This window comes from Zootoca vivipara, chromosome 12 (genome assembly GCF_965207765.1).
Source record: "Zootoca vivipara chromosome 12, rZooViv2.hap1.1, whole genome shotgun sequence".
Classification (NCBI taxonomy): Eukaryota; Metazoa; Chordata; class Lepidosauria; order Squamata; family Lacertidae; genus Zootoca; species Zootoca vivipara.
This window is the reverse complement of record NC_142595.1, coordinates 27,318,584-27,372,890: the sequence shown is the minus strand read 5'-3', so window position 1 is coordinate 27,372,890 and position 54,307 is coordinate 27,318,584. Positions and strand designations below refer to the sequence as shown.

General features: G+C 44.7%; 2 protein-coding genes and 1 pseudogene across 3 annotated transcripts; 1 reads left to right on the top strand and 2 right to left on the bottom strand.

Annotated features, from left to right (window-relative positions):
* Positions 1 to 28,783: 28,783 nt before the first annotated feature.
* Positions 28,784 to 29,770, bottom strand: LOC118094639 (olfactory receptor 2AP1-like). The gene has a single exon (XM_035135195.2). It carries the CDS (start codon positions 29,768 to 29,770, stop codon positions 28,784 to 28,786), a length of 987 nt encoding a protein of 328 aa, XP_034991086.2.
* Positions 29,771 to 42,240: 12,470 nt separating this feature from the next.
* On the bottom strand, positions 42,241 to 54,046 carry LOC118094638 (epididymal sperm-binding protein 1-like). Of its 2 annotated transcripts, none has more exons than XM_060281532.2 (6): positions 53,963 to 54,046; positions 52,258 to 52,407; positions 51,126 to 51,290; positions 48,801 to 48,947; positions 48,353 to 48,517; positions 42,241 to 42,479 (listed from the first exon to the last, which is right to left on the bottom strand). In XM_060281532.2, the coding sequence occupies exons 1-6, from the start codon at positions 54,027 to 54,029 to the stop codon at positions 42,373 to 42,375; spliced, it is 801 nt and encodes a 266-aa protein (XP_060137515.2). In that variant the 5' UTR covers positions 54,030 to 54,046; the 3' UTR covers positions 42,241 to 42,372. The 2 variants fall into 2 exon arrangements, with proteins under 2 accessions (XP_060137515.2, XP_034991085.3); XM_035135194.3 differs by having other exon boundaries at positions 48,801 to 48,911.
* LOC148683843 (uncharacterized) lies at positions 42,561 to 45,656 on the top strand (annotated as a pseudogene).
* Positions 54,047 to 54,307: the final 261 nt, after the last annotated feature.

The window sequence follows — 54,307 nt, the reverse complement described above, 5'->3', positions numbered from 1 at the left end:
CAATAAAGTTGTTGAGCTTTTTTTCTTATGAAAGCACCAAAATTGTTGAGCTTTTTTACAAAAGCGCAAAGAAACCACGATTTTTCAGCCATGCACCACTTGTACAGTATAGTGGTCATTCAGTACCTTGCAGAGCACAAAGATCTAGCTAAGGTCGACGATGGCAGGGGAACATCTCAATGGGCTATGCTTACTGAGTGTTTACAGAAAAATTGCATTGTTACAAAGGAGGAGTTTGAGAAGGAAATGCTGAAAAGGTTTTCAGCAAATCCAAGAAAACTTGTTATATAACAAGCAATGCAATGATGCAACAAACTTGACATAATTAGAATGAACTCAGTTCCCTCAAAACCCTTTAATTGAAAATGAGACCAGGGTCCAATTTTGTTCTCAGAATACCCTAGTGGAATGAAGTGAAGCTGGGAAAAGCAAACAGCATGAGAGATTTGTGTCCGCTTCTGTAAAAGTGTCTGAGATTTCTAACAACTTTTTTGCAAAATGAACAATTCCCTGCCCCTGGAAATGCAGGCTCTCTGAAACCATTTAATTGACTCCTGCAACAGTTCCTGGTAATCTTGTTGATCAACAACAAACTAATCCTTGTTATTAATCTATGGGCTGTGTCACATATTACATTCTGTAGATGCACATTTAAAAAGTTTTACATTCATATATACAAATATAAAGTAGGAATGCAATAAACATATGAGTCATAACCTGGGAGCCAGGACTAGCACGGTTCCAAGTTGACAATAAACTCAATATGCCACAAGTTCTATGAAATGTTCTTTCTATTCATGATGGTTAATCATATATATGTGCAAATGAGAAACTATTATACATAATACGCATATGGTATTTTTGCCACCAACATTTCTCATAGTGAAAGAAGTAAATGTTGAGGTTTTTATCATCAACCATGAAATCCTTCGAAAGTGGCTGTCCAAGTTAGGAGTGGATGACACCATCAGCCTGCATTTTTTAGTACAATACAGTATTGATTTGATGAGTTTGCATGAAGTTCTATCCAATGAGAGGGGCTGAGAAGGCAGAAGGAAGTGACAACAGTTGAATGGGGTGGCAGGACTGTCCCCTTCAGGGCTGAGGGCATTGGCTGGGCATGAGAGCTTTGCTTGGTTGATGCTGGCTTTAACTAGGATATCTCTGAATACTGATTACAGGTAGGTAGCCGTGTTGGTCTGAGTCGAAGCAAAATAAAAAAATTCCTTCAGTAGCACCTTAAAGACCAACTAAGTTTATATTTTGGTATGAGCTTTCGTGTGCATGCACACTTCTTCAGATACCAATACTGAATCATACTCTGAATACTGAATCATACTCAGTTTATCTACTACAGATATTTCTTTGACATGAATGAGTGAAAGCTAAAGACCACTTGGGAAGCTTTGACATGATGTTTGATGTTTGGGTGAAGTGTGTGATAGAACACACAAACTCTCACGTACAACCACCCACATGTACATATTTTCATTCATCCTATGAAGACTATGCAATCTCATTGATTCAGTTGCAAAAACTTTCTCCTGCACTCATCATATTTCATAGTGATCACTCATCATACATTTTTTATGCTGCCCAGCAAACTAAAAGTAATGTTTTATTTTTGTAGCACAAAGATACAGTTTGACAAAGATTAATAATTTCCAACTGTCATATATTATTTATGTTTAGGCCACCTCACAGGGTAAAGGCCTCCCAAGACTTCATATATCGGTAGCAGGGTCATCATTCTTATAAATTATTTGCAGCACAACCCACTTAGCAAGGCTTCTAGTCGGCACACCCAATGATCTTTCTTTTACCCCTCCACATGGTGTTGGGGGGGGGGCGACAGAAAAATGGTGGGCGGTGGTTTGCCCCGCCCCGGGTGCAATTTAGCCTTCGATCGCCACTGTCTCAGCCTAGCGCCCTTCAAAGGCCCTGGCGCCTTGAGCCACTTGAACCAGCGGGTAGAGACTTCCCTGAATTCAACCATGTTTTATTTAAAGTACTGGTAGTTCCATTGAAATTAATGAGCCTGAGTTAGTCATGGTGATTAATTTTAATGGGTCTACTCAGAATAAAAAATAGATAAGTGCAATCCACTGCTTTTTAAACTTCTCATTATTCTGTCTGCAAAAAAGGTCCTTGGAACTTTCATGTCTGCATAATGACGAAAGGAAACTTCTCATTTCCTCTGTGGATTATACTTCACCTCTGGTCTTTTGCTGTGTGAAGGAGGCCTGGGGAGATTTGTTTCCCTCACTATGTAATTTAAATTAAGCAGAGTAAAAAATAAATCCATGGGGAGCTTTGCATCCTTAACTACCACCTTGGAGAACTGCTTGCTCAACATGATGTCTTATACAGACTGCCAGGAGACACTATACTGCAGCCTTCGCCAATGGCTGGGGCTAATGAGAACTGTAGTCCAAAACACCTGGCAGGAACCACATTGAAGAAGGCTGCTTTACAGCTAACGAGAAGTAAATCTCCTCTGTTCTGTTCATTCCTTGGGGCAGATTTGAACGATCATTCACACACACACACTCCAATCTGTTCAGCAAGAGATTCCTCAAAACTCTTCCTCTTCCACCCAGCAACACTGGTGCTTCTATGTGTGGATACAAATTGTGTGTCAACATGTTTTTAACTGTGCAATCCTAGATTTCCAGTATGCATTTGAATCCGTTCTACAAAATACACATGTTGTGAAGGTAACCCTGGTCTTTTCAGGAAAGGAAGAAAAGCAATATGCAGTGGTACCTCAGTTTTCGAACATAATACATTCCGGAAGGCCGTTCTGCTTCTTAAACATTTGAAAACCAAGGAGCAGAAAATTCAGAAAAATACAGTGCGTACACTCAGTGGAAACCATTTGACTTCTGAGGCACGTTCGAAAACGGAAGCATTTACTTCGGGGTTTCGGCGTTTGGGTTCTGAAACGTTCGGCCACGGAGATGTCCGAAAACTGAGATACCACTGTATTCAAATTTCAGCACAAGCTTTTGGGGGGCACAATGCACTGCAACCCCAACCTGCTCAGGGCCTGTTGAAATGAATGGGAATTTGTGAAAGTATGGCACAGTTCCAGCTCAATTTGATGAGGTTTGTTTCAAGAGAAACTCGTGGTAGCTTGAAAGAAATAGGACACACATTTATCAGGTATTAATCTATAGAGTTATTGAAGGGATTTCTGGCATTAGAGATACAGGCTGAGGACAGGCGAAATGGCTGGAGAGCTAGCCTTGGATTGGACAGATCTGAGTTCAAATTTGTCCTCAGCTCTAAAGATTACTTTGGTATATCATTCCCGCTCAGCCTGATCCACTCTACAGTGTAGCTGTGAGGATACATTTGTGTGTTTTTGGGTGGGTCCCTTGACTCCTCTAAACTAGTGGGTGTTGGTGTTTAATTTCTGCTTGGAGTACTGAGATTGGCTACCACACCCTGAATTTAGCAGTGTAAAAATACAGGCCAAACCAAAAAGCCTGTTAAAGCCAGCAAGCTGAGCAGAGGGACAGAGAGCCATGTTTGATTTCATATTTCATAGTGATGACTCATCATACTTTTTTTATGCTGCCCAGCAAACTAAAAGAAATGTTTTATTTTTGTAGCATGAAGATAGAGTTCTAGAGAAATTAATAATCTTCCACTGCCACATCTTATTTATTTTTAGGCCACGTCACAGAGTAAAGCCATCCCAAGACTTTATACATCGGTAACAGGTTCATGATTATTCTAAATTATTTGCAGCACAACCCACTTAGGAAGGCTTCTAGTCAGCGCCCCCAATGATCTTTCTTTTACCCCTCCACCTGATGTTATCCAAAAAGGGAAACTGGAATCGCGGACTTGGATTCAGGTAGACGCCACTTGGAATTCCTGGAAAACAAGGACAGAGTAGTCAAAATATCATTAATGTTGAAAAGTTCCAATGAAACCTATAGCCTAAATTATTAAAAAATAGAAAGGAAGTACAATAGATTTACTTCATAACTATGAATTTATATCTTCAGCAAACCTGTGGACACTGTGACCCAGAATTCTCTCCCCATGCTAAACATCAGTGACTCATCATAGCCTTGCCTTTTAGCATTTCCAAAACTTGCTTTAGAGTCATATTGGAAGCACCATACATAAAGTTTTAAGCATTTGTGGAGATTGGGCTTTTCCCAGAGCCATCCCAGTTTGATCAACTGACATCTACTGAATGCTCAATACTCACTGTACATTGTCAACTCATTTCTACAAATGTTAGTCATGCTCAGAGAAGACCCACTGAAATTAATGGGCATGGCAAATTTCATCGGTTATACTCAAAGTACATCTTAGTTGGATATGACCCACTGCACTTCTGGATGCATTTATACATAAAATCTTGAACAATGAAGAGAGTTTTGGCACTATTAGCCATAGCCCACATACAATCATGTCACCACAAGGCCTAAATTGTTGGTTTCTATTCCTCTCACTGTGCAGTCACAAGATTGTGTTTATGAATTCAAGCAAAGATTGTTGGAATCACGGGAGCGGATGTCTGCTGTATTCTGTTTTTTAAGGAATTCATTATTTTGCACCTTACGAATTATTAGGATGACCCTGTTTTCTGAGTGCATGTTCTGGAAGTTGGGCAATAAGGGCAGTACAGGATTCCTTTTGGTGTACAGACCTCCCGGCTGCACCAAGGATTCCCTGCCTGAGCTGCTTCAGGTCGTGGCGGATGTGCTCCAGGAGACACCTAGTTCGGTTGTCCTGGGGGATTTTAACATCCATGTCGATACAAATTACAAGGGGCCGCTTGGGACTTCATGGAAAGCATGGCCTCCATGGGGCTACCCCTGAATAAGTTTGGTCCAACTCATAGCCGTGGACATGCCTTAGACCTAGTGTTTACCTCTACATATGTTGGTGATTTGACACTAAGCAAAAGTGAAACAAAAGAAGTGTCATGGACAGTTCACTTCCTGGTGCAACTGGACTTCTCCATGACCCTTCCCTTCTGCAGGGAGGTGGGACTGATTCGGATGGTCCGTCCCTGCCACTTAATGGATCCAATTGGCTTCCAGACAGTGGTGGGGGATGTTTTATCCCATGTTGATGGCCTGTCATCTGATTCCATGGGGGCCTGCTGGAATGCAGAGTTCACCAGGGCTATTGACTGTCTGGCTCCTAAGCACTCTCTCCCACTGCATGGAGCCCAGACAGCCCCATGGTTTTCCCCGGAGCTGAGGGCGATGAAACAATCGTTGAGATGGCTAGAGCACTGGTGGTGGAAAACTCATTCTGAATCAGACCAGACACAGGCTAGAGCTCAAAAACGTCGAGCCTACCCAGTGGCAATGGCGATGGCGAAAAGAACCTTCTTCACCGCCTCTATTGCATCTGCAGAAAACAGCAGCAGAAGACTCTTTCAGGTGGTTCACAGTCTATCAGAACCACCTTCATCATCAGGGCCTGGTAGGGACCCCAAGATCTCCTGCAATGCTTTTGCAACAGTTTTATTGCAGATAAAGTCACTCAGATTCAGAAGGAGGTAGGCTCCACAGTGGGAGCAGGGCGGGGGCGGGAGAGTGCTAGAGTCCTATCTAGTCATGTTATATGGGATCAATTACAAACTGTTACCTCCGAGGATGTGGACAGGCTGTTTGGACGAGTGAAGCTGACCACCTGTCTCCTTGATCCTTGCCCATCCTGGCTAATAAATGTGAGCTGGGAAGGGCTGGGTGATGGGCTCTGTGGGGTGGTGAATGCTTCCCTCTGTGAGAGAGCCTTCCCAGACCCGCTGAAAGAGGTGGCCATTAAACCACTTCTTTAAAAAACATCTTTAGACCCGGCCACTATGGCCAACTATCGCCCAGTCTCAAATCTACCATTCTTGGGCAAGGTGATTGAACGGGTGGTTGCTGTACAACTCCAAGCACGCCTGGAAGATTCGGACCATTGGGATCCCTTCCAATCGGGATTCAGGCTTCACCATGGGACTGAAACTGCCTTGGTCTCACTGGTCAATGATCTCTGGCGGGCTAGGGACAAAAGTGAGAGCTGTTTCCTAGTTCTGCTGGATCTCTCAGCGGCCTTTGACACGATTAACCATAACATCCTTCTTGACTGGCTAGAGGGCCTGGGAGATGGTTCCGCTCCTTTCTCCTGGGCCATGTCCAAAAAGTGGTCTTGGGGGATGAGTGTTCTCACTTGTGGGTTCCTCAGGGTTCTGTCCTCTCCCGCATGCTTTCTAATATCTATATGAAGCCGCTGGGAGAGATCTTCAAGGTGTTTGGGCTGGGTGTTCATCAGTATGTGGATGACACCCAGCTCTACCTCTCTTTTAAATCAGAACCAGTGAAGGTGCTGAATGTCCTGTGTAAGTGCCTGGAGGCAGTTGGAGGATGGATGGCAGCTAACAGATGGAGTTTGAATCCTGACAAAACAGAAGTACTGTTTTTGGGGGGCGGGGGGGGGAGACTCTCTGGTCCTGAATGGGGTAATTGTGCCCCTGAAGGACCAGCCTGGGAGTCATTCTGGACTCACAGCTGTCCATGGAGGCTCATTTTAATTCTGTGTCCAGGGCGGCTGTCTACCAGCTCCATCTGGCTGAGACCCTACCTGCTCGCGAACTGTCTCACCAGAGTGGTGCATGCTCTAGTTATCTCCCACTTGGACTACTGCAATGCGCTCTATGTGGGACTACCTTTGAAGGTGACCCGGAAACTGCAATGAATCCTGAATGCGGCAGCTAGAATGGTGACTGGGAGTGGCCACCGGGACCATATAACACCAGTCATGAGAGCTCTGCATTGGCTCCCAGTACGTTTCCAAGCACAATTCAAAGTGTTGGTGCTGACCTTTAAAGCCCTAAACAGCCTCTGTCCTGTATACCTGAAAGAGCATCTCCACCCCCATCGTTCAGCTCGGACACTGAGATCCAGCGCAGAAGGCCTACTGATGGTTCCCTCATTGCGAGAAGTGAGGTTACAGGTAACCAGACATAGGGCCTTCTTGGTAATGGCACCCGCCCTGTGGAACGCCATCCCATCAGAAGTCAAGGAAATAAACAGCTATCCTAATTTTAAAAGACATCTGAAGGCAGCCCTGTTTAGAGAAGTTTTAAACATTTAATGTTATATTGTTTATAACACTCAATTGGGAGCTGCCCAGAGAGGCTGAAGAAGCTCAGCTTGATGGGTGGGATACAAATAAATTATTATTATTATTATTATTATTATTATTATTATTATTACACTGTTTTTGACTAATGTTGCTGAGTCCCATATCATTTCTTTTTCTATAACTTCTACAACACCACTTATTCTCATATCAGCTCACAAAGCTATTTTATATTGTGCACCAAGCTATTACAGATTGCATGTCTACCACTCTTAACCACTACAACACAGAAAGCTGACATAGGCTGGATCAATACACAGGGGGGAATGCTATAAACAAGTCATAAATTAAATCGTTATAACAAAAGAGAAAAAAACTATGTGAAATTGCACAAAGCTTTGTGCTCTACAGAGCCAACTGGTGTCACATGTTTTTAATGCAGTTATAGCATTGTAACATGAGCAATGTAGCTGAGTCCAAACTGAGTCAGATTCTAGATCCATCTAGCTTGGTGTTGTCTACTCTGACTGGCAAGGACTCTCTTCCATCCCAACTGGAGATTCTGGGGAATGAAATTCTGATGTTTTGCATGCAAAGCAAGTGCCCCCAACGTGGGGCCTTCCAGGTGTTTCACATCAGTCTTCCCCCATCAAGTATGGCCACTGATTAGTGGTGATGGGAACTGCAGTTTACAATGTCTGGAGGGCACCAGATTGGAGAATACTGAACTTCCCTCTCTCACTCTCCTTGGCCTACAAAGTGCCTTGACTAATTATTCATCCAGCCAACCACTCCTGTTATTCCAGGCTCCTGCATCATACTCACTGGTATCAGCACAGTAGCTCCATTTCCGGTCCTGGTCATAGCTCCCTGTTGTCGCACACCAGGAGTAAATTATCTGCGAATTATCGTTGATGCAGGTATGGAAGGTTTGGTTCTTGTACACAAAGGGGAAGACACAGGGTCGTCCACCATCATTACCTCCATGCTCTAGACCCAAACAGAGTGAGATTATATGCACTGAAACATTTTAGTGCTGATCACAAAATACAAGGCGGGGGAAAGGTGAACAAGTCACATATATATAAACCTTGCCAGAGATCTCCTTTGCAAAGGCTTAGAAAGATAGCCACAAACCAAGGACAAAAGAATTGGTCAGGAGCCTGTGAGAGCAAGTGACAATTGCTCAATTGACAATAATGTTAAAGAAACGAGAAACTATACAGAAAGATTAAATGAATGAATTCAGTTATACTAGATATAAAACAAGACATGAGGATCACTGTAATATCGGTAATATTAGAAAAGATGACATGTGACTTTTATAGTCTATGCAATCTTTATCAATGATTAGTAGGAAATATTTGTACAAAAGCGCCTCTTAAGTACATAGTTTGAAGCATATTTTCAAATTAACATACAGGTGATGTGTTTCATTTCTTCAGAGATCTTATTGCTCGAAGCAACTTTTATCTGATCCTTGGAAGGAGATTTGTAATAGTTTGGGCATAAGGAATATCTCTACAAGCTACTGATAGTAGTCCCAAACCTCTTTAAGAGCACAGAAAGAGTTCTGCTGAATCAGTCCAAAGCCCCATCTAATCCAACAATTTGTTTCCACGATGTCCAATCAGATGCCTATGGAAAACCCACATGAAGCTTTAATGTTCATGAGGAGGATCTGTTTACTTTATTTCCGTAAAATGGCCATGCATAAGTGTGACATAGGAAACCAGAAATAGAAGAAAATACAGGTCACCTTCAGTTTTACAATTTTTCCAGGCATTCATCCTTCTTGTGCCATGGTCAACTGATGTGGCACACCACATCTGACCATGGTGAGCCGTGGTGCAAGAGGAATGGGATACATCCTTGTAAACAAATGGGAAGACACAGATATCACGAACTGAAATGGAAACAGCGGACAAAGGTGTAAGAATAAGAATTGCAATTCATTAACTGCAAACGGTGTAGATATCATCCATGCATGTGCGACAGCTGTCTCAATTTCCACTTAATAAGCATTCGGTTTTCTAGTTGAATTGAAGCTGGTTTAAGAAAATCACACACCAAACAGCAGAAACTACAGCATCAATATGGTTCGTGGCTAATACCATGTGAATGTGGCTTCAGAAACTAGCAGTGAGTGAGCATTCCCCCCCTGCCCAGCGTGCCAAAGACTGGTACCATATGTAGTCACTGGAGCATCCCGCCCAACCTGGGCTGAGGTAAAGGCAATTGCGACCAGCAGCCATGCTTTCTCAGTCCATGTCTGAGTGCTTATTATTATTTATTTATTTTGCCCACCAGTTTCCCAGGAAAATCCAACCGTTAGCACTGCATCGGATCGAATGGCAATTTGGGTTTTCCATGGATTCCTATTTACTCCAATTCAGCAGTAAAGAGTGGGTTTTGAAGGATGCCAGGTCCAAAGACAAGGAGTCAGATGTGGACCTGGAAAGCCCAGACCTGTGCCTAGAAATGTGGAGCAAAGGTGAGTATGGGTGAGCCTATTATTATTATTATTATTATTATTATTATTACACTGTTTTTTGACTAATGCAGCTGAGTCCTATATCATTTCTTTTTCTATAGCTTCCAACACAAGACTTATTCTCATATACAGTACCTGTAAACTCACAAAGCTATTATATACTGCGAACCAAGCTATTATATAATGTGTGACTAATGGTTCATCTAACAAATCCTTTTTTCACTGTTCTGAAGACTATTTACTCAGTTCTCTATGGTCCTATCCAAACCTGTCATCTCCGATGTGCTGGCCTGAACCTGGAACTGTGCTCAGGAATGCTAAGACTAAGCAAACTTTTAATCAAAAGATAGAAAGCTGACATAGGCTGGATCAACACACAGGGGGGGGGGACGCTATAAACAAGTCATAAATAAAATCATTATAACAAAAGAGAAAAAACTATGTGAAGTTGCACAAAGTTTTCTGCTCTGCAGAGCCAACTGGTGTCACAAGTTTATAATGCAGTTATAGCGTTGTAACATGAGCAATGTAGCTGAGTCCAAACTGAGTCAGACACTAGATCCATCTAGCTTAGTGTTGTCTACTCTGACTGAGAATGGCTCTCTTCCAGCCCTACCTGGAGATTCTGAGGAATGAAATTTCGATGTTTTGCATGCAAAGCAAGTGCTCCCAACGTGGGGCCTTCCAGGTGTTTCGCATCAGTCTTCCCCCATCAAGTATGGCCACTGATTAGTGGTGATGGGAACTGCAGTTTAAAATTTATGGAGGGCACCAGATTGGGGAATATTGAACTTCCCATCTCCTTGGCCTACAAAGTGCCTTGTCTAATTATTCATCCAGCCAACCACTCCTGTTTTTCCAGGCCCCTGCATCATGCTCACTGGTATCAGCACAGTAGCTCCAGGTCCCGTCCTTGTCATAGTTCCCTGATGTCGCACACCAGAAGTCCCTGTTCTTCGTATCTTGATTGGTGCAGGTATAGAGGTTTTGGCCCTTGTACACAAAGGGGAGGACACAGGCTCGTCCACCATCATTACCTCCATTCTCTAGACCCAAACAGAGTGAGATTATATGCATTGAAACATTTTAGTGATGATCAGAAAATACAAAAAACAAAACAAAATGGTGAACAAATCACATATTGTCAGAGGTTTTTGTGGCTAAACTTGAGTAACAACGCTCCACTCTTTAAGGTGTTTTTATTGTGCATATTATTTACAGTGCAAAGAGTCTGGCAAACATGTCTGTTTAGTCCAAGTGAGAACCTCGCAACGGCTTCTTCCTGTTTCACGCCCAACATAACAGCCTGGGAACCCCAAAGCGCCTCTCTCTCGCCCTACGGGGTGCTGTGCGCCTCAATTCAGGCATCGGGGGGGGGGAGGGCTGTCCTTCTGACTGCTCTCCAGTGGCCGATCCTGTCATTTCCTTCCCAGCTGCTTCCCTCTCTACCCAGTGCTGAGGCTCTCACATGCTGTCAGAGCCTCTCACCTCCCTCTCTACTTCCTGATTCCTGTAATCCGATCCGCTACTGGACTTGCTGCTCTGCGAAGGGCTAGACCTGAGGAGGGGGGGGCTGTTCTCTATAAGCCTTGTCAGGGATCTCCTTTGCAAACGCATAGAAAGATAGCTACAAACCAAAGACAAAAGAATTGGTCAGGAGCCTGTGAGAGCAAGTGACAATTACTCAATTGACAATAATGTTAAAGAAACAAGAAACTATAAAGAAAGATTAAGTGACTGAATTCAGTTATACTAGATATAAAACAAGACATGAGGATAGCTGGCATTTATGCCACTGTAATATCAGTAATATTAGAAAAGATGGCATGTGACTTTTATGGTCTATGCAATCTTTATCAATTTTTAATAGAAAATATTTGTACAAAAGCGCCTCGTAGGTAAATAGTTTGAACCATATTTTCAAATTAACATACTGGTGATGTGTTTCATTTCTTCAGAGATCTTGTTGCTTGAAGCAACTTTTAAGAGCACAGAAAGTGTTGTGCTGCATCAGACCAAAGGCACATCTAATCCAACAGCTTGTTTTTACGATGTCCGATCAGATGCCTATGGAAAACCCACATCTAGCTTTAAAGTTCATAAGGAGGATCTGTTTACTTTATTTCAGTAAAATAGAAGAAAATACAGGTCACCTGTAACGTAACATGTTCTCCAGTTCCTCATTTGTTTCGTGGCAAGGCGAACTGATGTGGCACACCACAACAAATTATGAAAATCCATGGTGCAAGAGTGATAGGATTTACTAGCGTAAGTAAATGGGAAGACACAGGGATTACCAACTGAAATGGAAACAGGGGACAAAGGTGTAAGAATAAGAACTACAATTCATTAACTTGGAAACGGTGAAGTTATCATCCATGCATGTGCGACCACTGTCTCAATTTCCACTCAATCGGCATTCAGTTTTCTAGTCTAATTGAAGCTGGTTTAAGAAAAACACACACCAAACAGCAGAAACTACAACATCAATGTGGATTGTGGCTAATACCATGTGAATGTGGCTTCAAAAACTAGCAGTGAGTGAGCAGTGGATACAGAGCAAACCACTGCTTCTCAAGCTGTCTCCTGTGGTGGGCTGGCATTCCCCCCTCCCCAGTGTGCCACAGACTGGTACCATATGTAGTCACTGGAGCATCCCACCCAGCCTGGGCTGTGGTTGGTAGAGGCACTAGGGACCAGCAGCCATGCTTTCTCAGTCCATGTCTGAGTGCTTTTATTAATTATTATTATTTATTTATTTTGCCCAACAGTTTCCCAGGAAAACAAAATCTTTACCACTGAATCGGATTGAATGGCAATTTGGGTTTTCCATGGATTGCCCTTTGCTCCGATTCAGCGGAAAAGAGTGGGTTTTCAGGGATGCCAGGTCGAAAAACAAGCAGTCAGATGTGGACCTGGAAAGCCCGGACCTCTGCCTAAAAATGTGGAGCAAAGGTAAGTATGGGTGAACCTATTATTATTATTATTATTATTATTATTATTATTATTATTATTATTATTACCTCACCCATCTGGCTGGGTTTCCCCAGCCACACTCGGTGGCTCACATCACATACTAAAACATCAAACATTAAAAACATCCCTAAACACGCTGCCTTCAGATGTCTTCTAAAAGCAGCAGAAAACCATGCCCCATTTTTGCAAAGGCAGTTTTGATTTGTTCTTAAGGTGTCTTTATTGATTTTTTTAAAAAAGGTATAAGACACACAAATGCAAACACAAACACACAACTACATACAAATACAAGTACAAACACATACTTACACAAAACCAACATATAGATCATAAACACACCTAAATTGTTCTTTCTTCTGACCTTTCGTACATATTGAACAATAAACATAAACCAGGCAACCCCAAACTGCGGCCCTCCAGATGTTTTGGCCTACAGCTCCCATGATCCCTAGCTAACAGAACCAGTGGTCAGGGATGATGGGAATTGTAGTCCAAAATATCTGGAGGGCCGAAGTTTGGGGATGCCTGACATAAACCAAACTAAAATTCATTTCCAATTTCTACTATTTACACTTTCAGTTGACCTCCAATTAAACTTGCTGTACTTTTTCTGCTGATTAAGTAATATCACACGATTTTTATACATATTATCCTTTTTTTCTTTTTCTTTTTCTTTTCTCCCTTCCTATTCTCTTTCATATTTGTCATATCAATTAATATTATACCAGGCTCAGTCTAATTTTGCCAGTGGAGTTCCTTTTATGTTGTTATTTTTTAAATATTCTTCAAATACTCCCCATTCCTCATAGACATCTTGTTTCATCTGCCCTCTCACTCTACCTGTCATTTTTGCTAACTGCATATATTCTACTATTAATATTCACCAATCCTCTACTGTGGGTACTCTTTTATTTTTCCAGTTTCTTGCTATTATAATTCTTCCCGCCACTGTTCCATACATAAGCAATGTTTTCTTTAATCTTCCTATTTCTGTTGGCAGTAGACTTAATAGGAATAACTCAGGGTTTGTTTGTTTTTTGAAATTACGCTTCAGTATTTTCTTTAATTCTTCGTATATACTATTCCAAAGTTTACTGACCTCCTTGCAGGTCCACCACATATGAACCGTTTTCTTTTTCACATCTCCAACATGTGGGGGACCTATTCTTGTAAATTTTGGACAGCTTTTCAGGAGTTATATGCCCTCTGTACATCATTTTTAGAATATTCTCCTTTAATTTGTAACATGCCTGTCACAGTGGCCGGAGTGGGCTACTTCAGAGTAACGACGCTACGCAGCTCTGCATTTTATTCTTTTATTGGTGCTGTGTATTTACAGTGCTGAAGTCATTGCTATTTACACGGAGTGATGTGGTTAGTCGGTTCCAGAACCTCCGAATGGCTTTTGGCGCGTCTTTCTCCAACACAAAAGCTTTGGCAGACCCATCCTCTTTCCCCTCCTCTTTCTGCGTAATTCCGGAGTTGGGGGGATGGGTCTCCCCCCCTTATTCGCCCCTTCCTGTCCCACCTGGGACCCTGGCTCCTCTACCTTGCCTGAGCCTCGGACACGACTTCCTGCTTCCCCATTGGAATCGGAACTCTCTCTGCTTTCCCCTGTGCTCGGGGATGGGCTTGAACTCAGGAGGGGAGGGACTTCGTGATATCCCCTGTCCCTCACATCCACCCCCCTCCCAAGCTCTCCTTCACCCCTCCCCAGGTCCCCCCCAGGTGTCGGTGACGACTGGAAGCCTAAGAACTCAGTGCTTTCCGAGCCCGTTGGTGTGAACACCTCCCCCCAGTCCTGCGAGCCCCCCCCCCTTCCGCCTGGGAGGACGGGAATCCCAAAAAGTCCGTGGCATCAGAGCTGGTAGGGGTGAAAATGTTCTGCCAATCTGTTCCTTCCTCTGACTGGGTGGATCTCGGTGACACCCATACCTCATCCTCCGGTTCCTCAAACTCCGCTTCCCAGCGCCATGGTGAACTGCTCTCCCGTGCTTCCTCCCCCTCCCCCTCCCTTTCCATGTGCCAGGGCTTGGGTCTATGGGGAAAGAGGGTGTGAAATTCTTCCACCAGGAATTCCTCCTGTATCTGAGTGGCTGGGACCCATTCATTCTGTGACGGTGGAGCATCCTCCCATGCCATGAGGTACTCCAGGCCCCCCACCCCTCTCCGTGAATCAAGGATGGCCGTGGCCTCATTGAGTTGCTCCCTGCCTTCCCTCTTCCCCCCTCCCTCGGGGGTTTGTTCGCTGCCTCGGAGCCTGCTGCTTTCCCTGTATGGCGACAGCAGCGATCTATGAAACACTGGGTGCACCCTCATGTCCTCTGGCAGTGCCAGCCTGTATGCCACCGGGTTGACCTGTTGCGTGACCGTGAAGGGGCCCAACCTTCTGGGCGCCAGCTTTTTGCACCTCCCTCTGATGGGAAGGCCCTCCGAGGACAACCAAACTTTGTCCCCCACCCTAATGACCTCCCCCGGTCGCCTGTGGCGATCTGCCCCCTTCTTGTACGCTTCCTTGGCTCTCTCCAAGTGTTCTCTGAGCTGCTGGTGCACCGTCTCCAGTTCCTCTGCCCAATCCTCAGCCTGTGGGCCCTCCTCCTCCTCCTCCCCCTCCCTCTCTGGGAAAGATCTGAGGTCGCGCCCGTAATTGGCCTTAAAGGGCGACACCCCTGTGGAGACGTGCACCGCATTGTTGTAGGCAAATTCTGCCAGTGGCAGGCGATCCACCCAGTCCGTTTGCCGCTGGCTGACGTAGCATCTCAGGTACTGCTGCAGAATGGCGTTGACCCTCTCCGCCTGTCCATTGGTCTGCGGGTGTCTAGCCGTCGACAAGCTGACCTCCACCTGCAGGAGGTTCATGAGCCGCCGCCAGAACCTGGAAACAAATTGGCGGCCACGATCCGAAATAACCCTTAAAGGTAATCCATGCAGTCTGAATACGTGGTCCACAAGCAGTTTGGCTGTCTCTTCTGCAGAGACCGCCCTGGCACACGGTATAAAGTGGCACATTTTGGACATGAGGTCCACCACCACCAACACTGCGGTCTTGCCCCTGGAAGAAGGCAGATCTGTGATGAAGTCCATGGACACCACTTCCCACGGCCTGTGTGGCGTGGCTAAGGGCTCCAGCAATCCCGGTGGCGCTGCTCTGACCACCTTTGCCCGCTGGCATGCGTCACAGCCCCGTACATAGTCTCGAACATCTTCCCGCACTCCTGGCCACCAGAAGTGTCTCATGACTAGGTGAGCGGTTTTATCCCTCCCAAAATGACCCGCCGTTGGGTTGTCGTGCATCTGCTTGAGGACCGTACCTCTAAGCTGGGTGGTGGACAGGTACAGTGCACCCTTGTAGAAAAGCAGCCCCCGGCGTTCTGCAAAGTCTTTTGCGTGCTCCCCCCCCCCTCTCAGTTCTCTGAAGATGCGGGTGGCAAACTCATCCGCTGCCGTCAGTGCTGTGAGTTCTGCCTCGCTCACCACTGCTGCTCCGCAGGACCATGCTGACGGGGGGAAAATGTGCCTGGGCGCCGGTGGCGCCTCCTCCTCCATGTACTCTGGCTTGCGGGAGAGGGCATCCGCCCTGACATTCTGTTCTCCCGGGATGTAGTGTATGGAGAAGTTGAAGTTCGAGAAGAACTCTGCCCACCGTATCTGCCGCTGGTTGAGCACCCTGGCAGTTCTCCAGAACTCCAGGTTCTTGTGGTCTGTGCACACCTGGATGGGGTGCTTGGCGCTCACCAGGAAGTGTCTCCAGTGCTGGAACGCCGCGTGGATCGCAAGAAGTTCCCGATCAAACACCGTGTAGTTTCGCTCTGGCTGGGTCAACTTCCTGGAGAAGAAGGCACAGGGTCTCCACTCTCTGTTGGCGTCCAGTTGCAACAGAATGGCGCCCACAGCTTTATCAGAAGCATCTGTCTCCACGCGTAGGGGCGCATCCTGAACCACGTGGAACAGGTTCTGGTCTGAGGCGAACACCCTCTTGAGGCTTTCGAACGCTGCTTGCGCCTCTGGTGTCCACCTGAACTTCTGCTTGCCTCTCAGGCAGTCAGTGATGGGAGCCGTAACGCGAGAGAAGTTCTTGATGAACTTCCTGTAGAAGTTGGCGAAGCCTAGTAGGCGTTGGGCATCTTTGCGCGTCCTGGGGCTGTGCCAGTCCAGGATGGCCTGCACCTTGTCCTTGTCCATCGCCAGCCCCTTGTCTGACAGCTTGTAGCCCAGGAAGTCCACCTCCTTGGTGTGAAACTTGCACTTCTCCAGCTTCACATACAGGTGGTTCTCCTTCAGGCGCTGCAACACCTCCCTGACATCTTTCACATGCTGCACTGGGTCATCGGAATAGATAAGGATGTCATCCAGGAAGACCAAGCATTTCCTGAAGAGGAGGGACCCCAGGACGTGGTGCATGAAGGCCTGGAAGCATGCTGAGCCCCCTTGCAACCCGAAGGGCATCACCAGATATTCAAAAGAGCCCAGAGGCGTGAACATCGTGGTTTTCCATTCATCGCCTTCCCGGATCCTGATCAAGTTGTACGCCCCCCTCAGGTCTAGCTTGGTGAAAATCTTGCCCCTGCGTGCCGCTGTCAGGAGATCATCCACTCTGGGCATGGGGAAAGCCACTGGCTCTGTCACTGAATTCAGCCGTCTAAAATCCACCACAAGACGGCGCTGTTGCGTGTCTTTCTTGTCCACCCAGAAGACCGGGCTGCCCCCTGCTGCCTTGCTTTCTCTGATGAACCCCCGCTTGAGGTTCTTGTCGATGAAAGCGCGCAGATCCTCCAGTTCCTGGTCTGACATGGCGTACAGCTTGGCTGGGGGTATAGTTGCCCCTGGCACCAGGTTGATCTGGCAGTCAAAAGGCCTGTGTGGGGGTAGGTGGTCGGACTCCGCTTCGCTGAAGACCTCCTGCAGGTCCCAGTACGGCTTGGGTATCGCCTCACCCCCTTTGATGTGCATGGTGGCCACCGTGGCTATCGGAGGCCCCTCCCCTGGTTGGTGCTGCATGCAATGTTCCAGGCAAAAGTCCGATCCAAAAGTGATGCATCTCTGGTGCCAACTGATGGAGGGGTCATGGCGCGCCAGCCAGCTCATGCCCAAGACGATGGGGGGGTCTGAGATGGTGGTGACGTTGAATGCCAGTGTCTCTGAGTGCCTTCCCACCGTCATTCTCATGGGGGGGGGTTTGATGGGTGATGGCCCCTCCCAGCAACTCTCTGCCATCAATGGTTGCCACGTGCAGAGGAAAATCCAGCTGCAGAAGCTGGATCTGGTGCTGTTCTGCAAAGTTCCTCGAGAAGAAGTTTGCTGACGCCCCACTGTCAATTAGGGCGAGGACCGTCAGGGGATAGCCATTTGGGAGCATGAGCGTCACTTCCAGAACCACTCCAGCTCTGGGAGGGGTGGGCTGGCTCTGCTCCTCTCTGTGCGGGTGGGTGGGCTGGGGCTGTTGTCTGCTGACTGTGCCTGGCTGCTGCCCCTTGTCTCCTGCAGCCAGGCTTTCCCGTTTCCCTGCTGTGTTGCTGCGTCAGTGGGGGAGGGCACAACCGTTCCCGCCTTTCCTTGCCACTCCCTGCGATGTGGGCAGTCTCTGACGAGATGCTGGGGGGAGTTGCAGAGAAAGCAATTCCCACCCCTTCCCTCCTTGCGTCTTGGCGCCGCTGGGGTTTGAAAAGCCCGCGCGCGCGCGCTATCAATCTGCATGGGTTCCTGGTCCTGGCTGGCCCCAGGCGTGGCTTGAAAGGGTTGTTGGGGGAGTGGCTTCTCCTGCGACCGTGGGAACCAAGCCCGCTTTGCGCGCGTTGCTTGCTTGTCGCTCCACCGGGATTCCTGTCTCACCCCCACCGCCAGAGCCGCTTTGCTCAGCTGATCCATATTACTGGGCTTTGGACCTCTCGAGAGCTCATCCTTCACCTCCTCATGCAACCCCAAGTAGAACGCCGCTTGCATTGGGGGTGACTCTAGTTCCCACCCCAATCTGTGCACCAGCATGGTGAATTTCGCCCAATACGCGCGAACTGTCATATTTCCTTGGCGTAAATTATGAAGTTCCTCCTTAGTCTGGTCCATATGACTATCGGACGAATACATCGTTTTCAAACCTTCTATAAATAGTTTGACATTCTTCATGCAAGGATTCTTTGTTGCGATTAACGGTCTTAGCCACTCCCTGGCTGCCCCGGTAAGGTGCTCCACAATAAACGCTACCCTGTGCTCATCATCAGGGAACTCATCTGGGGCAGCTCAAGAGCATACACAATCTCAGTCTCAAAGCCCTGATATTCCCTCGGGTCTCCATTGAACTTGCTTACTAGGGTCCCGGCTCTCCTTCCTGGCAGCACTTGGACTTGGGGTGCCCCTCCCGCCTTGTTTTTCTCTGCATCCAGCTTGTTTTGGAGGTCTACCGCCACCGCCCTTAATTCCTGCTCTCTTTCCTGTAGCGCTCTCACCTGTTCCGCAAGTTGTAGCCGGTCGTCCTGGACCTTCTTAGTCTCTTCTTTAGCTGCCTTCAATTCCCCCTGCGCCTGCAGCGACAGCTGCTGCAGTTCTTGCTGGGCTTGCTCCGCGATCTGCCGCCATCTCTCCGCCTCTGACACGCTCATCCCGGCAACTCCAAAGTAGCCCAAAAAAGGATTCGGAGGTTGCTGTCACAGTGGCCGGAGTGGGCTACTTCAGAGTAACGACGCTACGCAGCTCTGCATTTTATTCTTTTATTGGTGCTGCGTATTTACAGTGCTGAAGTCATTGCTATTTACACGGAGTGATGTGGTCAGTCGGTTCCAGAACCTCCGAATGGCTTTTGGCGCGTCTTTCTCCAACACAAAAGCTTTGGCAGACCCATCCTCTTTCCCCTCCTCTTTCTGCGTAATTCCGGAGTTGGGGGATGGGTCTCCCCCCCTTATTCGCCCCTTCCTGTCCCACCTGGGACCCTGGCTCCTCTACCTTGCCTGAGCCTCGGACACGACTTCCTGCTTCCCCATTGGAATCGGAACTCTCTCTGCTTTCCCCTGTGCTCGGGGATGGGCTTGAACTCAGGAGGGGAGGGACTTCGCGATATCCCCTGTCCCTCACAATGCCGTAAACTTAATATCTACCGGCCAAAGTTTTCCCCATTGATCTATCATGATGTTATGCCCCAGATCTTGGGCCCATCTCACCATCGTTGACTTCGTTTGTTCCCCCTTCAACTCCCACTCTAACAATATGTCATACAATTGTGAAATGTATTTCCCTTTGCTTTGTACCACTGCTTTCTCAAAATTTGATGTTTCCTCGGCTATTCCTATTTTTTTTATCTGTCAAAAATATTTGTCTTATTTGGAAATACTGGAACCAATCTGATATCTTTTCTTTAATTTTCTCATATTTTTTCAATCTTAATTCTTCTTTCGTCCTTTCTGTAATTGATCTATAAATTACCCAATCCCTTTTCATGTTTAATTTTTTTGACTGCTGTGGCTTCCTCTGGAGATGTCCACATCGGAATCTTTGGTTCCAGTATTCCCTTGAATTTTAGCCAGATGTTATAAAGCAATTTTCTTACTAGGTGGTTTAAAAAGCCCTTATGTACTTTAACTTTCTCATAAACTAAATAGGAATGCCACCCATACCATTTCCCGTAACCCTCCAAATCCAATATCTCTGGGGGTTTTTAGTGTGACCCACTCCTTCATCCATAATAACCCTGCAGCTGCATGGTATAGTTCGAGATCGGGTAGGCCAAAGCCTCCTCTCTCTTTCCTGTCCGTCAGCAATTGATGTTTAATTCTCGGCCTTTTACCATTCCATATAAATTTCGCCAAGTCTTTCCTCCATTCTATAAAACATTTCATCCCCCCTAATATTGGAATGGTTTGAAATAGGTACATCATTTTAGGGAGGACGTTCATTTTAATTGCTGAGATTCTACCCCGAAAAGAGAGGTATAGTTTACTCCATGTCTCCATGTTTTTTTTAATTACCCTCCATGTTTTAACATAGTTGTCGTCATACAAGTTAATACTTTTATTTGTAATCCACAACCCTAGATATTTTGCTTTATTCTTTACCTGTATACCCATTAGTTCTTGTAATTCTTTATTTTCATCTGCATTTAAGTTTTTCATTATTAATGTGGTTTTTTATAATTTATTTTCAGCCCAGCCACTTTACCATATTTTTGGATTATCTCCAATGCCCTCGATATGTTTTCCTTCAGGTCCTGTGTAGTAATTATTAAATCATCAGCAAATGCTCAGACTTTGTAGGATCTCTTTCCAATTGTTATTCCTTTTATTTCTGTTTCTTTCCTAATGTTTTCTAATAAAATTTCCAATACCATAATAAATAGTAGTGAGGAAAGTGGGCATCCCTGCCTTGTCCCCTTTGTTATTTGGAAACTGTCTGTCAAGTTCCCATTTACTATTAATCTCGCTTTCTGCTGTTCATAAATGGCATCTACCGCTCTTTCTAGTCTTCCATTTTTTCCCAATATCTTAACTTGTGCCTTCATAAACTGCCATGACACATTATCAAAGGCCTTTTCTGCGTCCAGCAGTAAAAAGGCTGCTTTTTTGTCTGGTTTGAATTCAAAATATTCTATTATTCTATTATATTTCTTGTATTATCTGATATTTGCCTGGCAAAAAACCAGCCTGATTGTGATGTATTATCTCTTTAAGTATCTGTTTTGGTCTATTTGCAATTACTCTAGCAAAGATCTTTGCAAGGGCAGTTTTTAAGGGGTAGGTATTTCAGTACACCCTTAGTTATACATGCCTGAGGTTTAGTTTAAGGGCTATAGAACCTCTATGGAGGCTGCAATCCTGTGCACATTTACCTGGGAGTAAGGCCTAGGGTGCTTTTTCCAGCCAGAACTTTCCAGAACTCAGTTCCACCACCTCTCAGGGAGGTGCCATAGCCATTATAACAGAAGGGAGCTGTTCATGTTGAGTTCCAGCACCTCTTTTTCTAGGAAAAAAAATAGCACTAGTAAACCCATTAACTCAGTGGGACTTACTCAGGTGAACAGACTGTAAGTCATCTTTCCCCCACTAAGACAGGACCATAGCTTATCAGAAGTTTATGCAAGTGATGGCTAGCTGTAAGAGATCCTTTGAAAGCAGAGATCAATGAACCACTAGCCACGTTAAGATGAATCAGAAAATATTCATGGAATATTTCTTACCGACAGCTTCAGTCAACAATAGTAAGAGACCACAGGTGAGCAAGAGGAATGCCGTGATGGAGCCCATCTCTTCTCTAAGGGACTCTGACAGGCATAATGCAGGACGGGTACCCTTTTTTTAAGCCCCACTTTGCCCTTCCTTCCTCCAACTACAGGTGTCTGATGTTGGCATAACCACAAGAAATGGCATAGGTTTATATTTCCCAACAGCAGCTCAATGTACCTCATTATTTTTTGCATCCTCTTTGTACACAATGCCAAGAACAAACGGAAGTGGATCTTATCTTGCAATGAGTAAATCATAGAATCATAGAATCATAGAGTTGGAAGAGACCACAAGGGCCATCCAGTCCAACCCCCTGCCAAGCAGGAAACACCATCAAAGCATTCCTGACAGATGGAGGCTTCCTTAGAAATCAGGAGGCTTCCTTAGAAAAGGATTACATCTGACCTGAAATCGAGAATTATTCCCTCTATGCTCCATGATGTATCAACAGACAGGAATGATGTATCAACAGACAGATTCCTGCTATACCTTTACTACCATCATGATCTGGGAAGTGGGGGGGGGGGCAGGTTAAAAGCCTTTAATAAGCAATATATACATTTTTATGACATTTTTTACACAGAACCTTATCTCTCCTTAAAAGTCCACAAAGGAAACACATACAACAAAAGGAGGTGGTTGTTTCCTAATGTGGTCAAAATGCTGGTAGAAAAATACAGATTTGGAAAGTTACTCATTTTAGCCTATATCCCTGCAAACTGAAAATTATCACAGCAGAGAAAGGGCTAAGTCCCCATTTTCCTCTCTGGTGTGGGAAATCACCGGACTAATTGACAACAGGACAGGGGATATGGATATGGGGGAATTCAGATGGAAATGGAAACAGAGATGGAAATTTCTGCTTATGTAGCCCATGTCTGAAGCAGAAATCCATCCAGTTAATATCAGTTGGTATTTGCTGCTGTGGTGGCTTTCATTCTGCCAACAATATATAATCATTGACTTCCTCCACCCCATTTAAATTGTTTTTCCTTTTACTGTACATTGAAATGAATGGCCTTTTCGCTGACAAGTATAGTGAGGAAATAATTACACTGTTAATTATGTAAAATTAATAATACTGTATATTCCTGCATATAAGATTACTTTTTAATCCAGGAAAATCTTTTCTAATGTCGGGGGTCATCTTATACGCTAGGTCGTATTTCTTATACGGCGAGTATATCCCATACTCTATATTTTAACTGGAAATGTTGGGCGTCGTCTTATACACCCAGATGTCTTATACGCCAGAATATACAGCATTTGTAAATTACATAAATAAATTAAATAGCAGACAAATAAGACAAATAATTTCATATTTGGCAAAAACTAAACTACAACAGATGGGAACAAGATTACCTTGACAGGTCAGAATAGAAATTTCTTGTTCTTACCTCCCTAAGCAGGGGTAGGACAGCTCAGGGCTGGCCCTCCAGGGACTCACCCAATTGGCAGGTCCCTCAATGTTGGGTTCAATCTGGCCAATGGAGTGCAGTCCAAATGAATCAAGGGACCTATATATACCCATGCACGTGACCCAGAGCTTCCTCTTTTGTGTCCTCTGTGCGACCGAGAGAGATTTACCTTCGACGGATCGTCCTGGTGATCGCCTTCCTTTATTCCCCCTATTCCCCTTGATTTTCCCAGAAGTTATTCTTCCCTCCTTGGTTAATTCCTTTCCCTTCTCTACCCTACCCTTCCCTTCCCTTCCCTTCCTTTCCTTTCCTTTCCTTTCCCACCCCCCAGAGGGACTTTCGACCCAGGGGGCTTCGGCCCCTCAAGCGTTCCCGGTCTGTCGAGCTTGCCGCTGCCTGTTTAATTGCCGTGGGCTTTTGCACAGCAGCTTTTCATTCTCCCAGCTGCAGCTGCAGCTTTGGTGCTTGAAAATTTTATTGGGCAGCCAATCACTTTTGGGTATCACGAGGAGTTCCCTCTCTGAGCGATTTGCTTTTTGTTATGTTTTGCTTAAGGGGCTGGTGGGGAATTTCCAGGCCTGGGAACCCCCAAAAAACCCTCCCTGAATTAACGTGATCGCCATTTTGTACCTTTTTCGAGTAGGGGAGGTCTTCACCCAGCTAATTTGGGCGGGAATGCCATCTTGTTTTGGCGGGAGCGCCATTTTGATTGCAGGGTGCCATTTCAATTCCATTTGTATTTCTGTAATTCTCCTTGTTTTAAAAAGAAGGTTTTGGGATGCCTATCAAGAGGAATCCCAGACCTGCTCTCCCTTCTAAAAGGGTGATAAGAGGCCCGTCTCAGTCACTGCATTCAGCGCCTCCCCCAGCGGTTCCCCAGCATACGCTGGATCGCTTGGGTGCAATTATGGCCGATATCAGATCAGATCCTGCGGCCGTGTCAAGGTTTAATACTTAGCTGGAATCTTTGGCTCAGCAGTTTGGAAGGCAGTCTGTTTCTCAGCCTGGCCCTTCCACGTCTTCTACTCTTTTTGAGGCTCATGGTCCTTCAGATGTGAGTGAAGGGAGTGAGGCTTTTGATTCTTCTGGTGCCTTGTTCTCCCAATTGCAAACTTCCAGGATCCCAGTCCCACCTTTTTGTGGCTTAGATTTTCTGAATAAAGACACGAGTCGTAACCAGCTGCACTCTTGCACTGTATCACATAAATTTCAACAGAAATGAGTCATAAAATACAATGAAACAAGCAAAAGACCCAGTGGATCAGTTCATATGTAATCAGTTCATGGATCAGGTCTAGAAATTGTTATGTGTCTGTTCCACCTGCATCAGTACATGAAGTTCCAGCAATAACAAGTAGTTCCAGTTCCACAGAATCCTATTCCAAAGACAAGGATTTCCAGAATATAAACCTTGTTTTGCCGTCCTGGGCTTTATCAGTAGTACAGGTTCTGGGTGATGCAAATAAATGCATTGTTGTGATGTCACACTCGTTTTTACAAAAAGAATAATATAAATACCATAAACAACTGTACATACCAAAAGTGATGTAACGAGATAGTACAATCATACCTCGGGTTGAGTAGTTTCTTTCTGCATGACGATATTTTTAGATTGTTCTTCAGGACCCAAATACGTCCAAATTACAAAAAAGGTCAGGTCCTCATCTGAATGAGATGCTTCAATAAAATGTTGTACTAGAGGAGCATCTATTACATTGTTCCTAATCCTATAACGGTGCTCTGATATTCTGACCTTCATACAACAAACCACAGGGGCATCTAATCACGTAAATTACATGTGGAGTAGCACATTTGGCAAATGCCTGTAAAACTAACTTAAAACCTTCTTTATTGGTAAACTCTTTTACCTGTAGAGCATATTTACAGGAGGTAAAATGCCCACATCTAAAAAAACCACATGGAGGACTGGACAACATACGTTGTGTGAGTGTGGATTTTAAATCCGTATGCACCAATATATCTTTAAATGACTTTGTGCGTCCTTTGGCAATTGAGGGGGATGTTATCGCACCCCAGGATATCCTTAAGAATATGCCAATAACGCCTAATGATTTTCTCAATTTCATATGGTTTCTCAAGTCATATGGTTATATTCTAGGGAAGCGTAAATACGCAAAAATCTTGTATTAACATGTGAAAGAGATGAGAGACAGGTCGACCTGTCTCTTACGTGTGCTTTTTGGATGACTGAGTTTGGATAACCTCGTGGTAATATTTTTGAATGGGCTTTAAAGTCTTGTGGGTCCGATAAATTGTGTTTTAATCTTAGAAACTGACCTAAGGGAAGGTTATCACAGAGATGTTTGGGATGGTTAGGTCTGTAATGTAACAAGGAGTTTCTATCTGTGCTTTTCTTATAGGGTCGCACTTTAATTGTTAATTCATCCACAAACATTTCTAGATCAAGGAAAGGTAAACAATGTGGACTCGATGTACCTTCAAAGGTCAAGTGTGGACTCGCACTATTGATCCAACGGTTGAACGGTTCAAAAATATCCTCCGAAAATATAATTATCAAATCATCTATATACCGGCCATAAAACAGGATGTATTCACTGAATGGGCTATTATGAGCAATATGTTCTAAATCAAAATTTCTCATAAAGATATTGAGCACACTGGGAGCACATTTATAGCCCATGGCTACATCTTGTTTTTGAATCAAGTCCAATGAACCAAACCTTTATAAAATTTTAAGATTAAAAAAAAACCTAAATCCAGAATCCCCATTAAAAATGTACTGGTGGTGAAGACTGTTTATGATCCATTAGCAGTTCTTGGATTTGTGATTTTACTGTGTCCAGAGGTGCATTAGTATACCGGGACAACACAAGCCCACTAGCAATTATACTAAGTGGAGTAACATGCAAATTTTCAATAAGGGTTTTTATATGTTTTGTATCCTTAATGTAAGACGGGGTTTCTTTAGTGAAGGCGTACAGAAATGTGTCAATATATTGTGCACAATTTTCCAACAATAATCCTGACGCGGACACAATAGATCTACCCGGTGATGGGAGCACTTTTTTGTGTATTTTTGGAAGTGTGTAGAATATTGGCACCCTAGTGTGATCGGGACATAAAAAATCTGCTAAACTTTCATTTATAGAGCCTAAGGTCACAGCTTCATTAAGAATGACCTGTAAAGCTATGGAGTTGAACCTTGAGATCAGAGAGTGAAAAGGGAGTTCTAGTGGAGCTGTGAGCTTCCCAACAATTGGAAATCTGTAGTGCATTATAGAACTATTAAGGATCATGACATAGGTCAGGTGTGATCCTCCTTCTACTTCTACCTCTTCCCCCACCGCACTTCTGTGCCTAATAGTAAGTTGGGAGAGGAGAATTGAATGAGGGTTTCAGATAATGTTTTTGGCATGTGCCCAAGGTGTGAAAAGAAAGTGGACCCCCCTGAGCTGACAGACCCACCCCATCATCCGGTCCAGAAATAGGTCCCTAGAGCTCAGTAGGCTTAAGCTCACCACATTGCTTCGATTAGTGGAATTAGTACTACTACACCACATCATACTCAATTGTGATTTGTATGAACTTAATTGTTTAGTGTGGCAGCCCCTGCACTTTAGAACTCGCTGTCTATTGATATCAAGCAGGTGCCTTCTGGGTACACTTTTCTTTTATTTTTTTACAAAGCAAAACAGAAAACATAGGGGAAAAAGAAAAAGAAAATACAAAACAATACACAACACTGTACACAATAACATATGCAGACTTATATACATATTTTCCGCAATACTTTCTGAAAAGATGATAGCTAAAGAATAAGAAGAGAAAAAAGAAGAATAGAAAGTGGATAAATAGACATATGATATAAGGGGAGAAAAAGAGAAAGGATAGAAAAATAGAAGGAGAAAAAGAAAAGAAAGGAAAGAGACTATGTACTCTTTTCAGTACCTCCTAAAAACATTCTTTTTTTGACAAGTGTGCCCAGATGCTTAGAAAATTGAGGTCATTTTAATCTCTTTTAGTATTTTAACTTTTGTGTGTTTAAGGTTGCATTGCAAACTTTTATCCAGTTTATTGTTTGGTCATTTTTGGAATCTGCTTTGAGGTTTCTGACAATCAAGTGCCGTATACATTTTATGAAGTAAATAAATGTAATGAAATCATTGAGATACTTAATTGTGCAAGTCCCTGATATGCATCCATAATAGCTCCTTTCAGGCGTGGCACTGAACTCATGGAGATCATGGAGTCAGGGTTCGTAAGGATATTCCTGAGGCCCAACAGCCCAGCAGGCCAGGAATTTATCCTTGCCCTGGACACCAGGACAAGCAACGCTATTGGTCCGTTGGTCTCCTGTTTGGGGGAACGCCCTCTAATTCCTGCCATCATTGGCCAATTTGGCGGCAGGGAGACGATCTAGCCTGCAATACACCGGTTCACAGAGGAGACCCGGAGCACACCTGCAAAGCTTCCCACCCAAGAAGAGGGAAACGCACTTCCTGTTTCTCTCTCCACACATTCAATGTATAGGTGGAAAAGAAATGGTTTAAAGGGGGTACAGACACCAGGGGATCTCCTTTAAATCAACGGTACTTGAGATTACGAAAAGCCAATGCATGCAAGTGTTCTTCTTTTTCACACAATGTCACTGATCGTGTCAGATGTGTATGTCATGCATAATATAATCAATGTATTAGCAGGCAGGGTCAAACACAAAAGGGTAATCACTACTAGTATGAAGGGGGAAGACTGAACTTGCTCCTCATATACAAATTGCAGATATTCCAGTCTAACTGGAATGGAGGGAAAGATGATTAAGAGCTAAATAATTATTACATGTAAACAAAACATGCTGCTCATATCAGAAGTAAAGGATTCTTTTTGGAAAGAAATTTGCTTACACCTATGGAGGATAGCAAACAGAAGTGTCTCCCCCACAAGGACAGAGCTGCAATGCTAGATTCCTGGCAGCTACTTACTGGGAGGGGTAGAGATGAGGTTGGCAGAGGTTTATGCAGTGCAGGTCCATGGGCAGAGCAAACTCTCCACCACCTCACCACATCCTCCTGTCCTTCCTTGTAGGTAGCAGCAACACCATTTTCAGGAACACCATTGTGTCTCCATCCTACTGGATAGCAAGAAAACGTGCTGGAAAAGGAATGATACTGTTTTCCTCACCAGCATATTCCATCTCTGGTTTGCAAAAAAATAAAAAATAAAGACACTCCACTTCTTTATATGTGACTGTGGCAGGCATGAATATACCAGCACTTTAATTTGTCACATCCCCGCATATACACAACCCTTCACACTTTGATTTTTTTTGCATAATTTCTATCCATTTTCCAATTTATAAAATAATGGTTGCAACACAAAAATGGGACCAATAATCAGCCAAGAACTACTATATACAGGTTGTCTATAAAGCCAAACCTACAACACTGGAAAAGAAAAAGGGGGAAGCTATTTGCCATTACCAAGGAGGCAATCCAATATGAATGCCTTTTGGGCATTACAACAGTATTAAGTAGGGTAATATGTGTGTGTGTGTGATTTTCCCCGAAGGAAAATGTAACATCCTCAACCAGGAGTAAAATCAACTTCTAGATAAACAAGCATATTAAACGATGGCTCTGCATTCTTTCCCAAATGCAACATTTAGTAAATGTTTTTCTGAAGGCTTCCTTGACCTCTCTATTTCTCAGGCTGTATATCAGGGGATTGAACAAAGGTGTCAGGACTGTGTAGAAGAGAGAGAAGACTTTGTTGAGGTCTCGCAGGGCATCTGTTTTGGGCAACAGGTAGACAATCATGATTGTGCCATAGAAAAGGGACACCACAGTGAGGTGTGAGGAACAGGTCGAGAAGGCTTTCTGCCTCCCTCTGATGGAGGGGATTCTCACAATGGTAGATATGATATAGACATAAGATGTCAGGGTCAACAGGAAGGGAGGCAAGGAACATATCGCAGCTAGGAAGGTGGTTAAAAGTTCAATCATGTGCGTGTCGCTACATGAGAGCTTTAATATTGGATTGAAATCGCAAAAGAAGTGGCTGATTTCACTGCGGCCACAGAACCTTAACTGGTGCATTAAATATATAGTCATGTTAATAGCCAATGAACCACTGATCCAAGATGCAGCTATTAGCCGGAGGCAAACTCTGCCATTCATCAGTACCGTATAGAGCAGTGGCTTACATATTGCCACATACCTATCGTAGGACATTGCTGCTAGGAGGTAACATTCTGAGGCTGCCAAGAAGCCAAAGAAGTAATATTGGATCATGCACCCAGTTACAGAAATGGTTCTTGGACCTCTGTCAGAGAGACTGGCCAGCATGATGGGAAGGATGTTGGAGCTGTAGCAGGTCTCCAGGCAGGACAGGTTTCCCAGGAAGAAGTACATGGGGGTGTGAAGGTGGCGATCAGCCACAACCAGCACGACAATGAGAATATTCCCAAGCACGGTCACAACGTAGATCACTAAGAAGAGCAGGAAGAGAGGAAACTGAACATCTCCTAGATCTCCAAAACCCAGCAGAAGGAATTCAGTGAGGACTGTTTGATTTCCCAATTCTGCTTTTGCCATTGTATTAGCTTCACACCTGGAAAGATTACATAAATTCTACTTTAGATGGGTGGAAAGGATTAATATACAATAGCTCTTTCATTGGCACCCATAAGATTTAGATGTTGACAGTTATACAGCAGGTATTCAACTAGAGAGAGGTAGAGAGAGGAGGATGGGAGGAGGTTTTCCAGGACTACTTTCCAAGTCGTGAGTGAACACAACTGGAGGGCTGAAACAAATAATTTCCTCTCCATCACTAGGATTCCTTAACAGGACCTAGGTTGGCCACGATACACATTATCCTGAATAATATATTTGCTTTTTTATCTTTCATTAATAGCAGCAAACACTAGGGCTGGACAAACCTCACAATTTCAGTTTCTCTTTGTTTTCCTTTTTTCCCTTATATTTAGTTCACATTTCCATGCAATGAAAAAAATCATACTTTTTGTGCACATTTCACCTAACATACACTTGCCTGCACACAAGACAACTAATCTAGAATGAGGCTGCCAGACTGATGACTGGGAGCAGCCGCCGGGACCATATAACACTGGTCCTAAAGGATCTACATTAGCTCCCATTACATTTCTGAGCACAATTCAAAGGGTTGGTGCTCAAATTTAAAGCCCTAAACGGCCTTGGCCCTGTGTACCTGAAAGAGCATCTCCACCCCCATCATTCAGCCCCGTCACTGAGGTCCAGGTCTGAGCATCTCCCTGTGGTTCCTTCACTGTGAGAAGTGAAGTTATAGGAAACCAGGCAGAGGGCCTTCTTGGTAGTTGCAACCACCCTGTGGAACACCCTCCCATCAGATGTCAAAGACATGAACATTTATCTGACATCTGAGGGCAGCCCTGTATAGGGAAATTTTTAATGTTTGATGTTTTATTGTGGTTTTATAATTTGCTGGAAACCACTCTGAGAGGCTGGCAGGGACAACCCAGTCAAATGGGTGGCATATATTATTATTATTAATTATTATTTTTATGTCACTGGTTTAATGCCCATACAGGACAACTGCTTATTCCTGCATTGCAGGAGGTTGGATTAGATGATCCTCTGGGTCCCTTCCAACTCTATAATTCTATAATTTTATTTATGACATTTGTCCTTATGGACAAATGGCTTATAATGCCCATTTGTGCCTTTAGAGTTTCAATCGAAGCACATGGCAACTTCTTGCCAGCCATGTCCAGATGCTTCTATTTCTTTCTCCCCTCCCCCCCTCCTCCTATCTCATTCTCACACATCAATGGAAAAACCAGTAGTTTGCTTACCTTATTCCTCATTATCGCTGTTTTTATGTCTCAGTTGACTGTAATGACCTTGCTTTGATTAATAATATTTTTAAAATGTATAGATTATAACATGCCTATAGTGTTGGCATTCAGTTTACTTCTTCTGCTGTATCTCTGTTCTGAAAACAGTCTCTTCTCATTTTTCCCATCTCATTCCTGACCTCGATTCATTCTTGAAATTAAAAAAGGCATTTCTGTTTTCAGTGTTTCTTCTCTCCATATATATTCCATCAGAATGATTATCCTTCTTGATGCATTGCATCTCTCTCTCTTCCCACAGGGAAATCACAGTCTCCTCTGACATCATTTTAATAATAGGTGTTTTAAGGCTAGAAGCAGCAAACTACTTATGACCTTAAGCATATTGCAATTAAACTACTGACTTCAAAGCTTGCTCCATTTTTTTTTAAAAAAATCATATAGGAACATAGAAAACTGCCTCATAATGAGTCACCCATTGGTCAATTCAGTATTGTTTGCACTGACAGAAGCTCCCAAGGGTTTAAGGCAGGGAGATGCTATGTGATGAATCTGGAACCTTCTCTACTCAAGGGAGATGCTCACTGTCACTGAGCTATGGCCCTTCCCCTTTCAGTTTGACTGGAAGAAATCAACAGTAAGCAAACTGAGCAAACAATGGCTCAGAACAGAAAGAGGCAAATTAATGTATTTTATGCTCTAGTGTAAGTGGGCATACAGGAATGTGCATACTGGAATTTGTCCACACTTCGTACACATCATAGTTTGGCTGTGGCAGCATGAGCTGTTGAACCAAGGAAGGGAAGAGAGTTCTGTAAATGAGCTAACCCTGTGCCCCTCCTTGTAAAATTATTGAAATGTATAAAACTGAAAATCATTAATAAAAAAATAAAAAATAACAGTTTTATGACAGAATACCAAAATACAAAAACCCACAACTTACTGAGCAATAGTTCATATCTCTGTGTGGTTCTGAGTCCTTGTTCCGTGAAATGGGTACCTTCATTTGTTGTTGTTGTTTAGTCGTTTAGTCATGTCCGACTCTCCGTGACCCCATGGACCATAGCGCGCCTTCATTTGTACAAGGAACTAAATGGAATGGAAACCCAATGTGAGAACATGTTTTCCTCTGCTGCAGACTATATGGACAAAACACTTTACTGTGATCAGGGCCGTCTTAACCGTTGGCGCTAGGTGTGCACAGCACCCAGGTGCTGGGCTCTCAGGGGCATCAGGCCAAGAGTCCGGGGCCAAGCGTTAGAGTCCGGGGAAGAGCTGCCAACAGCCAAGAGGAACAGAGCCCGTCGGAGTGCCACGGGCTCTTCTGCTGCCCAGAGCGCTCTGTAAATTTGTGGACGCTGTGTGATGCATCCTCTTCCCTGGACTCCAGCGCTCACCCCCAAACTTGTGCCAAGCCGCCCACAGCAGAAGAGCCCATGGCGCTCCGACAGGCTCTGCTCCGCTCGACTGTTGACTCTTGCCCCAGCTGCATAGTGGCTAACTCTTTCGGTGCCATGCCCAGAGCGTTGTGTAACGTTGTGGACACTGTGCGATGCATCCTGTTGCATGCGCCGAGCTGCAGGTTCCTTTGCTGGCTTTTCCGCTGTTGGCGCACGCTCCCAGCACTGCCCATCATGAGGTGCCAGTGCAGAACGACAGGGAATGCAAGCGGCAGCAGAGGAAACATCTCCAGGCGGGATCCATCACGCGCCGACAGTGCCGACGTCAGCAACAAATCCCAAATAATAGGAGCGTGAGATACCCGTCTGGACAGTTAGGTGCCATGCAGTGGGAGGGGGAGGCAGCGGGCAGACAGCATGGTGACTGTGCCACCCAACATTTTGTTCCCCTCCCAGCATGGAACCCGCACCCACCTTCATACGCCCCTGTGCATGTGGTGCTGGCACGCCTGTTGGTTGGTGCTGTGAGTCCCTGCATCCTGCAACCGTTCTAAATGTAAACAACTATTTCCTTTAAAAAGGTCGACAACTCTGGGCAACATAGGGGCACCAGGCGGATCTTTGCACCCGGGTGCCACATATGCTTAAAACGGCCCTGGGTGTGATGTGGTAATTAAGCCATCCTCATCAAGGGTTTCATAAGCTGGGCCAACTCATTTCCACCCCAAGCTTTCCCCTAAAGATTGTCATCCTTATGGAAACACTTACCCTGAGCCCACTGATACCTCCATCCTGAATGTGTGTGGCTGATTTGCTTACATTAGCAACAACACTCATCACCTGAGCATTGGCCATAGAAGGAATGGCATAGCAGTCATCACAACACTGTTTTTTAAAAGTGAACGCTTGCCATGAAGGCTGCTCCATTGCAGCAAATGGGGCACTGCCACACCAACCTCATTCTTCCCTCAACCAGTCCCCAACTGCCTGGCTTCTTACACCTAGTCCAGGGGATGGCACTTCTTATGGCAGCTTTCTTCTCAATGTTATCAATGTTGCCAGTTGTAGAACATCAAAGGGAGGTGGATGGGGAAGAAAGCCAAATTCATTGGCTCTGCTCATCATTGGCTTTGGCTCCACCTCCTGTTGGGATCACTGCCTTCTTCCCCATGAGTTCCAAAAGTCATCAGTCGCCAATGTTCGTTTGAAAATGCCATTTAGAACAACAGTGACAACAACAAAAATGATATCTCCTCTTTCACTAGAGTGTCTAGGGGATAACTGGCCTTCCTTTGGAAAAGATATTTTTAAAAACATGGGGCAGAGCATTTAGAAATACAAACATTCATATTTTAAATATATATATAAATTCATTGCAAATTTTCATAAGTACAAACACCAACACAGAAATATAGACACATTTACAAAGACAAATACCACCAATTACATAATACTGTAAATTACATACATCAGTATCATTTTCACTTATTACCTTTCTTATTTCTTTCCTTGTAAGCTTAAGAAAAGAAAAGAAACAACAACAAAACCGTTTATTGTGAGGACCATGCCTGTACACAAATATTAACACAACAATAATTAAAAATGTTAAAATTCATTACATACTATCCCAACAAATCCTTCATCCCACAAAATAGGAAGAGAAGGAAAACAAGCAACGAGTTAAACCTGGCTTCCCCAAACTGCAGCCCTCCAGATGTTTTGGCCTACAACTCCCATGATCCCTAGCTAACAGGACCAGTGTTCAGGGAAGATGGGAATTGTAGTCCAAAACATCTGGACGGCCAAAGTTTGGGGATGCCTGAGTTAAACAGACGATGAAGGGGTCTTTGCTTTATCATCCATAAATCTTTCCCTGGCTTTCATGGCCTTCATCACAAAGACCGCTACCACATGGGTAATTCGTGGGTTAGCATCAACTAACAAAAATTTTACTCTATCTTCAGGATTGATTATAGAGTTGGGTATAATTTGCAGCATTGCGTCTCTAAAGCCCGAGTAAATGGGGCAATAGAGGAGGTAATGTATAAGATCCTCTTTTTCATGAAGCAAGGGCATAAACGGTGTTCTGCTGGGATTTTTGTAAATCCACCCGTTAGGTATGAAGTTGGCAATGTTTGAAACCGGGCCATAGTGAAAGCTCTCCGAAGGGTGGGATCAGTGATATCCACCAGGTAGTTGGCACAGATTTTGACTGCTTTTACTTGGGGAAACCAGTAGGAAAACCCAAATTTTTAATCTTCGTGGTGTCTAAAAAGGCATCTTTTTCAAAGATCCATTCCCGAACTTTATCAGGGCTCCACAGTTTGAGAGTATTAAACTCGGGTAGATTGTATCTGGATAGAATGTCTAATAGGTTTTGACGCCAAGTAGTATTATGTTGTAAAGATACAAAGGCTTGTTTAGCCAATAAGGTGTTTGAGGCATTTGCGAGGTTGAGGAAAAAACGCAGAAATCTTAAGTGGGCCCTGGCAGACACAGAAGGTAATCCTACTTCCACTCTTAAGAAGGCTGCCGGAGTACCCTGAGGGAGGCCTAGAATTCTTCTGAGATAAATTTTTTGGAAGATGGAAGATTTGAAGAAGAAGAAGAAGAAGAAGAAGAAGAAGAAGAAGAAGAAGAAGAAGAAGAAGAAGAAGAAGAAGAAGAAGAAGAAGAAGAAGAGAGGAGGAGGAGGAGGAGGAGGAGGAGGAGGAGGAGGAGGAGGAGGAGGAGGAGGAGGAGGAGGAGGAGGAGGAGGAGGAGGAGGAGGAGGAGGAGGAGGAGTTTGGATTTGATATCCCGCGTTATCACTACCCAAAGGAGTCTCAAAGCGGCTAACAATCTCCTTTCCCCTCCTCCCCCACAACAGACACCCTGTGAGGTGGGTGGGGCTGAGAGACTTCAGAGAAGTGTGACTAGCCCAAGGTCACACAGCAGCTGCATGTGGAGGAGCGGAGACGTGAACCCGGTTCCCCAGATTACAAGTCTACCGCTCTTAACCACTACACCACACTGGCTTTCTAGCAGCTTCTGATTCCATCCCAAAGAGATCTACCCCATATAGCATCTGCGGAATCACTTTTCCAACAAAAGCTTTTAGTGCCGGGATCACCAGTTGCCCTCCCCTTGTATAAAAAAAACTGAGCAGAGCACCTATTGTCCTACGTGTTAGAAGGGTTACAGCCTTGAAGTGGGCAAGCCAGCTAGGTGTAGCTTGGAAAGTGATACCAAGATATTTTTAAAAAGGACACTAGCTGCCTCTGGCCCCCAGAGTACACAGAGTACACACGCTGTGTACTCAGGAGGCGGGGCTACCCATCCATGGAGGCGGGGCTAGCTGCCAGCAGAGGCACCCCTGTGGCAAACAACGAGCGTCCTGGGGGCGCCGCCCGTGGTGAATATCCCGGGGGTGGGGTGAGCAATGTCACCCCCCTCTCAGGGATGACACTTGGGGCGGCCTGCACCCACCGCGACCCCTTCCTCCGCCAGTGCTCCCTGGGAAGGTGATGGACTCTCCTTCATTGGAGATTTTTAAGCAGAGGCAAGATGGCTCATGGTTGAGATTCCTGCAACGCAGATAATTGGACTAGAATACCTTCAGCTCTGTTCCAGCTCTACAATTCTATGATCCTATGAATGCCTTCTCATAAAGCTATGGTATAACTGCATTTGCATATAGTATCAAAAATGATATTGTGGAAAACAGTTATTGGTGGACTCCAAGAAAGAAGTCCAAGAATTCAGAGGATTCTACATTTTTATTTTTATTTTAATGTATGTGTGAATGTAAAATCAAATAGTAAAATGAATAAAAAATTATAAAAATAAAAAATGATATTGTGGACCTGGGAAAGGAATGGGAAAGTGCCTGCAAAACTATCCTTGGGGAGGGGGAACCCCTAAGTGTTGGGAGACCTTGAGACAACAAAGAGGGAGAAAGAATAAACATTAGGTAGAATGTGGAAGCACAGGATAGAGAGCAGTTTTAAATCTCTAATTTATAATGCTATGTAATACTCAGCGTCATCCAATGAAAGTGCTTGGCAGGAGTTTTGGGACAGATAAAAGATAGCACATCATTATATCAAACATAATGAATTTTACAAGGTGATAGCCATTAACTTCAATGACTTTAACAGGAGATTAGACAAAGGTGATGGAGGGAAGCACCACCAACTACTCTTAGCCATAACAAATAAATGCTTTCCTTCTGTATTCCACTGTATACCAGTTGTTGGGGAGAACATGGATGAGAAAAGGGGGCTCTCTGCATGTTTCACCCATTGCCTTATGAAAAACAATTGCCTGACCAATACTGAATGGAGTATGCTGAATCAGACTTGCTGTCACGAAGCTGGGGGAGTCGACCTTGGTACATCCGAGAATTCACGGCACCAAATGTTGTAACCAAAAAATGGCTTATCTTCAGAGTTAGCCAATAAAACTCAGGCAAGAGGAGTTAGGAGTCCATTATGTTTATTGCAAAGCAATAAGGTTACAGTCGAATCTTTTCGGAAAACTGCAACCCCACCCAAAGGTCGGGCAGGAATTTATAACATTTCAGACAAAGGATTTCAATTTAACCAATCACATAAATCATTACATCATTTTATATTTATTATTCATCATTACCTCATTTCATATTTAATACGTATGTCATTACCTAATCTAATACGCATGCGCAATAAGCATTGCTAGCTAGGCCAAGGATTGCTAACTAGGCCTTTGATTCTCAATAATATGTTACATTGTGAGATAATATGCGTGTTGGGAACCTGTGTTACGCATACCATGTAATAATTTGTGTTCTAGTTTATGAATTGCTTCTTTGTGATTGACGTATTAGCTGACCTTCTATCCCAGTAGGGACGGCTTCTTGCTGAATCATCAGTTTCTTTAAAGCAACAGGTTACTATAATTCACTAATATAAGCATATTTCAGGATTTATAGGGATTTACATTATCACCTTAATTGGGGCCCTTTGGGCCCCTGCTACAGCCCCCCTTGTCTCTCACTGCTCCAGCCCCTTATCCAAGGTGCCGCTGGACTCCGCGGAGAGGACAGGGCGCACTTCCCCACACTTCTATTTTAAACTTGCACAGGTCTCACGCTATGCTGCCACCACTGAACACCCCTTAGGGTCGTTCAGACAAAAGTGTGAGCAGTCTAGGACCAGATTCAGCTTTGCAGCCTAAAGCAACAAAACCCAAGACAAAACGTCTTTTTACTTATTTATTCAAAAGGTTAAACAAGGTTAAACAAGAATGGTTATGCAGTTCTCAACAAAAAGGTTACCATTAAAACAACAAAGATATAAACTAATTAACTTACACATACATATGAATCTAACAGAAGAAAATCTGGCTATGTCTTTTCCCATCCGGCAGGACACAGCACGAGCACATAATGTTACATTGCCCAGGTTAAAGCGGGACAAGGCTTCAGCTCCAGCTCTGGCTCTCACTCTAACAATTTGCATTTCCCACATTTAGCACAAGTGTGGACTGCAGTGTTAAGCCAATCCCCAGCTGAGGCAGATACCCAATTAACATGTAAATCAAAAGGGAAGGGGGCTGACAGGTGAGATTCTTCCTTCAGGGCAAAAAGACAACTCCTCCAAGAACACAGGTTTTTTTCTCTTAACTCATTCCCAAGCTCCTTTTCAGACCATCCCAGTATGTACTGCGAGGAACCAAAGTTTAACACAGATATGGTATATTGCTTATTCCATGACACTTGGTCTGATCCAGCAATGGTCATTTTGTTTTGTATGCACTATCATTTGCAAATGACCAAAATAAAAAGTCAAATGTCATGCATCCTTCTGCCTTAACAGGTCTCTTTGCCATCCCCTCCTACCGTACCATGCAGGGGGAACTTCGTGTGGGGCACTGGCATGGCACTGTCCTCACAGTGACTGCTGCTTTTTAGTCCTTCTCCTCTTCTGTCACTTCTCACTCAAGAAGGCAGTGGATGGGGATGAGAAGAAACAGAGCAGAGAGTGTACCTATATGGGCCATAAAAGGAACTGGAAGGAATGGGTCAAGGAGATACAACATGGTTCCTCAGAAGCCACACCTGTCAAGCTCAGTAGCAAAAGAGACATTGCCTCCTCAGCCCATAGCACCACTATTCAGCATTACATCACACTTCCTGCTCAGTATTGCCCTGATTCTTCTTTCAACTTTGCTCACTGGCCTTTTATTATTATTTATTATTTATACCCCGCCCATCTGGCTGGGTTTCCCCGGACACTCTGGGCGGCCTCCAACAAATGCAAAAATACATTAAAATATCACAGATTAAAAACTTCCCTAAACAGGGCTGCCTTTAGGTGTTTTCTAAATATCAGGTAGTTGTTCATCTCCCTTGTTCCACAGCCCAGGCAAGGAAAGCATCTTCTGTACCTAATACAAATGCTTCTTTTCCACTTCTACCCTATATATATTAACAGTACAATCCTATGCAATCTCACTCAATAGTAAACCTCACTAAATCCCCCAATAAACAGATGAGAACATGATGTTGCTCTTTTTTTAAAAAAAAGTTTTGATACTCCATACGACTGAGTGCCACCAGGAAAAAGGCCATTGCTTCTGAGTCAGCATGTTCTCCACAGCTTCTCTCACAGGACAGGAGCTTCCAATCTTAAAGTAAAGAAGCAGGAAAGAAGAAAACGGAAGGAGGGAGATAGTTCCTGCTGTGCAGTGTTGGGGAGGCAGAAGGAAATTGTTACCTGGACGTGCTGCACTGAAGGAGGGTAAAAACAGGACCCAGGTACAAACTAGGAGTTGAGTGATGAACCACATAGTTGCTGATCACTCCAGAGTTTGAAATCCCTGTGCTTCTTTGTGGTGTCCTGTTTTTAGCACAGTCGCCAATTTGCATTTATGGTTGCAAAACACTGCACTCCATAAATAGGCATGACACTCATACCAGACAAAGGAATCTCAAATACTAAATACTGGGACAAGAAACTCAAGAGAGGTGTGTATGTGCCAATCAGCTGGGCTGGGCCATGACAAATTAGCTCTGGTCTTTTCTCCCCTTTCCTGTATCCCTGCACTGCTTTGGCATGGGATTTCCCACATATGTAATACTTCTGAAATTGCAATGAGCAAATCATTAATGTTAGGTCTGAGCTATAATTCATTGCTAGCTACGGTACAAAGCCCTGAAAGCAACACCTCAGCTTCAGAAGCGCCTCATTGTCATTCTGAATTGACTGTTCTGTTCTGGGAGTGGGGAGTAGGGCCTTTTTTTAAAAAACTGGAACTCACCGGAACTGAGTTCCTGCACCTCCCAGGTGGGCGCCATTTCCAATATAAGAGCACAAAGGAGATGTTCCTTGTGAGTTCCAGCACCTCTTTTTCTAGAAAAATAGCAATGGCGGGGGGTGTTATATTCCTGACACACTGACTCTCCACACTCCCTTCAAGGACCTCTATCATTGCTGAAATCTATTAGCAATTCCAAGACATGTAACCATGGGTGTAGCCAGGGGAGTGGGGGGTAGCACTCCTAAATTAAGTAAACACATACACTTAACTAAAATTAGAAATAATCAGAATATTTGAAATTGAAATGCTTGCTGAAGACACTTGGATGATGTTGTGTCGCATTCTAACAACGCAACTGGCAACACAACTGAGAGATAGGGCATGGTTTCCACGAACTGATGGAAATATTTTCTGCGTCCATTAAAAAAAAAATCTGCTCGTTTCTGGGTTTGCTATATTTCAAAAAGTAAAAACCAGGGCACCAATAAAGTTGTTGAGCTTTATTTCTTATGAAAAATTGTTGAGCTTTTTTACGAAAGCACAAAGAAACCATGATTTTTCGATTGGCGTATCTGTCTTCCTCAGCCATGCACCACTTGTACAGGATAGTGGTCATTCAGTACCTTGCAGAGAACAAAGATCCAACTAAGGTCGATGATGGCAGGGGAGCATCTCAATGGGCTATGCTTGCTGAGTGTGTACAGAAAAATTGCATTGTTACAAAGGAGGAGTTTGAGAAAAAAAATGCTGAAAAGGCTTTCAGCAAATCCAAGAAAACCTGTTATATAACAAGCAATGCAATGATGCAACAAGCTCAACATAATTAGGATGAACTCAGTTCCCTCAACACCCTTTAATTGAAAATGGGAACAGGGTCCAATTTTGTTCTCAGAGCACCCTAGTGGAATGAAGTGAAGCTGGGAAAAGCAAACAGCATGAGAGATTTGTGTCCGGTTCTATAAAAGTGTCTGAGATTTCAAACATCTTTTTTGCAAAATGAACAATTCCCTGCCCTTGGAAATGCAGGCTTCTCTGAAACTATCTTATTGATTCATGCAACAGTTCCAGGTAATCTTGTTGATCAACAACAAACTAATTCTTGTTATTAATCTAAGGGCTGTGTCACATATTACATTCTGTAGATGCACATTTAAAAAGTTTTACAAATATAAAGTAGGAAAGCAATAAACATATGAGTCATAACCTGGGAGACAGGACTAGCACGGTTCCCAGTTGACAATACAGAGGTACCTCGGTTTATGAAAACAATTCTGTTCATAAACTGAAGTGAACTTTCCCATTGAAAGTAATGGAAAGTGGATTAATCTGTTCCAGATGGTCCGCGGAGTACTTAAACTGAAGCGTTCATAAACTGAAGCGAACTTTCCCATTGAAAGTAATGGAAAGTGGATTAATCCGTTCCAGACGGGTCCGCAGAGTACTCAACCTGAAGTGTACTTAACCCAAAGCATGGGTGAAATTGGTTCCAGAAGTCTGTTCATAAACTGAAGCATTCATAAACTGAAGCAAACTTTCCCATTGAAAGTAATGGAAAGTGAATTAATCCGTTCCAGATGGGTCTGCGGCGTTCGTAAACCGAAAATTCGTAAACCGAGGTTCCATTGTAAACTCAATATGCCACAAGTTCTATGAAATGTTCTTTCTATTCATGATGGGTAGTCACAAATATGTGCAAATGAGAAACTATTATACATTCTATGCATATGGTATTTTGTGCCACCAACATTTCTCATAGTGAAAGAAGTAAATGTTGAGTTTTTTTATCAAATGAACCCATTTCAATCAAGGTTTAGGCCTGATTTGGGCACATAAACTGCTTTGATCGCCCTCTACGATGACCTCTGTCAGGAGAGAGATGGGGGAAATGTGTCTCTGTTAATTCTCATTGACCCCTCAGGGACTTTCAATACCATCAGCCATGATATCCTTCGAAAGTGGCTGTCCGAGTTAGGAGTGGATGACACTGTCAGTCTGCATTTTTTTAGTACAGTACAGAAAGTATTGATCTGATGTGTTTGCATTAAGTTCTATCCAAGGAGAGGGGCTGAGAAGGTAGAATTTTCAAAGGAAGTGACCACAGTTGAATGGGGTGGCAGGGCTGTCCCCTTCAGGGCTGAGGGCATTGGCTGGGCATGAGAGCTTTGCTTGGTTGGTGCTGGCTTTAACTAGGGTATCTCTGAATACTGAATCATACTCACTTTATCTACTACAGATATTTCTTTGACATGAACCAGTGAAAGTGAAAGACCCATTGGGCAGCTTTTGGATGTTTGGGTGAAGTGTGTGATAGAACACACAAACTCTCACATACAACCAGCCACATGTACATATTTTCATTCATCCTATGAAGACTATGCAATCTCATTCATGCAGTTGCAAAAACTTTCTCCCGCGCTCATCATATTTCATAGTGATCACTCATCATACTTTTTTTTTTATGCTGCCCAGCAAACTAAAAGAAATGTTTTATTTTTGTAGCACAAAGATACAATTTGACAAAGATTACTAATTTTCCAATGCCAAATCTTATTTATTTTTAGGCCACCTCACAGGGTAAAGCCCTCCCAAGACCTTATATATCGGTAACAGGGTCATGATTCTTCTAAATTATTGCAGCACAACCCACTTAGCAAGGCTTCTAGTCAGTGCCCTCAATGATCTTTCTTTTACCCCTCCACCTGATGTTATCCAAAAAGGGAAACTGGAATCGCGGACTTTTATTCAGGAAGGTGCCACCTGGAACTCCTGGAAAATGAGAACAGAGTAGTCAAAATATCATGAATGTTGAACAGTTCCAATGAAACCTATAGCCCAAATGATTAAAAAATGGAAAGGATTCTTCCACCTAACAAGTTCTGGGAAGTACAATAGATTTACTTCATAACTATGAATTTATATCTTCAGCAAACCTGTGGACACTGTGACCCAGAATTCTCTCCCCATGCTAAACATCAGTGACTCATCATAGCATTGCCTTTTAGCATTTCCAAAACTTACATTAGAGTCATATTGGAAGCAGCATACATTAAGTTTTAAGCACCTGTGGAGATTGGGCGTTTCCCAGATCCATCCCAGTTTGATCAACTGACATCTACTGAATGCTCAGTACTCACTGTACAATGTCAACTCATTTCTACAAATGTTAGTCATGCTCAGAATAGACCCACTGAAATTAATGGGCATGGCTCATTTCAGTGGGTATACACAAAGTACATGTTAGTGGGATATGACCCACTGCACTTCTAGATGTATTTATACATAAAATCTTGAACAATGAAGAGAGTTCTGCCACTATTAGCAAAAGCCATAGCCCACAAACAATCATGTAACCACAAGGCCTAAATTGTTGGTTTCTATTCCTCTCACTGTGCAGTCACAAGACTGTGTTTATGATTTCAAGCAAAGATTGTTGGAATCACGGGAGCAGGTGTCTGCTGTATTCTGTTTTTTAAGGAATTCATTAGTTTGCACCAGACATACTATTGGGAAGACCCTGTTTTCTGAGTGCATGTTCTGGAAGTTGGGCAATAGGGACAGTACAGGATTCCTTTTGTTGTACTGACCTCCCCGCTGCACCAAGGATTCCCTGCCTGCGCTGCTTCAGGTCGTGGCGGATGTGCTCCTGCAGACACCTAGTTTGGTTGTCCTGGGGGATTTTAACATCCATGCTGACACGAAATTACAAGGGGCCACTTGGGACTTTGTGGAAAGCATGGCCTGCATGGGGCTACCCCTGAATAAGTTTGGTCCAACTCATAGCCATGGACATGCCTTTGACCTAGTGTTTACCTCTACAGATGTTGGTGATCTGACACTAAGTAAAAGTGAAACAAAAGAAGTGCCATGGACAGTTTACTTCTTGGTGCAACTGGACTTCTCCACGACCCTTCCCTTCTGCAGGGAGGTGGGACCGATTCGGATGGTCCGTCCCTGCCACTTAATGGATCCAATTGGCTTCCAGACAGTGGTGGGGGATGTTTTATCCCATGTTGATGGTCTTTCAGCTGATTCCATGGGAGCCTGCTGGAATGCAGAATTAACCAGGGCTATTGACTGTCGGGCTCCGAAGCGCCCTCTTCCACTGCATGGAGCCCGGACAGCCCCATGGTTTTCCCCAGAGCTGAGAGTGATGAAACAATCGTTCAGATGGCTAGAGCACTGGTGGTGGAACAGGGGCGTACCCAGGATCAAAACTAGGGGGGGCAAGCCATGGTCGTTCAGTGGCGGGGCCAAGGCACGGGAGGGGAGGGGCCACAAGTGGGAATGTGGGCGGGGCTACAGGGCCAACCCCCTAAACTCTCTCACACAAAATCCCCCTGCTCTGAAGCAGGGCCATCTGTAGGCCCGGGTCCGGTGGCGCGGAGCACCAGGGCGCCAGGCCACCAGGGGCGCCACTGCGCCCGCTGAGAGGCGCGGTGGAGGCCGACCCAGGCGTGCCTCTCAGCTGTTCAGCGGCTTTAGGCTGCTTTCCGGAGAGGCGCGGGCCTGGGGGTGCCTCTGCTGTGCGCAGGGGCGTCACAACAGAGGGCGGGCAGCACCCCCTGGCCCAGGGTCGGCCCTACGCCCAGGCTGGGTTGCGCAGGGCTCCGGCCCTCCAGGCGGCAGCCACACAGTGAGCTGCGCCCGCCGTGCCGGGGCGGGTGGGGGCACCAGAGGGATCCGTACCACCATGGCGCCAGGTATGCTTAAGACGGCCCTGCTCTGAAAAACCGCTCCCATCCATTTACGGCTAGCCACCCCCCTGAAAAAAACCCTTTGGGCCCCGCTTTCCCTCCTCCAGGTCCCCCTGAAGCCTTGCCAGTTCCCACCCTATATATCTGGGATGGGGAAGGAGCTCAGAGGTCTGCTAGTCCTGGGGGACCACCCCCCCCCCCGTGGCCTGGGAGGATACTGGGGACCCCCCCGCCAAGCTGAGACCCTCAAAGAAGAAGAAGAAGCTGCCACCGCTGCCTCCCCATCACAAGGGAGCAAAAGATGGGAAAGGTGGGGTGGCACAGCGCAGGCGAGCCCCCCCCCCAGTTGCGACCCGGCGGTGGCAGCGGCTCCCCCACCCTCAACACCCCTCTCTCAGCAGGGGCAGCAAGGGAGAGCGGCTGGGGGGGTGCATTGCAAAGAAGGAAACAGCAGCCAATGCCCAGAGAGGGCAATGCACGCAGGGGGAGTGGAGAGCTGTGCCGCCCCCCAAGGCAGCTCCTTTCCTATTGCCGGTGGGGGGGCGGCGAGGAAGGGTCACTGCCGCTGGGCTACCGCCGGCAATCCGGTGCAAATGCCCCCACGCAGCTTCCTTGCAGCAGCCATGACCACCGCCTTTGGGCGCCGCCCCCCACTCCTCCTTTGCAGGCTTCTGCAAACCGAGGCTGAACTGGCTCCTGTCGGTGCACTTCCTCTCCCATCCCAGGAGGAGTCTCAGTAGCAACTCCTAACTCAGGGGGGGAGGGGGTGCGGAGGGGGGAAGGGGGCGATTCCCAGCCCGCGGCACCGACGATTGCAGTGCAGCCTACCGGGAGGTAGAGCGCGGCAGCGGCTGCAACCAATGCAGGGAGCCGCGTCTCCTGCGCTTGCCAGCCCAGCAGAACTCTTAGACAGGAGAGGTTGCCGCCCGGCAGGGCTTTCCATTGGGAGGCGCGAAGGCTTTAGTGGGCGGGGATTGGTGCAAATTTAGGCAGGATGGGCTGAGAGGAGGAGCCGCCGCCGAGGAGCCGCGGCACCAGCAGCGTTTCCTCCCCCCTCCCCTCCTGTGTCAACAAGCGGGCGCCTGCGCAGGGTATTTGCTTCCCTAGTCGGGCCCACAGTTTGGCCTTCTAGGGGGGGCTCCTTCCCCCTGCCCCATGCTGGGTACACCCATGTGGTGGAAGACTCATTCTGAATCAGACCAGACACAGGCTAGAGCTCAATGTCAAGCCTACCAAGAGACAATGGTGATTGTGAAAAGGACCTTCTTCACCGCCTCTATTGAACCTGCAGAAAACAGCAGCAGGAGACTCTTTCAGGTGGTTCGCAGTCTATCAGAATCACCTTTGTCACCGGGGCCTGGTAGCGACCCCAAGATATCCTGCAATGCTTTTGCAAAAAAATCAGATAAAGTCACTTAGATTCAGAAGGAGGTAGATTCCACCATGGGAGCAGGGCCGGGGCGGGACAGTGCTAGAGTCCTGTCTAGTCATGTTATATGGGATCAATTCCAAACTGTTACCTCCGAGGATGTGGACAGGGTGCTTGGACGAGTGAAACCGACCACCTGTCTCCTTGATCCTTGCCCATCCTGGCTAATAAAAGTGAGCTGGGTGATGGGATCTGTGGGGTGGTGAATGCTTCCCTCTGTGAGGGAGCCTTCCCAGACCCACTGAAAGAGGTGGTCATTAAACCACTTCTTTAAAAAAACATCTTTAGACCCAGCCAATATGGCCAACTATCGCCCAGTCTCAAATCTACCATTCTTGGGCAACGTGATTGAATGGGTGGTTGTTGAACAACTCCAAGCATGCCTGGAGGATGTGGACCATTGAGATACCTTCCAATCGGGATTCAGGCCTCACCATGGGACTGAAACTGCCTTGGTTGCACTGGTTGATGATCTCTGGCGGGCTAGGGACAAACGTGAGAGCTGTTTCCTAGTTCTGCTGGATCTCTCAGCGACCTTTGATAGCATTGACCATAACATCCTTCTTAACAGGCAAGAGGGGCTGGGAGATGGTTCCGCTCATTTCTCCTGGGCCGTGTCCAAAAAGTGGTGTTGGAGGATCAGTGTTCTCACTTGTGGGGTGCCTCAGGGTCCTGTCCTCTCCCCCGTGCTTTTTAATGTCTATATGAAGCCGCTGGGGGAGATCATCAGGGGTTTGGGCTGGATGTTCATCAGTATGCAGATGACACCCAGCTCTACCTCTCTTTTAAATCAGAACCAGTGAAGGCGGTGAATGTCCTGTGTGAGTGCCCGGAGGAGGTTGGAAGATAGATGGCGGCTAACAGATTGAGGTTGAATCCTTACAAACAGAAGTACTGTTTTTGGGGGGACAGGGGGTGGGGGGGTGGGGGACTCCCTGGTCCTGAATGGGGTAACTGTGCCCCTGAAGGACCAGCCTGGGAGTCATTTTGGACTCACAGCTGTCCATGGAGGTTCATGATAATTCTGTGTCCAGGGTGGTTGTCTACCAGCTCCATCTGGTACGCAGACTGAGACCTTACCTGCCCGTGGATTGTCTCACCAGAGTGGTGCATGCTCTACATATCTCCCACTTAGACTACTGCAATGCACTCTACGTGGGGCTACCTTTGAAGGTGACCCGGAAACTGCAAAAAAGGCCTCCTGCTGCCGCCGTGCTGCCGGAGCACGATTTCTGTTCTCATTCTGACACAAAGTTCTTAACCTGAGGTACTATTTCTGGGTTAGCGGAGTTTGTAACCTGAAGCGTTTGTAACCTGAAGCATTTGTAACCCGAGGTGCTACTGTACTGTTTTGGGCAGACACGGTCAGGGCAGGAGCGGGGGACTCCCTGCTCCTGAATGGGGTAACTGTGCCCCTGAAGGACCAGGTGTGCAGCCTGGGAGTCATTTTGGACTCACGGCTGCCAATGGAGGTGCAGGTAAATTCTGTGTCCAGGACACAGTGTCTACCAGCTCCATCTGGTACGCAGGCTGAGACCCTACCTGTCTGCGGACTGTCTCACCAGAGTGGTCCATGCTCTACTTATCTCCCACTTGGACTACTGCAATGCACTCTATGTGGGTCTACCTTCGAAGGTGACCCGGAAACTGCAATTAATGCAGAATGCAGCGCTAGACTGGTGACTGGGAGTGGCCACTAGGACCATATAACACCAGTCCTGAGAGATCTGCATTTCCAAGCACAATTCAAAGTGTTGGGGATCACCTTTAAATCCCTAAACGGCCTTGGTCCTGTATACCTGAAAGAGCGTCTCCACCCCCATCGTTCAGCCCAGAAGTTCAGTACGTGAGTTCAATATCATTTCTTTTTCTATAATTTCTACCACACCACTCATTCTCATATAAGCCCACAAAGCTATTATTTACTGTGCACCAAGCTATTACATATTACACGTCTACCACTCTTAACCACTACACCACAGAAAGCTGACATAGGCTGGATCAATACACAGGGGGGGAAATTCTATAAACAAGTCATAAATTAAATCATTATAACAAAAGAGAAAAAACTATGTAAAATTGCACAAAGTTTTGTGCTCTACAATGCCAACTGGTGTCACATGCTTATAATGCAGTCATTGCATTGTAACATGAGCAATGTAGCTGAGTCCAAACTGAGTAGGATGCTAGATCCATCTAGCTTGGTATTTTCTACTCTGACTGGCAAGGACTCTCTTCCAGCCCTACCTGGAGATTCTGGGGAATGAAAGTTTGATGTTTTACATGAAAAGCAAGTGCCCCCAAGGTGGGGCTTTGAGGTGTTTCACATCAGTCTTCCCCCAACAAGTATGTCCACTGGCCAGTGGTGATGGGAACTGCAGTTTAAAATGTCTGGAGGGCACCAGATTGGGGGATACTGAATTTCCCTCTCACTCTCCTTGGCCTACAAAGTGCCTTGACTAATTATTCATCCAGCCAACAACTCCTGTTATTCCAGGCTCCAGCATCATGCTCACTGGTATCAGCACAGTAGCTCCATTTCTTGTCCTTATCATAGCTCCCTGTTGTCGCACACCAGGAGAAAATTATCTGCGAATCGTCATTGATGCAGGTATGGAAGGTTTCGCCCCTGAACACAAAGGGGAAGGCACAGGGTCGTCCACCATCGTTACCTCCATACTCTAGAACCAAACAGAGTGAGATTATATGCATTGAAACATATTAGTGCTGATCACAAAATACAAAAAATAAATAAAACAAAAAGAGCACAGAAAGAGTTCTACTGCATCAGACCAAAGCCCCATCTAATCCAACATTTTGTTTCCACGATGTCCAATCAGATGCCTATGGAAAACCCACATCTAGCTTTAAATCCATGAGGAGGATCTATTTACTTTATTTCCATAAAATGGCTATGCATATGTGTGACATAGGAAATCAGAAATAGAAGAAAATACAGGTCACCTTTAGTTTTACAATGTTTCCAGCCATTCATCCTTCGGCTGTCATGGTCAACTGATGTGGCACACCACATATGTTTATCGTTCCGCATGGTGCAAGAGGAATAAGATACATCTTTGTAAACAAATGGGAAGACACAGATATTACGAACTGAAATGGAAACAGGACAAAGGTATAAGAATAAGAACTACAAGTCATCAACTGGAAACGGTGTAGCTATCATCCATGCATGTGTGACAACTGTCTCAATTTCCAATTAATCAGCATTCAGTTTTCTAGTCAAATTGAAGCTGGTTTAAGAAAATCACACACCAAACAGCAGAAACTACAGCATCAATATGGATCGTGGCTACCGTAATACCATGTGAATGTGGCTTTAAAAAGTAGCAGTGAGTGAGCAGTGGATAGAGAGCAAGCCACAGCTTCTCAATCTGTCTCCTGCGGTGGGCTGGCATTCCCCCCTCCCCAGTGCGCCAAAGACTGGTACCATATGTAGTCACTGGAGCATCCCACCCAACCTGGGCTGTGGTAGAGGCACTTGGGACCAGCAGCCATGCTTTCTCAGTGCATGTCTGAGTGCTTATTTTCTTATTGATTTTGCCCACCAGTTTCCCAGGAAAACCCAATCTTTACCACTGAATCGATTCAAATTGCAATTGGGGTTTTCCATGGATTGCCATTTGCTCCTTCAGGGGTAAAGAGTTGGTTTTCAGGGATGCCAGCTCCAAAAACAAGCAGGCAGATGTGGACCTGGAAGGCCTGGATGTGGAACAAAGGTAGGTATTGCTGAGCCTATTATTATTATTATTATTATTATTAACACTGGTTTTTGAATAATGCAGCTGAGTCCTATATCATTTGCTTTTCTATAACGTCTACCACACCACTTATTTTCATATAAGCTCACAAAGCTATTATATACTGTGCAGCAAGCTCTTATATAATGTGTGACTAGTGGTTCATCTAACTCAGTGGTTCCCAACAGGTGGTCCGAGGACCCCCAGGGGTCCGCGAGCTATGCCAGAGGGGTCCGCAAAATGCTATTAGAATAAAAAATATATTAAATATATTTCATATGATAACAGATTTTTTGTTTTGGCTGCTTCCTGCATGAGCAGAGTCTAGTGCAGAGTCTGTTTTGCAAAGAGGCAGCGCGCACATTCTACTAACGCTCACCTCCCCAAGATGCTTTGTGCGTGTCGGCTTCATTTGTGCGCTACTGCGCAGGTACCCTGTCTTCTCCATTCCCCTCCCTCCTCCCTGGCGCGCGCTGCCTCTTTGCAAAACAGTAGTGTTTGTAAACAAAGCAAGCATTTTCTTCCATGTGTTTCATGAAAAACAAATAAAGGAATTGGCTCGACATGAGGTCGGATTTCAGAGTGAAAGTTTCAAGTTTGGAACCTAATATTTCAGAAATAATGGACTCAAAGGACAGATTTAACTCATCTCATTAAGAACTGAAAGTTAAAACTAACTGTATACAGATGGAGTACTCTGTTGTAACTGTAAAAAAACGTATAAATATAAAATATAAAAAGACTCTTAATTTGGCTGTCACTTTTTAATTTTAGGATTAGGAATTAATGGGGGTCTTTGTCACAATAGCGGCTCGATGAGGGGTCCTCGAGAAAATTTTGTTGGGAACCCCTGATCTAACTAATCCTGTTTTCACTGTTCTGAAGATTATTTACTCAGTTCTCTATGGTCCTATCCAAACCTGACATCTCAGATGTCCTGGCCTGAACCTGGAACTGTGCTCAGGAATGCTAAGACTAAGCAAACTTTTCATCAGAAGATAGAAAGCTGACAGAGACTGGATCAACACACAGGGGGGAACGCTATAAACAAGTCATAAATAAAATCATTATAACAAAAGAGAAAAATCTGTGAAATTGCACAAAGTTTTGTGCTTTATAGAGCCAACTGGTGTCACATGTTTATAATGCAGTTATAACATAACATGAGCAATGCAGCTGAGTCCAAACTGAGTCAGACGCTCGATCCATCTAGCTTGGGGTTGTCTACTCTGACTGGCAAGGACTCTCTTCCAGCCCAACCTGGAGATTCCGGGGAATGAAATTTTGATGTTTTGCATGCAAAGCAAGTGTTCCCAATGTGGGGCCCTCCAGGTGTTTCACATCAGTCTTCCCCCAAAAAACTATGGCCACTGGACAGTGGTGATGGGTACTGCAGTTTAAAATGTCTGGAGGGCACCAGATTGGGGAATACTGAATTTCCCTCTCACTCTCCCTGGCCTACAAAGTGCCTTGACTAATTATTCATACAGCCAACCACTCCATGGTATTCTTGGCCCTGCTTCATACTCACTGGTATCAGCACAGTAGCTCCATTTCCAGTCCTTGTCAAAGTCCCCTGTTGTTGCACACCAGAAGTCCTTGTGCTTCGTATCTTGATCGATGCAGGTATAGAAGGTTTGCCTCTTGTACACAAAGGGGAGGACACAGGGTGCTCCACCATCATTGCCTCCATTCTCTAGACCCAAACACAGTGACATTATATGTATTGAAACATACTAGTGATACAAAAAAATACAAAAAAACGGGGGGGGAGGGCCGTCCTTCTGACTGCTCTCCAGTGGCGGATCCTGTCATTTCCTTCCCAGCTGCTGTCATTTCCTCGACGCAGTGCTGAGGCTCTCACATGCTGTCAGAGCCTCTCACCTCCCTCTCTACTTCCTGATTCCTGTAATCCTATCCGCTACTGGACTTTCTGCTCTGCGAAGGGCTCGACCTGAGGAGGGGGGGCTGTTCTCTATAAGCCCTCCCCCTTACACAGATACAGTATATAAACCATGCCAGGGATCTCCTTTGCAAAGGCTTAGAAAGAAAGCTACAAACCAAGGACATAAGAATTGGTCAGGAGCCTGTGACAGCAAGTGACAATTCCTCAATTGACAATAATGTTAAAGAAATAAGAGACTATAAAGAAAGATTAAGTGAATGAATTCAGTTATACTAGATATAAAACAAGACATGAGGATAGCTGGCATTTATGCCAATGTAATATCAGTAATATTAGAAAAGATGACATGTGGCCTTTATGGTTTATGCAATCTATCAATTATTAATGGAAAATATTTGTACAAAAGCGCCTCTTAGGTAAATAGTTTGAACCATATTTTCAAATTAACATACTGGTGATTTGTTTCATTTCTTCAGAGATCTTGTTGCTTGAATCAAATTTTATCTGATCCTTGGAAGCAGATTTGTAATAGTTCGGGCATAAGAAAGATCTATACAAGCTACATACCGGTTAGTCCCAAACCTGTTTAAGAGCACAGAAAGAGTTCTGCTCTATCAGACCAAAGGCACATCTAATCCAACAGCTTGTCTTTACGATGTCCGATCAGATGCCTATGGAAAACCCACATCTAGCTTTAAAGTTCATGAGGAGGATCTGTTTACTTTATTTCAGTAAAATAAAAGAAAATACAGGTCACCTGTATTTTCACATGATCTCCAGCTCTTCATTTCTTTTTTCGTGCCCTTGTGAACTGATGTGGCACACCATATCGAATGATGATGATCCGTGGTGCAAGAGGAATAGGATTTGCCATTGTAAGTAAATGGGAAGACACAGGGCTCACCAACTGAAATGGAAACAGGGGGCAAAGGTGTAAGAATAAGAACTGCAATTCTTTAACTGGAAACAGTGTAGTTATCATCCATGCATGTGAGACCCCTGTCTCAATTTCCACTTACTCAGCATTCAGTTTTATATACCCTGTTTCTCATATTTTAAGACATACCCATAAAATAAGCCATAGCAGGATTTTTAAGCATTCAAGGAATATAAGCCATACCCCGAAAATAAGACATAGTGATAGGCGCAGCAGCAATGCCGGCCGCAGCAGCAGGAGGAGGAGGTAAAAAAATAAGACATCCCTTGAAAATAAGCCATAGTGTGTTTTTTTGAGGAAAAAATAAATATAAGACATGTCTTATAATATGAGAAACACGGTGTGTATATATATATATATATATATATATATATATATATATATATATATAAGCTTTGGATTACAAATCATTATATCTTCACTTCAACTTCACATCATATAAACCAACAATTCCAAAGGGGGGAAAAATTAAAATAAAAAATAAAAAAGGAAAAGGAAAACCATTCTAATATAAATGACATTGTAATAACTTTAACTTCCCTGTTCCATCGTAGATACAGAGCAAGCCACTGCTTCTCACGCTGTCTCCTGTGGGGGGCTGGCATTCCCCCCTCCCTACTGTACCACAGACTGGCACCATATGTAGTCACTGGAGCATCCCACCCAACTTGGGCGGTGGTAGAGGCACTTAGGACCAGCAGCCGTGCTTTCTCAGTCCATGTCTGAGTGCTTTTATTTATTTATATTTTTTTGCCCACCAGTTTCCAAGGAAAACCCAATCTTTACCACTGAATTGGATCAAATGGCAATTTGGGTTTTCAAAAGACTGCCATTTGCTCCAATATAGTGGTAAAGTGTGGTTTTTCAAAGATGCCAGGTCCAAAAGGAAGCAGTCAGATGTGGACCTGGAAAGCTTGGACCTCTGCCTAAAAATGTGGAGCAAAGGTAAGTATGGGTGAGCCTATTATTATTATTTTATTTATACCTCATTCACACGCTGCCTTCAGATGTCTTCTAAAACCAGCAGAAAACCATGACCCATTTTTGCAAGGGAAGGTTGTGGCAGTTTTTAAGGGGAATGAATTTTAGTCCACCCTTAGCTATACATGCCTGAGGTTTAGTTTAAGGGCTATAGAACCTCTATGAAGGCTGCAATCCTGCGCACACTTACATGGGAGTAAGGCCCAGGGTTGTTGTTTTTCAGCCAGAACTCTCCAGAACTCAGTTCTAGCACCGCTCAGGTAGGTGCCATTGCCATTATAACAGAACAAGGGAGCTGTTCATGTTGAGTTCCAGGCACCTCTTTTTCTAGAAAAAAATAGCACTGGTAAACCCATTAACTCAGTGGGACTTACTGATGGGTGGACAGACTGTAAGTCATCTTTTCCCCACTAAGACAGGACCATGGCTAAACAGAAGTTTATGCAAGTGATTGCTAGCTGTCAGAGATCTTTTGAAAGCAGAGATCAATGATCCACTAGCCTCATTAAGATGAATCAGAAACAATTCATGGAATATTTCTTACCCACAGCTTCAGTCAACAATAGTAAGAGGCCACAGGTGAGCAAGTGGAATGCCATGATGGAGCCCATCTCTTCTCTAAGGGACTCTGACAGGCATAATGCAGGATGGGTACTTTTTTTAAAAGCCCCACTTAGCCCTTCCTTCCTCCAACTACAGATGTCTGATGTTGGCACAACCACAAGAAATGGCATATGTTTATATTACCCAACAGCAGCTCAGTGTACCTCATTATTTTTTGTTTCCTCTTTGTACACAATGCCAAGAACAAAGGGAAGTGGATCTTATCTTGCAATGAGTAAATCAGGAAGCTTCCTTAGAAAAGGATTACATCTGACCTGAAATCAAG

Bases quoted from the DNA above. Each gene is read 5' to 3' on its own strand.
- LOC118094638 (XM_060281532.2), bottom strand. From the start codon at position 54,029: ATGGGCTCCATCATGGCATTCCACTTGCTCACCTGTGGCCTCTTACTA. The intron at 52,408-53,962 runs GTAAGAAATATT...TTTCCATTTCAG, and splicing joins ATTGTTGACTGAAGCTGTGG to TTGGTGAGCCCTGTGTCTTC. The intron at 42,480-48,352 runs GTGAGCATGATG...CTCATTTTCCAG, and splicing joins GAGCTACTGTGCTGATACCA to GAGTTCCAGGTGGCACCTTC.
- LOC118094639 (XM_035135195.2), bottom strand. From the start codon at position 29,770: ATGGCAAAAGCAGAATTGGGAAATCAAACAGTCCTCACTGAATTCCTT.